The sequence below is a fragment of the Caretta caretta genome, chromosome 1 (assembly GCF_965140235.1).
Source record: "Caretta caretta isolate rCarCar2 chromosome 1, rCarCar1.hap1, whole genome shotgun sequence".
In the NCBI taxonomy this organism is placed as follows: Eukaryota; Metazoa; Chordata; order Testudines; family Cheloniidae; genus Caretta; species Caretta caretta.
In genome coordinates, this window is record NC_134206.1 from 351,070,709 (window position 1) to 351,142,797 (window position 72,089).

Here is a 72,089-nt window from a genome sequence, read left to right on the forward strand (position 1 = left end):
TCGAGCAGAATATCACTATTCGATCTGGTTGATGTGGAGATGAACAAGCACATTGAGGTGAAGGTTACCCAGGGAGCGAGTGGCAGAGTCAGCAATAAAACCAGTCACAGTGATTACTCACCCCCTGCTCACCACTGCTCCTGAACTGCATTGGACGGTTTTCATTCAGGGCTTCCGAATATCCCACTGCACCAAGAGTGAAGTCAGTAGAATGATCCCAGCAATGTAGCTGACCCAGACAGTTTTCAGAGGAATGAGCTGCAGGGTGTAATGTGCACCTCACCCCATGTGGAGTTAGGAACAAACTCATCATCAAAACTACGGAGGAAAAAAATTCCATGATTGGAAGGAGTTCTCAAAGTTTGGTTTGTAACTAATTGGGTCTTCAGGAACAAAGGGCCTTTCAAGTCCTTCCGCAGCTGAAAAAACTGTCTAAAACCACTCATGACTCAGGGGTCTTCGATCAGCTTTATCTAATTCTCCAATGTGAACTAGGGAATCCTGTTCAACTCGCTCTCTCCATAACCATTCAGACGATGCGCTAGGGATCCTTTTATTTTAGGACTGCCTCTTGCACAGACACTCGGTGATTCTGATCAGTGGGAAGGGTTTGGGGGTGTTGTTGTCCATCCCCGTCCCTGTCCATCCCCCTCCCCGCCGCATTATTGAGTTTCAGGCATTGGTTTCTTCATGGTTTAGACGTTCAGCCCTGGATTTTCAGAGCAAGACATGGAGATGGGACACGAGAGCCTTTTGAATTTAGTAGGAACTTGGGCATTCAAATCCCTTCTGGAGCTCTGACAAATCTCACCCCCAATTTTGCATTTCGGGTTTAGGAAGAAAGTGTCTAAATTTCCTCCATAAAGGACTAATTCATTATTCTTCTGCTGCCTTCTGAAGCAGCTGGTAAGTGATACTCATTAAGACAGGATACTGGCTCTGATGGGCCACTCGTCTCTTGCAGCCTGGCAATTACTACATTCTCATGTGCAGAAGTAATTCTAGGTGCAGAGCTTCATCTGTGGATTAATGTAGATTTACAGCAGGGGAGGACATGGTGGTTTGTGTTTTGTTTTGAGTAAAAAATCCACCACTTTGGTTTAGTCATCAGCAAGTGTTGGTGACTTGCTAAGGTTTACAAACCAAAGAACCGCATTGTGATGCTGGATTGATTTCATTTGTAAGTAGAGGTTACATCCTGGTAAGGAAACTGGCATTAATAATGCTATCCCAGCCATGTTCTGCGTGATATTTGTTTTAATGGACTGGAAATCACAACCATTAACGATACAAATTTGACATAGTTATACGTCTTAGTGACAGCATTCTTTAGGACAAAGAGAATCAAAAGGATTCAAAAGACCTTGTTGAGTCTTTCTTTCTTTCTTTCTTTCTTTCTTTCTTTCTTTCTTTCTTTCTTTCTTTCTTTCTTTCTTTCAATTTTTTATTCCACTGACCCATGTACCTTCAGTTTTGTGTTGCCTGCTGTGTGTTTCCAATTTATCTCCACAGCAGAAAGATGTCTTGATTCAGAAACATGTGCAGTAACATTCCACAAAGCAGGCGTAACAGCGACAAGAAGCCAGGCGTAAGGCAGTGCCCTGACTCCACAGTGCTGATCCAACCCCCACCGGCTGTTGTGACCTTCCCAGGAGCAATGCTCAGCTCTTTCCCAGGAAAGCAGAGTGGGAACCTCAGGAGCAGCTGACATCAGAGGTGTTGATGGGGGCGCATGTGGTGATAAAGGCTTATAAGGTTATGGGTGGATGCGAGGGTTATGCGTGATCCTGTGGTAATGGGAGATTATCCGGTTATGGGGGCCCATGCAGTTAGTAGGGGCTTTATGGTTATAGGGGCCCATATGGTGGTGGGGGATTATATGGTCACAGGGGTGCAAATGGTGGTAGGGGAATGCAGAGTTAGGTAGCAATAGGGCCATTGGTATCTTAATAGAAACTATGGGCCATGTTAATCCCAGCAGGCATATCCATGGGAAAAGAAAGAGCCATGAAATGAAAGGCACGATACGTATTCACATCTGAGCTGATAGGCCTGCCACATGTGTGAAGTAGACCGAACTCTGGCAATGATATAGACTCTTGTGCTTCAGGGTATCGTCCATTAATGGAAGTAGATGTGATTGATGGGGGAGAGTGAAAAAGTTATTCGATGGGCAGGGATCCCACACCTGTGTTCTACTGGGTTTCTTGCACCTCCCTGTGAAGTCTCTAGTACTGCCCACTGTGGGAGAGAGGCCTGATCTTCTGTAACAATGCCTATGTTCTTCCATTCCAAGGAGCGGTCCATAGGCATTGTCTGATATAGAAGACTAGAGCTGGATCGCTCATAAACAAAACCCAGAGCCAGACCGCTAAATCTCCCTTCACCACCTGAATATTTTATCATGTTCTGAAAGAGGTAGGCGGGTCGGGATACATTTTTCCTTTTGTGTTGTCAGATCCAAAACCTGATTAGTGGAGTAGGGTCGTCTTCTGGGAATGGGGAGCCCCCACTATCTTGAGGAACTCCATGGTGGGAAATGCCGTTCCTGCAATATGAAGTCATGGTACATAAAGGGACTTGGAGTGAAGAATCATGGAAGTATAGGGCTGGAAGGGACCTCCAGAGGTCTTCTAGTCCAGTCCCCTGCACTCAAGGCACGAATAAGTATTTTCTAGACCATCTATGAATGGTGTTTGTCTAACCTGCTCTTGAAAATCTCTACTGTTGAAGATTCCACTGCCTTTCTGGGCAATTGTTTCCAGCGCTTAGCTGCTCTGCCACTTAGGACATTTTTCCTATGTCTGACTTAAGCTGCCCTGGCTGCACTTTAAGCCCATTGCTCCTTGTCCTATCCTCAGAGGTTAAGGAGAGCTATTTTTCTCCCTCCTCCTTGTTTTGACCTTTTATGTACTTGAACACTGTTATCCTGCCCGCTCTCTGCCTTCTCTTCACCCTAAACAAACCCAATTTTTTTCAATCTTCCCTCATAGATCATGTATTCAAGACCTTTAATCACTGTTTTTGCTCTTCTCTGGACTTGTTTCCAATGTGTCCACATTTTTCCTGAAATGTGCCTCCCAGGGCTGGACACAAGACTCCAGCTGAGTCCTAATCAATGAGGAGTAGAACAGAAGAGTGACTTCTCCTGTCTTGCTTACAATACTCCTGCTCATACATCCCAGAATGATGTCTGCTATTTTTGCAACAGTGACACACTGTTCCCTCATATTTAGCTTCTGATCCACTATGACCCTCAGAACCCTTTCCAGACTACTGCTTCCTAGGCAGTCATTTTCCATTTTGTATGTGTGCAACTGATTGTTCCTTCCTAAGTGGAATAGTCTGCATTTGTCCTTATTGAATTTCCTCCTATTTACTTCACATCATTTCTCCAGTTTGTCCAGCTCATTTTGAATTTTAATGCTCTTCTCCACAACACTTGCAACCCCTGCCAGGCTGGTATCATCTGTAAACTCTATGAGTGTCATAGTCTAAATCATTGATGAAGATATTGAACAGAATCGAACCCAGAACTGATCCCTGGGGGAGCCATTTTGTAATATCCATCTAGCTTAAGTGTGGACCTCGATAACTAATCTCTGGGAATGGTTTACCAACCAGTTATGCACCACCTTTTAGTAGCTCCATCTAGGTTATATTTCGCTCGCGTGTTTATGAGAAAGTCATGCAAGAAAGTGTCAAAACCTTATTAAAATTAAGATATACCACATCTACCACATGCCCCCTGTCCACAAGGCTTCTTACCCTGTCAAATAAGCTATTAGTGTTTTGGAAACAATTTGTTCTGGATCAATCCATGCTGACTATTACTTATCATCTTATTATCTAGGAATCTTCAAATGGATCCCTTAATTATTTGCTCCACTGTCTGTCAAGACTCGTGCAGATGACTTTGCTGTACATGTCGCTGGAGGTCCCAGCAGAGCAGAAGAGAAGAATGTTCTGGAAAAGGAGAATTATTCTGAAAGAGGGCTGCTGGCTCCATAATTAAGTCTCCACAGAGTCTCTGTTGGAGAGTTTAGTTTTCAAAATGCTGAACAAAATAAAATGCCAGAGATACATAGGTTTGAACATTCATCCTTAGCCCCTGGCGGAGCAATAGGAATGGAAACAGGGATTGGTTTTGGCTGAGGGCTCCAGAGAAGAAATTAAGAACGTAAGAAAAGCCAAACTGGGTGAGACCAAAGGTCCATCTAGCCTAGTACCCTGTCTTTCATCAATGGCCAATGCTAAGTGCTTCGGAACAGAACTGGTAATCATCAAGAGATCCATCCCCTGTCTCCCATTCCCAGGTTCTAGCAAATAGAGGCTAGGGACAACATCCCTGTTCATACTGGCTAATATCCATTGATGGAAATGTTCCCTTGAATTTATCTAGGGTTTTCTTTTTGAACCCTGCTCTAGTCTTGGCCTTCACAAAATCCTCTGGTAAAGAGTTCCACAGGTTGACTGTGCATTCTGTCAAGAAATACTTCCTTCTCTTTGTTTTAAACCTGATGCCTATTAATTTCATTCGGTGACCACTAGTTTTTGTGTTATAAGAAGGAGTAAATAAGACTTCCTTATTTACTTTCTCCACCCCAGTTATCAATTTATAGACCTTTATCATATCTCCCCTTAGTCATCTCTTTTCCAAGGTGAAAGGCCCAGTCTTCTTAATCTCTCCTCGTAGAGAAGCTGTTCTACACCCCTACTGCTTTTTGGTGCCCTTTTTAATCTTTTCCAATTCAAATATACCTTTTTGGAGATGGGGTGACCACATCTGCATGCAGTATTCAAGACGTGGGTGTGCCTTGGAGTTATCTAGGTTTCAGAGTAACAGCCGTGTTAGTCTGTATTCGCAAAAAGAAAAGGAGTACTTGTGGCACCTCAGAGACTAACCAATTTATTGGAGCATTAGCTTTCGTGAGCTACAGCTCACTTCATCGGATAAATTGGTTAGTCTCTAAGGTGCCACAAGTACTCCTTTTCTTTTTGGATTTATCTAGAGGCAATAAGATATTTTCCGTCTTATAATGTTTTCCCAGCATTTGTGTAGATGAATAATCCCTACTGAAAGACTCAAAGCCAGGGGAAGGCCGTCTCCATTGAATAGGGTGGGTGGTCTGTGGAGTTCAGATTGAGAAGACCTTTCTCGTGAAGAGCTAAACTTTCAAAGCACTCCAGAAGAAAATAGCCTGTCCTGAAAGTTGCTCTGCCAATCAAGGAGTTGGGGTTCCAGTTAACCTTGCCGAAACCAAGCCATTTGGTGGCCACTTGTCTTTTCCTTCCAAAAACCTGGGTCGCTATCCCGCAAAGACTCACAAACACTCTTACTGTGGACCATGTGACTGGTCTTCTTCAAACCATAGGAAAACTTCCATTCTTAAATGGAAAAGCTGTCTGGTCTTTGCAGGAAAAGAGTCTTTGCTAAAACAGATAAACCAAGGAGGAACTCCACCAAGGTAAGGACAGCTCTCATAATGCTGTGAACTGAAGCGCTTCAGTGGCTCCTATCACTCTAAGGCTTCGAAAAGGTGCAGCTTGAGAAGTACCTGATGCTACCACTGATACAGGGATGAATCTCCTCCAGCGCGATTTTTAAACGAGGAGGGAGGAACAAAGAGAACCAGAGACTGATCTTATGATGCAGCATAGGTTTTTAATGCAAATGAAATTGGCAGTACAGAGTTACAGGAAGAAATAATACAGAGCAGAAAGAATGTATTTCCAGAGTTTCAAGGAGAGCTGCAACCGATCACAGGCCTCAATGGGATGTATTTCAGACACAGTGTTCTTTTTGCATTGGTGCAGATGCAGAGATTGACAAATGAGTCCCCATTGTAACCATTTTAAGTTTTTTGTTCTACCCCAATCGATGGGTAATGAGACAAAGCAAAAAAGAAACAGGAATTATGCAGCATCTCCATTAGACATCTGTGGCAGCAAAGGTCAAAGCAAGACACCAGAGGTACGGATTGATGAAAAAGGATAGAACATATATGGCCTAATTCTGCTTGACAGCAAGGTCTCTTTTTCCCATTCAGAAAGAGTCCTAAAGCGTAACATTAGAAATGCAGCATGGCTATCAGACCAAGGTGCTGAGCGCACACAGCTCCCACTGACTTCAAGTGGAGCCATGTTTGCACAGCACTTCAGAAAGCCATGCTCAAAAGGTCAAGGGTAAATTGGGGTCTTGCTGTTCATTTCCAGGTTCTTCCTTCATCCACGGATGTTCCTGCTGGCTTTAGCATGGCCCACAGCTTCCACTGAGGTACCTATGGCAAGATACCCCAGAACCGCATATTCCCGCCCCGTAACCATAACCGCCCAGGTAACCGCCTAATCCCCCATAACCACATCTCCCATAACCCCAAGGACCACCGTAACCACCATATCCCCCTAAACCATACCATCCTCCGTAACGGCCTCCATAGCCGTACAATCCCCCAGGACCGAAGGAGCCCCCGAAACTGGGTCCGACCACAGGTGCTCCTATGGCTCCCACTCCACTGTGTTGAGGGAAATTGCTGAGAATTGGTCCTGGGAGGGTCACGACCACCGGTGAGGGTCTGATCACCACTTCGGAGTCAGGGCACTGCCGAACGCACGGCAAGTTGCAGCTGCCAGTGACTGGACTGGGCCGGGCTACCCCGCATTCTGGATAGCACAGGCCGGAGAAACTCATCTTTCTGGGATGGAGGTAAACCTGAAACACACACCAGGAACTAGAGTAAAGAGAAGGTACAAGTGCCAGTGGATGAAAGGCTTCAAATCTCAGTTACTATTGCAGCGAGGTCTTCCTGGGGCCCGAGAGAGAGAGAGAGAGGTAAGTTTCCTTAGTCCCTATGTTCATGGCCACGTATTTCTTCCTATATCCTCTTTCTACGCCTCTTGTCCACTCGCACTAAACTTCCCTCCCAACTGGCCCCTTTGAGCCCCTCTCAGTGACGTTGTCTAAAAAACGCTGGCTGGAATAAGGGGAACTACTTCTATGCTGGACACCTAGGATTCTGTGCTCATTTGAGACATTTCTCAAAGAGAAGATGGCTGGGATCATGGTAATTGCATCCCTTCGCTTGAGGACTTAAGTTCTGCATGCAAACCAGTTGAGTCCGGTATCACAGTGTAGTTCTTTGCTGATGAAGAAACAGAGACTTTGCTTTTCTCCAAAGAAATCACTAAGGACAAGCTGGGGTACAATGGGTTTAGGTCCACTGACTTTCATGGAGTGACATTAAATTACACCATCCGAGAAGAAGCACTTCCAATGGCTATTACTGCTCAGAAGAACATAGGAATTGCTAGATAGGATCACACTCTTGTCAGCTTCATCCATTCTCCTGTCTCCAAAAGTGAGGAGTAACAGCAGCATCAGCGTAAGGGAGAAGACCACTGAATTGGCCCTTTCTGGACGAACCTGAACAAGTTTCTTCCAAATCCAACTAAGTGAAAAATGGTAAGGGACTTCCTAAAGTTACCGAGAAGATGTAAATGCCCCATTTCTATATCCAGTTAATAGGAATTATGGTTCCGAAATGCATATGTTGCTCCTGAATTCCCCAATCAGCTTCGAATCGTGAATCCTCTAGCACCTGCAAATGAGTAACTGCACAACATAATAGTGGAAGAAAATCCTGATCTCTGATACAAATCACAGAGAGTAAGTTGAAGATTCAGTCCTAAATATAAATGGACCCTACTGTGACATCTCTATGGTTAGTAAGAGATTGAGTCGAAATGGACTTACCTAATTCACCGAGTAGATGAAGTCCGGAGAAGAGTACAGAAGAGTGCTGAGTCTTGTGTGCTTTTATACAGTCCCTGGGACTGCCTGGAGGATCTGCCATGTCATTTGTGGAGGAGGTCCGAATTAGTTACAAAACAAACTTGATTGCCTTGCTATGTCCTGCTTTGGATGGAGCTCTTTTCCTCAGGGGTTGTGATGATTGGGCTAATCACAGCCTCAGTGGGTGTGACATGCACGTTGCACTCTTCATCTTTCTTTCATCTTAAAATTGTACCGGCCAACTGCGTTCCTCGTGTCATTCCACTGACTTCACGGGGGCTGCAGTGAGAATGAGCTTCAGGCTGTTTCTGAGTGGCATCAGTAGCACGACAGGCTCTGATGAAAGGAATCTAGTCTGGTCCTTTCCATTCATGCTGGTCGTGGTTAGGGGCATGGGGCAGTTCATTCTAAACTGGCTAGGAAGTTGGGAGCCACTTTTTTGCGTTCTTAGGAACTAGGTCTTAACTCTATTTGAAGGAAAATGAAACAGCCCCGAAGTGTGTGGCTTTTAGAGATAACCTGATTCACAGAATGGTGCAAGGGAGCTTGTGCTCCGTTTCATTTATAATGACTTTCTTACTTAATGCACAGGTGTCTAATCCCCAGAACAATGTATTAGTGTTCCAAGAATATAGCACTTTTCATGTGTGAAACACCAGTGAGTGTTTGTGAGGGGCTTTGAAATCTTGAGGGAACTTCCAGCTTCTCACCCTGACTCTCTCTGTTGGATAGGGCTAGAAACAGAGGCAGGTTGAGGTGAAGGTCACTTGGGGATCAGTGGCTGAATCTGAAATACACTTCTCATTTCTCCTACCACAGGTAGAATGAGCCTCTGTAAGAGTTACTCCCAGGTCAGGGAGGTATCTGGAAGCCGTGGACGGTAAGTGTCCACCCAGGTTCAGGAAATAGAGGGTAGTATTGGCATGAAGAGTCCCAACCATTGGGGTTCATTTCTGACCCTGTCAATCACTCCTCTCTGACCTCCAACTGAATGTGTCTCCGTTGACCTGCGGGGTAAACAGGTATAATTATAACCCTCAGGGTGGATTGTCTGAGGCTTCCTCTGATCTAAGCATTTCAAAGCACTTCACAAACGCTCATCAAGTGTTATAGGGCCAAAGAACTGTATTTCTTATAGCAATCATAACTTTTTATTAGCATTAGACGTTCCAAGCTTGAGGATTAGATTGACTTTAAAAATGCATGTCAAGTTCTCAGATGTCATTCCGGTACTCGGCTCCTGATTTCTTTAGCCTCCGAAATTGGGGCTCTTTGATTTTCGTTACTGTTCCTTTGCATTTCCCTTTTAGATATATTGTAAAGTTGAAGGGTAGATGCTGAGCCAGTGAAATCAATGGGAAACATCAGTTCCTGCATCTTTATCCATAAGTAGCCCAGAGCACTGGGTCTTGTGAGGCACTTCAGCTAATAAAGTTAAGGAAGAAGCACAAGAAAGATAGAGATAAGGAGAACTTCTTCAACAGTCACATTGCGTTGGGATTAGATGCGATTAGTTGGCAGAATATTCCCAGATATGTTATCTGGCCCATACAGTTTTCAGAGGAAAGAGAGCTGCAGGATGTAATGTGCTCCTCGCCCCATGTGGAATTAGGAGCAAACTAATTGTCAAACACAGAGGAAAAAAATTCTGTGAATGGAAGGAGTTCCCAAAGTTTGGTTTGTAACTAATTGGGCCTTCAGGAAGAAAGGGCCTCTCAAGTCCACCCCCAGCCTAAAAACCTGTCCAAAACCACTCATGACTCAGGGGTCTTCTATCAGCTTTATCTAATTCTCCAATGTGAACTAGGGAATCCTGTTCAACTCGCTCTCTCCATAACCATTCAGACGATGCGCTAGGGATCCTTTTATTTTAGGACTGCCTCTTGCACAGACACTCGGTGATTCTGATCAGTGGGAAGGGTTTGGGGGTGTTGTTGTCCATCCCCGTCCCCGTCCATCCCCCTCCCCGCCGCATTATTGAGTTTCAGGCATTGGTTTCTTCATGGTTTAGACGTTCAGCCCTGGATTTTCAGAGCAAGACATGGAGATGGGACACGAGAGCCTTTTGAATTTAGTAGGAACTTGGGCATTCAAATCCCTTCTGGAGCTCTGACAAATCTCACCCCCAATTTTGCATTTCGGGTTTAGGAAGAAAGTGTCTAAATTTCCTCCATAAAGGACTAATTCATTATTCTTCTGCTGCCTTCTGAAGCAGCTGGTAAGTGATACTCATTAAGACAGGATACTGGCTCTGATGGGCCACTCGTCTCTTGCAGCCTGGCAATTACTACATTCTCATGTGCAGAAGTAATTCTAGGTGCAGAGCTTCATCTGTGGATTAATGTAGATTTACAGCAGGGGAGGACATGGTGGTTTGTGTTTTGTTTTGAGTAAAAAATCCACCACTTTGGTTTAGTCATCAGCAAGTGTTGGTGACTTGCTAAGGTTTACAAACCAAAGAACCGCATTGTGATGCTGGATTGATTTCATTTGTAAGTAGAGGTTACATCCTGGTAAGGAAACTGGCATTAATAATGCTATCCCAGCCATGTTCTGCGTGATATTTGTTTTAATGGACTGGAAATCACAACCATTAACGATACAAATTTGACATAGTTATACGTCTTAGTGACAGCATTCTTTAGGACAAAGAGAATCAAAAGGATTCAAAAGACCTTGTTGAGTCTTTCTTTCTTTCTTTCTTTCTTTCTTTCTTTCTTTCTTTCTTTCTTTCTTTCTTTCTTTCTTTCTTTCTTTCTTTCAATTTTTTATTCCACTGACCCATGTACCTTCAGTTTTGTGTTGCCTGCTGTGTGTTTCCAATTTATCTCCACAGCAGAAAGATGTCTTGCTTCAGAAACATGTGCAGTAACATTCCACAAAGCAGGTGTAACAGCGACAAGAAGCCAGGCGTAAGGCAGTGCCCTAACTCCACAGTGCTGATCCAACCCCCACCGGCTGTTGTGACCTTCCCAGGAGCAATGCTCAGCTCTTTCCCAGGAAAGCAGAGTGGGAACCTCAGGAGCAGCTGACATCAGAGGTGTTGATGGGGGCGCATGTGGTGATAAAGGCTTATAAGGTTATGGGTGGATGCGAGGGTTATGCGTGATCCTGTGGTAATGGGAGATTATCCGGTTATGGGGGCCCATGCAGTTAGTAGGGGCTTTATGGTTATAGGGGCCCATATGGTGGTGGGGGATTATATGGTCACAGGGGTGCAAATGGTGGTAGGGGAATGCAGAGTTAGGTAGCAATAGGGCCATTGGTATCTTAATAGAAACTATGGGCCATGTTAATCCCAGCAGGCATATCCATGGGAAAAGAAAGAGCCATGAAATGAAAGGCACGATATGGATTCACATCTGAGCTGATAGGCCTGCCACATGTGTGAAGTAGACCGAACTCTGGCAATGATATTGACTCTTGTGCTTCAGGGTATCGTCCATTAATGGAAGTAGATGTGATTGATGGGGGAGAGTGAAAAAGTTATTCGATGGGCAGGGATCCCACACCTGTGTTCTACTGGGTTTCTTGCACCTCCCTGCGAAGTCTCTAGTACTGCCCACTGTGGGAGAGAGGCCTGATCTTCTGTAACAATGCCTATGTTCTTCCATTCCAAGGAGCGGTCCATAGGCATTGTCTGATATAGAAGACTAGAGCTGGATCGCTCATAAACAAAACCCAGAGCCAGACCGCTAAATCTCCCTTCACCACCTGAATATTTTATCATGTTCTGAAAGAGGTAGGCGGGTCGGGATACATTTTTCCTTTTGTGTTGTCAGATCCAAAACCTGATTAGTGGAGTAGGGTCGTCTTCTGGGAATGGGGAGCCCCCACTATCTTGAGGAACTCCATGGTGGGAAATGCCGTTCCTGCAATATGAAGTCATGGTACATAAAGGGACTTGGAGTGAAGAATCATGGAAGTATAGGGCTGGAAGGGACCTCCAGAGGTCTTCTAGTCCAGTCCCCTGCACTCAAGGCACGACTAAGTATTTTCTAGACCATCTATGAATGGTGTTTGTCTAACTTGCTCTTGAAAATCTCTACTGTTGAAGATTCCACTGCCTTTCTGGGCAATTGTTTCCAGCGCTTAGCTGCTCTGCCACTTAGGACATTTTTCCTATGTCTGACTTAAGCTGCCCTGGCTGCAATTTAAGCCCATTGCTCCTTGTCCTATCCTCAGAGGTTAAGGAGAGCTATTTTTCTCCCTCCTCCTTGTTTTGACCTTTTATGTACTTGAACACTGTTATCCTGCCCGCTCTCTGCCTTCTCTTCACCCTAAACAAACCCAATTTTTTTCAATCTTCCCTCATAGATCATGTATTCAAGACCTTTAATCACTGTTTTTGCTCTTCTCTGGACTTGTTTCCAATGTGTCCACATTTTTCCTGAAATGTGCCTCCCAGGGCTGGACACAAGACTCCAGCTGAGTCCTAATCAATGAGGAGTAGAACAGAAGAGTGACTTCTCCTGTCTTGCTTACAATACTCCTGCTCATACATCCCAGAATGATGTCTGCTATTTTTGCAACAGTGACACACTGTTCCCTCATATTTAGCTTCTGATCCACTATGACCCTCAGAACCCTTTCCAGACTACTGCTTCCTAGGCAGTCATTTTCCATTTTGTATGTGTGCAACTGATTGTTCCTTCCTAAATGGAATAGTCTGCATTTGTCCTTATTGAATTTCCTCCTATTTACTTCACATCATTTCTCCAGTTTGTCCAGCTCATTTTGAATTTTAATGCTCTTCTCCACAACACTTGCAACCCCTGCCAGGCTGGTATCATCTGTAAACTCTATGAGTGTCATAGTCTAAATCATTGATGAAGATATTGAACAGAATCGAACCCAGAACTGATCCCTGGGGGAGCCATTTTGTAATATCCATCTAGCTTAAGTGTGGACCTCGATAACTAATCTCTGGGAATGGTTTACCAACCAGTTATGCACCACCTTTTAGTAGCTCCATCTAGGTTATATTTCGCTCGCGTGTTTATGAGAAAGTCATGCAAGAAAGTGTCAAAACCTTATTAAAATTAAGATATACCACATCTACCACATGCCCCCTGTCCACAAGGCTTCTTACCCTGTCAAATAAGCTATTAGTGGTTTTGGAAACAATTTGTTCTGGATCAATCCATGCTGACTATTACTTATCATCTTATTATCTAGGAATCTTCAAATGGATCCCTTAATTATTTGCTCCACTGTCTGTCAAGACTCGTGCAGATGACTTTGCTGTACATGTCGCTGGAGGTCCCAGCAGAGCAGAAGAGAAGAATGTTCTGGAAAAGGAGAATTATTCTGAAAGAGGGCTGCTGGCTCCATAATTAAGTCTCCACAGAGTCTCTGTTGGAGAGTTTAGTTTTCAAAATGCTGAACAAAATAAAATGCCAGAGATACATAGGTTTGAACATTCATCCTTAGCCCCTGGCGGAGCAATAGGAATGGAAACAGGGATTGGTTTTGGCTGAGGGCTCCAGAGAAGAAATTAAGAACGTAAGAAAAGCCAAACTGGGTGAGACCAAAGGTCCATCTAGCCTAGTACCCTGTCTTTCATCAATGGCCAATGCTAAGTGCTTCGGAACAGAACTGGTAATCATCAAGAGATCCATCCCCTGTCTCCCATTCCCAGGTTCTAGCAAATAGAGGCTAGGGACAACATCCCTGTTCATACTGGCTAATATCCATTGATGGAAATGTTCCCTTGAATTTATCTAGGGTTTTCTTTTTGAACCCTGCTCTAGTCTTGGCCTTCACAAAATCCTCTGGTAAAGAGTTCCACAGGTTGACTGTGCATTCTGTCAAGAAATACTTCCTTCTCTTTGTTTTAAACCTGATGCCTATTAATTTCATTCGGTGACCACTAGTTTTTGTGTTATAAGAAGGAGTAAATAAGACTTCCTTATTTACTTTCTCCACCCCAGTTATCAATTTATAGACCTTTATCATATCTCCCCTTAGTCATCTCTTTTCCAAGGTGAAAGGCCCAGTCTTCTTAATCTCTCCTCGTAGAGAAGCTGTTCTACACCCCTACTGCTTTTTGGTGCCCTTTTTAATCTTTTCCAATTCAAATATACCTTTTTGGAGATGGGGTGACCACATCTGCATGCAGTATTCAAGACGTGGGTGTGCCTTGGAGTTATCTAGGTTTCAGAGTAACAGCCGTGTTAGTCTGTATTCGCAAAAAGAAAAGGAGTACTTGTGGCACCTCAGAGACTAACCAATTTATTGGAGCATTAGCTTTCGTGAGCTACAGCTCACTTCATCGGATAAATTGGTTAGTCTCTAAGGTGCCACAAGTACTCCTTTTCTTTTTGGATTTATCTAGAGGCAATAAGATATTTTCCGTCTTATAATGTTTTCCCAGCATTTGTGTAGATGAATAATCCCTACTGAAAGACTCAAAGCCAGGGGAAGGCCGTCTCCATTGAATAGGGTGGGTGGTCTGTGGAGTTCAGGTTGAGAAGACCTTTCTCGTGAAGAGCTAAACTTTCAAAGCACTCCAGAAGAAAATAGCCTGTCCTGAAAGTTGCTCTGCCAATCAAGGAGTTGGGGTTCCAGTTAACCTTGCCGAAACCAAGCCATTTGGTGGCCACTTGTCTTTTCCTTCCAAAAACCTGGGTCGCTATCCCGCAAAGACTCACAAACACTCTTACTGTGGACCATGTGACTGGTCTTCTTCAAACCATAGGAAAACTTCCATTCTTAAATGGAAAAGCTGTCTGGTCTTTGCAGGAAAAGAGTCTTTGCTAAAACAGATAAACCAAGGAGGAACTCCACCAAGGTAAGGACAGCTCTCATAATGCTGTGAACTGAAGCGCTTCAGTGGCTCCTATCACTCTAAGGCTTCGAAAAGGTGCAGCTTGAGAAGTACCTGATGCTACCACTGATACAGGGATGAATCTCCTCCAGCGCGATTTTTAAACGAGGAGGGAGGAACAAAGAGAACCAGAGACTGATCTTATGATGCAGCATAGGTTTTTAATGCAAATGAAATTGGCAGTACAGAGTTACAGGAAGAAATAATACAGAGCAGAAAGAATGTATTTCCAGAGTTTCAAGGAGAGCTGCAACCGATCACAGGCCTCAATGGGATGTATTTCAGACACAGTGTTCTTTTTGCATTGGTGCAGATGCAGAGATTGACAAATGAGTCCCCATTGTAACCATTTTAAGTTTTTTGTTCTACCCCAATCGATGGGTAATGAGACAAAGCAAAAAAGAAACAGGAATTATGCAGCATCTCCATTAGACATCTGTGGCAGCAAAGGTCAAAGCAAGACACCAGAGGTACGGATTGATGAAAAAGGATAGAACATATATGGCCTAATTCTGCTTGACAGCAAGGTCTCTTTTTCCCATTCAGAAAGAGTCCTAAAGCGTAACATTAGAAATGCAGCATGGCTATCAGACCAAGGTGCTGAGCGCACACAGCTCCCACTGACTTCAAGTGGAGCCATGTTTGCACAGCACTTCTGAAAGCCATGCCCAAAAGGTCAAGGGTAAATTGGGGTCTTGCTGTTCATTTCCAGGTTCTTCCTTCATCCACGGATGTTCCTGCTGGCTTTAGCATGGCCCACAGCTTCCACTGAGGTACCTATGGCAAGATACCCCAGAACCGCATATTCCCGCCCCGTAACCATAACCGCCCAGGTAACCGCCTAATCCCCCATAACCACATCTCCCATAACCCCAAGGACCACCGTAACCACCATATCCCCCTAAACCATACCATCCTCCGTAACGGCCTCCATAGCCGTACAATCCCCCAGGACCGAAGGAGCCCCCGAAACCGGGTCCGACCACAGGTGCTCCTATGGCTCCCACTCCACTGTGTTGAGGGAAATTGCTGAGAATTGGTCCTGGGAGGGTCACGACCACCGGTGAGGGTCTGATCACCACTTCGGAGTCAGGGCACTGCCGAACGCACGGCAAGTTGCAGCTGCCAGTGACTGGACTGGGCCGGGCTACCCCGCATTCTGGATAGCACAGGCCGGAGAAACTCATCTTTCTGGGATGGAGGTAAACCTGAAACACACACCAGGAACTAGAGTAAAGAGAAGGTACAAGTGCCAGTGGATGAAAGGCTTCAAATCTCAGTTACTATTGCAGCGAGGTCTTCCTGGGGCCCGAGAGAGAGAGAGAGAGGTAAGTTTCCTTAGTCCCTATGTTCATGGCCACGTATTTCTTCCTATATCCTCTTTCTACGCCTCTTGTCCACTCGCACTAAACTTCCCTCCCAACTGGCCCCTTTGAGCCCCTCTCAGTGACGTTGTCTAAAAAACGCTGGCTGGAATAAGGGGAACTACTTCTATGCTGGACACCTAGGATTCTGTGCTCATTTGAGACATTTCTCAAAGAGAAGATGGCTGGGATCATGGTAATTGCATCCCTTCGCTTGAGGACTTAAGTTCTGCATGCAAACCAGTTGAGTCCGGTATCACAGTGTAGTTCTTTGCTGATGAAGAAACAGAGACTTTGCTTTTCTCCAAAGAAATCACTAAGGACAAGCTGGGGTACAATGGGTTTAGGTCCACTGACTTTCATGGAGTGACATTAAATTACACCATCCGAGAAGAAGCACTTCCAATGGCTATTACTGCTCAGAAGAACATAGGAATTGCTAGATAGGATCACACTCTTGTCAGCTTCATCCATTCTCCTGTCTCCAAAAGTGAGGAGTAACAGCAGCATCAGCGTAAGGGAGAAGACCACTGAATTGGCCCTTTCTGGACGAACCTGAACAAGTTTCTTCCAAATCCAACTAAGTGAAAAATGGTAAGGGACTTCCTAAAGTTACCGAGAAGATGTAAATGCCCCATTTCTATATCCAGTTAATAGGAATTATGGTTCCGAAATGCATATGTTGCTCCTGAATTCCCCAATCAGCTTCGAATCGTGAATCCTCTAGCACCTGCAAATGAGTAACTGCACAACATAATAGTGGAAGAAAATCCTGATCTCTGATACAAATCACAGAGAGTAAGTTGAAGATTCAGTCCTAAATATAAATGGACCCTACTGTGACATCTCTATGGTTAGTAAGAGATTGAGTCGAAATGGACTTACCTAATTCACCGAGTAGATGAAGTCCGGAGAAGAGTACAGAAGAGTGCTGAGTCTTGTGTGCTTTTATACAGTCCCTGGGACTGCCTGGAGGATCTGCCATGTCATTTGTGGAGGAGGTCCGAATTAGTTACAAAACAAACTTGATTGCCTTGCTATGTCCTGCTTTGGATGGAGCTCTTTTCCTCAGGGGTTGTGATGATTGGGCTAATCACAGCCTCAGTGGGTGTGACATGCACGTTGCACTCTTCATCTTTCTTTCATCTTAAAATTGTACCGGCCAACTGCATTCCTCGTGTCATTCCACTGACTTCACGGGGGCTGCAGTGAGAATGAGCTTCAGGCTGTTTCTGAGTGGCATCAGTAGCACGACAGGCTCTGATGAAAGGAATCTAGTCTGGTCCTTTCCATTCATGCTGGTCATGGTTAGGGGCATGGGGCAGTTCATTCTAAACTGGCTAGGAAGTTGGGAGCCACTTTTTTGCGTTCTTAGGAACTAGGTCTTAACTCTATTTGAAGGAAAATGAAACAGCCCCGAAGTGTGTGGCTTTTAGTGATAACCTGATTCACAGAATGGTGCAAGGGAGCTTGTGCTCCGTTTCATTTATAATGACTTTCTTACTTAATGCACAGGTGTCTAATCCCCAGAACAATGTATTAGTGTTCCAAGAATATAGCACTTTTCATGTGTGAAACACCAGTGAGTGTTTGTGAGGGGCTTTGAAATCTTGAGGGAACTTCCAGCTTCTCACCCTGACTCTCTCTGTTGGATAGGGCTAGAAACAGAGGCAGGTTGAGGTGAAGGTCACTTGGGGATCAGTGGCTGAATCTGAAATACACTTCTCATTTCTCCTACCACAGGTAGAATGAGCCTCTGTAAGAGTTACTCCCAGGTCAGGGAGGTATCTGGAAGCCGTGGACGGTAAGTGTCCACCCAGGTTCAGGAAATAGAGGGTAGTATTGGCATGAAGAGTCCCAACCATTGGGGTTCATTTCTGACCCTGCCAATCACTCCTCTCTGACCTCCAACTGAATGTGTCTCCGTTGACCTGCGGGGTAAACAGGTATAATTATAACCCTCAGGGTGGATTGTCTGAGGCTTCCTCTGATCTAAGCATTTCAAAGCACTTCACAAACGCTCATCAAGTGTTATAGGGCCAAAGAACTGTATTTCTTATAGCAATCATAACTTTTTATTAGCATTAGACGTTCCAAGCTTGAGGATTAGATTGACTTTAAAAATGCATGTCAAGTTCTCAGATGTCATTCCGGTACTCGGCTCCTGATTTCTTTAGCCTCCGAAATTGGGGCTCTTTGATTTTCGTTACTGTTCCTTTGCATTTCCCTTTTAGATATATTGTAAAGTTGAAGGGTAGATGCTGAGCCAGTGAAATCAATGGGAAACATCAGTTCCTGCATCTTTATCCATAAGTAGCCCAGAGCACTGGGTCTTGTGAGGCACTTCAGCTAATAAAGTTAAGGAAGAAGCACAAGAAAGATAGAGATAAGGAGAACTTCTTCAACAGTCACATTGCGTTGGGATTAGATGCGATTAGTTGGCAGAATATTCCCAGATATGTTATCTGGCCCATACAGTTTTCAGAGGAAAGAGAGCTGCAGGATGTAATGTGCTCCTCGCCCCATGTGGAATTAGGAGCAAACTAATTGTCAAACACAGAGGAAAAAAATTCTGTGAACGGAAGGAGTTCCCAAAGTTTGGTTTGTAACTAATTGGGCCTTCAGGAAGAAAGGGCCTCTCAAGTCCATCCCCAGCCTAAAAACCTGTCCAAAACCACTCATGACTCAGGGGTCTTCTATCAGCTTTATCTAATTCTCCAATGTGAACTAGGGAATCCTGTTCAACTCGCTCTCTCCATAACCATTCAGGCGATGTGCTACTGATCCTTTTATTTAAGGAAGCCTCTTGCACAGACACTCTGTGATTCTGAACAGTGGGAGGGGTTTGGGGCATTTGCTGTTTCCCCTCATCCCCCCTCCCCCCATTCTTGAGTTGCAGGCATTTATATCTTCATAATTTAGAACAGGGGCATGCGGCCCATCAGGGTAATCTGCTGTCAGGCTGTGAGACATTTTGTTTACATTGATCGCCCGCAGGCATGACTCCCCACAGCTCCCAGTGGCTGCAGTTCTCCTTTCCTAGCCAATGGGAGCTGCAGCTGTCTTTCCTCTTTCTCTTTCTTCTGAAAACTTGGTGGGACAACTACATTCCTTCAATCATTCTTCTAACTTCATAGATGCTTCACTGGGATATCCAGAAGCCTTGAATGGGAACTGTCCAATGCAGTTCAGGAGCAATGGGAAGTATGGGGAGGAGTAGTCACAATGACTCGTTTTATTGCTGACTCTGCCACTTGCTCCCTGCGTAACCTTCATCTCAATATGGTCTCTCAACCATTTTTTGGTTTCTTTCTGAAAATCCTGTCTCTCTCTCCCTGCCTCCTGCACCCCTTCAGAGAGAGCCCGCTCCCTGGAAGGTGGGTTGGGAACGCATCGGCCCACTGTGGAGTCCCAGACTCCCCGTGCCCTGGCCAGGGAGGAGTGGAGGAGCTGCGTATGGGAGAATCCCATCAATCGAATAATACAACCGGCTCCAAAGACAAGTCAGACAGCACCTATGGCTCTGCGCACACCTGCTTCGCACGTCTGCGGAGCCGCGGCCCAGAACCCCCGAGGAGGCTGCGCGGTGCAGGGCGCCTACCCCTGCTGGTGGCAGCAGCACAAATATCAAGGTGGCGCGTCTCGCTGCCCTTGGTAACAGCTATTCCTCAGCTGCAGGGAGCTGCTGCTGCTTTGCCGCCACCCCCAATCTCTGTCCCTGCTTTCTAGGCCGTCATGGCTGCAAAAAAATCTGCTAGTGGCCGCATTTCAGTAAGGCTGGATTAAATGAACTTTACAAATGCACGTTAAGGTTTCTGATGTCATACCAATACTCAGTGATGATTCCTAGCCTCAGAGTGTGGGGCTATTTGATTTTCATTCCACAAAGTTTTACATTTCCATTTCTTTAACAAACGTTCCCTTGTAATGCTCAAGGGGCAGATCCTGAGCCACTGCACCTTAGTAGAGCTTGTGACAAAGCTCTGTCTTTGCCTCCGTGGGTCCCGCGTTTCCTGGTGGATTTCGCTAGCCTCAGAGACTCACTGTTACCCTCCACGTAACCCTTCTCTCTCTAGAGACAAGGGTCACAGTCTACTGAGCCATTTTCATCATAAGCCAGTGAGGGGGGTGAGAAGAAGTTATCTTTCCTTGCACAGTCTCTGTTGTCTCCCAGTCTCAGTGATTAATCCGGATCAAAGGTGGTGGTGGGAGAGCCGGGCCCACCCACTACTCCGATCTCCAGCCCAGGGACCCTAATAGTATCAGTTATGGTAGCTGACCTTTTAGAAACATGACATGTACAATTCCCTGGGCTACGTCCCCCACAGCAGCCCTCACTTCCTCAAGCTCCACTTTACCCTTACATCAGGGCCTCCTTCCTTGTGCCTGATATGGTGTGTACTACTCAGGCTCTCCAACAGCGCAACTTCCTCCCACAGCTCCTGACATGCACACCCACCTGACTGACTGGGAGGCTTTTAATTAGTTTCAGCCAGCCCCTGATTGGCTTCAGGTATCCCAATCAACCTAGCATTCTCCCTGCCTTCTGGAAAGTTCTTAATTGGCCCCAGGTGTCTTAACTGACCTGGAGCAGCTGCCATTTCACTTATCCTGGTAGCAGGGATCTGTTTAGACTGAAGCTAATATATCTATCTCCCAGTACTTTTCTATAGCCATCTGGCCTTGCCCCGTCACAAGCTCCATAGACGTCATTGACTTCTGTGCCTTAAAACTGAGCTAAGCCATTTTATGCTGCTCGAGTTAGAACCAATCCTATTGGAGGCGTACTTTCCACTTCAAAACTCATTCTAATAATGGCTGAAAAGCTTTCTGTCAGAGAAGAGTCTTGCACAATTCTGTAGGTTGGTCAGTCTTTCAATTAATCACGTCTAATCCCACAGCAGTGTGACCTTTGAAGAAGTTCTCCTTATCTCTGTCTTCCTTGTGCTTCTTCCTTATCTTATTTGCTGAAGTATCTCAGAAGTCCCAGTGCTTTTGGCGACTCATGGATAGAGATGGAGTAGCTTATGTTTCCCACTGATTTCACTGGCTCAGCATCTACCCTTCAACTTTACAATATATCTGAATGGGAAATGCAAAGGAACAGAAACGAAAATCAAAGAGCCCCAATTTCGGAGGCTAAAGAAATGAGGAGCTGAGCACCTGAATGACATCTGGGAACTTGACACGCATTTTTAAAGTCAATCTAATCCTCAAGCTTGGAACATCTAAGGCTAATAAAAAGTTATGATTGCTATAATGAATACAGTTCTTTGGCCCTATAACACTTGATGTGCGTTTGTGACGTGCTTTGAAATGCTTAGATCAGAGGAAGCCTCAGACAATCCACCCTGAGGGTTATAATTATACCTGTTTACCCCGCAGGTCAACGGAGACACATTGAGTTGGAGGTGAGACAGGAATGATTGGCAGAGTCAGAAATAAACCCCGATGGTTGGGACGACTCATGCCAATACTACCCTCTATTTCCTGAACCTGTCTGGATAGTTACCGTTCATGGCTTCCAGATACCTCCCTGACCTGGGAGTAACTCTTACAGAGGCTCATTCTGGATATTTTTCTATTTTGTTTTGATAATTTTAGGAGGAACTTTTGGGTGAAAGATCTTCTCATCTACGTGTGAACAATGATCAACCATCAAAACTCTTCCAGTGCCCTTTAACTCTTTTTATTTGAAGGGGTTGGCTCAGTGGTGGATATTTACACTTCAGCAGACATAAATTGTCTTGTAAAAAATTTTTCCCATTTTGAATTCTATATTGAGGTTTTTTTCTTTCCGTACACATAAAAAATTTTCAAAAGTACACACTTACAATTCCTTTGCACCATTCTTATCCTCAGGTATAAGAAGGCCATGTGGTGGACATAACCTGTGCTGTACCTCATTTCACAAACCAGAAAGAATTCACTACCGTTGCGTTACTCTGTCCTACTACAGAGATGTATTTCTAAGAAAAGAAAAAGTAGTACACACGGGGCATGTGGTGACTTCATCCTGACAGGTGCTTTGACTTAAAGCAAGTTTGTGATGGTTGAATTACATATGGAGATTTCCAAGGCCACCGCACTCGTGGAGAAAATTGAAACTGACAGACTTGTAATTCCTATGGGGAATTATTATCCTCATGTTTAAGAAGACACAGTGAAAGTGGATCAGAACATTAGCCATTTTCTTTAATTGTTGGTGCTTAGATCCAAGGATACAAACATTTTTAACCCGACATGTTACTAAGCTTGTCTTGGAACACAGTGTAAGAGGGATCAACCTAGGGCTCAGCCTGTGGTAGGATGCGTCAGAAGTATTAGGGTGTATTTCTGTTTCTGCAGCTGAGCCCTATGTGACCTTCAGCTCAAGGTGTCTCTGTTTTTAGGCCTATCAAACATAGCAAGTCAGGGTGTTAAGGCTGAAAGTTCTTCAGCGTGCTTCAAACTCAAGATTTCAAAGCCCCTCACGAACATGCACTAGTGTTTCACACACGGAAAGGGTAGTATTCTCAGTATATTAATAAATTGTTGTGGGTATTACACAACTCCACATTGATTAACAGAGTCATGATAAAAAAAATGGAGGCCAAAGTCACTAGTATCCTTCTGTGAATCAGGTTATCACTTAAAGCCACCCAATTTGGGGCTGTTTCATTTTCATTGAAAGAGAGTTTTGCATTTGGTATTGTGACGGGGCAAGGCCTGCTGGCTATAGAAAAGTAGTGGGAGATAGATATATTAGCTTCAGTCTAAACAAATCCCTGATACTAGGCTCAGTGAAATGGCAGCTGCTCCAGGTCAATTAAGACACCTGGGGCCAATGAAGAGCTTTCCAGAAGGCAGAGAGGAACCTAGGTTGATTGGGACACCTGAAGCCAATCAGGGGCTGGCTGAAACTAGTTAAAAGCCTCCCAGTTACTCAGGTGGGCGGTCATGTCAGGAGCTGTGGGAGGAAGCTGCGCTGTTGGAGATATTGAGCAGTACACACGATATCAGGCACAAGGAAGGAGGTCCTGATGTAAGGGTGAAGTGGAGCCTGAGGAAGTGGGGGCTGCTGTGGGGAAGAAGCCCAAGGAATTGTACGTGTCATGTTTCTAAAAGGTCAGCTACTATAGCTAATACTATTAGGGTCCCTGGGCTGGAGCCCGGAGCAGAGGGAGGGCCCAGGCTCCTCCCCTTTGCTCCCCTGATTAATGACTCAGACTGAGAGACAACAGAGACTGTGCAAGGGAGGATAGCTTCTCTTCACCTCCCTCGCTGCTTATGTTGAAAATGGCTCAGTAGACTGTGACTCTTGTCTCTAGAAAGAGAAGGGTTATGTGGAGGGTCAGAGTGAACCTCTGAGGCGAGCAAAATCCACCAGGGAAAGCGGGATCCATGAAGACAAGGACAGAGCTTTCTCTTATTGGAAAATGCAGGTGCTCTCTTGGTGTAAATCAGCACAGCTGATTCAACTTCAAAGAACTTCAAGTGGTTGCTTGAAATCAAAGGAAGATATTTCTGCCTTCCTCCCTGCACATGGGACCCACTCTTGAGGACACATTTTACACTTTGAACAACATTCTGGTTCTGGCAGGAATGTTTTCTGCAACATGCCCTGTGGTTGGTCAGATTTTATCTCAAATCTCATCACACAGCTGTCTCCTCCTTCTCCAAGAATACATGATTTTCGTCTCTCCTGGTCTTGTTGCTGGTCTCAGTCAGCTGAATTGTCTTACAACACCTCAACTGCCCATGCCCCTACCCACGACCAGCATGAATGGAAAGGACCAGACTAGATTCCTTTCATCAGAGCCTGTCATGCTAACGGTGCCACTCAGAAGCAGCTTGAAGTTCCTTCTCTTGCAGCCCCCATGAAGTCAGTGGAATGAGACGAGGAACGCAGTTGGCCAAAACAATTTTAAGATGAAAGAAAGATGAAGAGTGCAACGTGCATGTCACACCCACTGAGGCTGCGATTAGCCCAATCATCACAACCCCTGAGGAAAAGAGCTCCATCCAAAGGAGGACATAGCAAGGCAATCAAGTTTGTTTTGTAACTAATTCGGACCTCCTCCACAAATGACGTGGCAGATCCTCCAGGCAGTCCCAGGGACTGTATAAAAGCACACAAGACTCAGCGCTCTTCTAAACACTTCTCGGGACTTCATCTCCTCAGTGAATTAGGTAAGTCCATTTCAACTCAATCTCTTACTAACCACAGAGATGTCACAGTAGGGTCCATTTCTATTTAGGACTGAATCTTGCCCTTACTCCCTTTGATTTTTGATCAGCGATCAGGATTTTCTTCCACTTTTATGTTGTGCAGTTACTCACTTGCAGGTGCTAGAGGATTCATGATTCAAAGCTGTTTGGGGAATTTAGGAGCAACATATGCATTTGGGAAACATAATTTCTGTTAACTGCAAATAGAATCGGGGCATTTACATCTTCTCGGTAACTTTAGAAAGTCCCTTACCATTTTTCACTTAGTTGGATTAGGAAGAAACTTGTTCAGGTTAATCCAGAAAGAGCCAATTGAGTGGTCTTCTCCTTTACGCTGATGCTGCTGTTATTCCTCACTGTTGGAGACAGGAGAATGGATGAAGCTGATAAGTGGTGTGATCCAATCTATCAATTCCTATGTTCTTCTGAGCAGTAATACCCATTGCAGGTGCTTCTTCTCGGATGGTGTTATTTAGTGTCACTCCATGGAAGTCAGTGGACCTAAACCCATTGTACCCCAGCTTGTCCTTCGTGATTTCTTTGGAGAAAAGCCAAGTCTCTGTTTCTTCATCAGCAAAGCACTACACTGTGATACCGAACTCAACTGAGTTGCAATGCAGAGGTGAAATCCTCAAACGAAGGGATTCAGTTACCATGAAACCAGCCATGTTCTCTTTGAGAAATGTCTCAAATGAACACAGAATCCTAGGTGTCCAGCAGAGAAATAGTTCTCCTTATTCCAGTTGGTGTTTTTTTAGACAACGTCATTGAGAGGGGCTCAAAGGGGCCGGTTGGGAGGGAAGTTGAGTGCGAGTGGACAAGAGGCGTAGAAAGAGGATATAGGAAGAAATAGGTGGCCATGAACATAGGGACTAAGGAAACTTACCTCTCTCTCTCTCTCTCGGGCCCCAGGAAGACCTCGCTGCAATAGTAACTGAGATTTGAAGCCTTTCATCCACTGGCACTTGTACCTTCTCTTTACTCTAGTCCCTGGTGTGTGTGTTACAGGTTTACCTCCATCCCAGAAAGATGACTTTCTCCGGCCTGTGCTATCCAGAATGCGGGGTGGCCCGGCCCAGTCCAGTCACTGGCAGCTGCAACGTGCCGTGCGTTCGGCAGTGCCCTGACTCCGAAGTGGTGATCAGACCCTCACCGGTGGTCGTGACCCTCCCGGGACCAATTCTCAGCAATTTCCCTCAACAGAGTGGAGTGGGAGCCATAGGAGCACCTGTGGTCGGACCCGGTTTCGGGGGCTCCTTCGGTCCTGGGGGATTGTACGGCTATGGAGGCCATTACGGAGGATGGTATGGTTTAGGGGGCTATGGTGGTTATGGTGGCCCTTGGGGTTATGGGAGATGTGGTTATGGGGGATTAGGCGGTTACCTGGGCGGTTATGGTTACGGGGCGGGAATATGCGGTTCTGGGGTATCTTGCCATAGGTACCTCAGTGGAAGCTGTGGGCCATGCTAAAGCCAGCAGGAACATCCGTGGATGAAGGAAGAACCTGGAAATGAACAGCAAGATCCAGATTCACCGCTGACCTTTTGGGCATGGCTTTCAGAAGTGCTGTGCAAACATGGCTCCACTTGAAGTCAGTGGGAGCTGTGTGCGCTCAGCACCTTGGTCTGAGAGCCATGCTGCATTTCTGATGTTACGCTTTAGGACTCTTTCTGAGTGGGAAAAAGAGACCTTGCTGTCAAACAGAATTAGGCCATATATGTTCTATCCTTTTCATCAATCCGTACCTCTGGTGTCTTGCTTTGACCTTTGGTGCCGCAGATGTCTAATGGAGAAGCTGCATAGTTCCTGCGTCTCTTTTGCTTTGTCTAATTACACATGGATTGGGGTAAAACAAAAAACTTAAATTGGTTATAAAGGAGATTCGTTTGTCAACCTCTGCAGCTGCACCAATGCAAAAAGAACATTGTGTCTGAAATACATCCCATTGAGGCCTTTGATCAGTCGCAGCTCTCCTTGAATCACTGGAAATACATTCTTTCCGCTCTGTACTATTTTTTCCTGTAACTCTGTACTGCCAATTGCATTTGCATTAAAACCTATGCTGCATCATAAGATCAGTCTCTGGTTCTCTTTGTTCCTCCCTCCTCGTTTAAAAATTGCGCTGGAGGAGATTCATCCCTTTATCAGCGGCAGCACCAGGTGCTTCTCAAGTTGCACCTTTTCAAAGCCATGGAGTGATCGGAACCACTGAAGCACTTCAGTTCACAGCATTATGAGAGTCGTCCTTACCTTGGTGGAGTTCCTCCTTGGTTTATCTGTTTTAGCAAAGACTCTTTTCCTGCAAAGACCAGACAGCTTTTCCATTTAAGAATGGAAGTTTTCCTATGGTTTGAAGAACACCAGTCACATGGTCCACAGTAAAAGTGTTTGTGAATCTTTGTGGGATAACGACCCAGGTTTTCGGAGGGAAAAGCCAAGTGGCCACCAAATGGCTTGATTAAGGCAAGGTTAACTGGAGCCCCAACTCCTTGATTGGCAGAGCAATGTTTTCAGGAGAAGGATGATTTTGCTTCTGGAATGCTTTGAAGTTTAGCTCTTCACGAGAAAGGTCTTCTCAACCTGAACTCCACAGGCCACCCACCCTATTCAATGGAGCCTGCCTTCCCCTGGCTTTGGGTGTTTCAATAGGGATTATTCATACAGACAAATGCTGGGAAAACTTTGGTAACCTGGCCATTTGTTATGGGTACTATATACGACAGAAAATAACGTATTGCCTCTAGATAAATTTATCCACCCTTAATCAGTTCTTTTGAATCCTTGTTTCTACCTTTCTCCTAAAATGCTACCGTTTCAAAGAAGTATAAATGTGTAGAATTTTTATCAATAATGCTTGGGATTCGTAGTCCATGAAAAAAATATCACGCAGAACAAGGCTGGGATAGCATTAATAATGCTGGTTTCCTTCTTAAGATGTAACTTCTACTTACAAATGAGTTCAGTCCAGCATCACAGTGCGGTGCTCTGGTTTGTAAACCGTAACGAGACACCAGTACTAGCTGATGAAAGAACAAAAGTGCGATTTTTTCTCTTTACAAAAAAACCCACTAAACACCATCTCCTCCCCGGGTGTAAATCTGCAGTGTTCCGCTGGCTTCACACTGGAGCTGCACTAAGTTAGACCAGATGAGGCTCTGCACGTAGAATTACTTCTGCACACGAGAACATAATTGCCAGGCTGCAAAAGACGAGAACAACCAGTCTTCCCACAGCGGCACACCACGGGGAAGACAGACCAAGCCCAAGCCCAGCCAGCCAGCTCCATGACAGAAATGCAGGGAGGAGATAGGGGATCTTAGAGTTCCCAAGAGGGAAGGGTCAGCCCTCTCCCACCCGAGATCCCAGTGCCAAGATGGAGGGATGCCCTTAACCCCGGCCGAGATCTAACTATGGAAGAAAGGAATTTCTTCCTCCAGATGAACTGCTTGAAGGTCGAAGCAGAGGAGAGGAGAGGAGAGGAGAGAGGTGAAGCGCTTGAAGGCGAAGTGCCTGGAGGCAGAAGCGGAGGCGAATCATTTGGAAGTGGAAGAGAGGAAAGAGGCAAAGCGCTTGGAGGGAGAAATGGAGCTGACGTGTTTAGGGCTGGAAAAGGCTAAGCTGGGTCAACCAGGTAGCCCTCACGGTCCTTCTTCAGGTACCGCTGCCCATTCCAAGAAATTCCCCACATACAAGCTCGGTGATGATACAGAAGCCTTCTTAGAAAATTTTGAGAGGGCCTGCCTTGGGACTCTTTGGTTTTTGTTACGGTACCTTTGCATTTCCCTTTTATACATATTTTCCAGTTGAAGGGAAGATGCTGAGCCAGTGAAATCAATGGGAAACATGAACTACTCCATCTCTATCCATGAGTAGCCAAGAGAACTGGGTCTTGTGAGATACTTCAGCAAATAAAGATAAGGAAGAAGCACAAGAAAGGTAGAGATAAGGAGAACTTCTTCTTCCACGACAACAAAGTTTGGTTCCGACCTGAGCAGCATAAAATGCCTCAGCTCGGTTTTAAGGCACAGAAGTCAGTGAAGTCTATGGAGCTCTACTAATGTTCAGTGGCTCAGCATTTGCCCCTTGAGCATTACAAGGGAATGTTTTTTGAAGAAATGGAAATGTAAAACTTTTTGGAATGAAAATCAAATAGCCCCAAATTCTGAGGCTAGGAATCATCACTGAGTATTGGTATGACATCAGAAACCTTAACGTGCATTTGTAAAGTTCGTTTAATCCAGCGTTACTCAGGGGCTCTGGGCTGCCCCTCTGGAGACATGTGGGGCAGGTGTGCGCAGAGCCAGAGGTGCTGTCTGTCTTGTCTGTGGTGTCGGTTGTAGTATTCGATCGATGGGTCTCTCCCATGCACAACTCCCCCACTCCCACCTGGCCAGGACACAGTTGAGAAAGCCCTTTAATTCTAATCCACAATTTGGGGGCATATAATCCAAGGAAAAAATTCTACTATTAAAATAATACATCCCTGTGCACACACACAACTTTAATGAGCCTCAGATGCTTTGAAGTCCTGTGATTTCAGGAAGCCTGTGATTATCAAGCAGAATATCACTATTCGATCTGGTTGATGTGGAGGTGAACAAGCACACTGAGGCGAAGGTTACACAGGGAGCGAGTGGCAGAGTCAGCAATAAAACCAGTCACAGTGATTACTCACCCCCTGCTCACCACTGCTCCTGAGCTGCATTGGACGGTTTTCGTTCAGGGCTTCCGAATCTCCCACTGCACCATCAGTGAAGTCAGTCGAATGATCCCAGCAATGTAGCTGACCCATACAGTTTTCAGAGGAATGAGCTGAATGGTGTAATGTGCACCTCACCCCAAGTGGAGTTAGGAACAAACTCATCATCAAAACTACGGAGGAAAATAATTCCATGATTGGAAGGAGTTCTCAAAGCTTGGTTAGTAACTGTCAAGGTTCCTTCCCCACTCTGAACTCTAGGGTACAGATGTGGGGACGTGCATGAAAACCTCCTAAGCTTACTTTTACCACTTTAGGTGAAAACTTCCCCAAGGTACAAATTAATTTTACCCTTTGCCTTTGGAATTTCCACTGCCACCACCAAACTTTAACTGGGTTTACTGGGAAACGTAGTTTGGACACTTCTTTCCTCCCAAAATCCTCCCAACCCTTGCACCCCACTTCCTGGGGAAGGTTTGGTAAAAATCCTCACCAATTTGCACAGGTGACCACAGACCCGAACCCTTGGATCTTAGAACAATGAAAAAGCATTCAGTTTTCTTACAAGAAGACTTCTAATAGAAGTAAAGGAATCACCTCTGTAAAAGTAATGAGATTCAAAACATAGAGAATCCCTCTAGGCAAAACCTTAAGTTACAAAAAAGACACACAGACAGGGATAGTCATTTTATTCAGCACACCTGTTTTCTCAGCCATTTAAAGGAATCATAATCTAACATATACCTAGCTAGATTACTTACGAAATGTTCTAAGACTCCATTCCTGTTCTGTCCCCGGCAAAAGCATCACACAGACAGACCCAGACCCTTTGTTTTTCTCCCTCCTCCCAGCTTTTGAAAGTATCTTGTCTCCTCATTGGTCATTTTGGTCAGGTGCCAGCGAGGTTAATTTAGCTTCTTAACCCTTTGCAGGTGAGGGGATTTTTCCTCTGGCCAGGAGGGATTTTAAAGGGGTTTACCCTTCCCTTTATATTTCTGACAGTAACTAATTGGGTCTTCAGGAACAAAGGGTCTTTCAAGTCCACCCGCAGCCGAAAAAACTGTCTAAAACCACTCATGACTCAGAGGTCTTCTATCAGCTTTATCTAATTCTCCAGTGTGAACTAGAGAATCCTGTTCAACTCGCTCTCGCTCTCTAAACCATTCAGACGATGCGCTAGGGATCCTTTTATTTTAGGACAGCCTCTTGCACAGACACTCTGTGATTTTGAACAGTGGGAAGGGTTTGGGGGTTTTGTTGTCTGTCCCCGTCCCCGTCCATCCCCCTCCCTTCCACATTATTGAGTTTCAGGCGTTGGTTTCTTCATGGTTTAGACATTAAGGCCTGGATTTTCAGAGCAAGACATGGAGATGGGACACGAGAGCCTTTTGATTTTAGTAGGAACTTGTGCATTCAAATCCCTTCGGGAGCTCTGACAAATCTCACCCCCAATTTTGCATTTTGGGTTTAGGAAGAAAGTGTCTAAATTTCCTCCATAAAGGACTAATTCATTATTCTTCTGCTGCCTTCTGAAGCAGCTGGTAAGTGATACTCATTAAGACAGGATACTGGCTCTGATGGGCCACTCGTCTCTTGCAGCCTGGCAATTACTACATTCTCATGTGCAGAAGTAATTCTAGGTGCAGAGCTTCATCTGTGGATTAATGTAGATTTACAGCAGGGGAGGACATGGTGTTTTGTGTTTTGTTTTGAGTAAAAAATCCACCACTTTGGTTTAGTCATCAGCAAGTGTTGGTGACTTGCTAAGGTTTACAAACCAAAGAACCGCATTGTGATGCTGGATTGAATTCATTTGTAAGTAGAGGTTACATCCTGGTAAGGAAACTGGCATTAATAATGCTATCCCAGCCATGTTCTGCGTGATATTTGTTTTAATGGACTGGAAATCACAACCATTAACGATACAAATGATAATGATACATATTTGTTGCCGGCACCCAGTGCCGAGAGGCTGAACAAAAGCTTGAGTGGTTCGTTACCCGGTGTGCTACACCCAATAATCACAACGGGGTGGAGAAGCAGAAAAGTTTATTTGCAGCTGCAAAAAGGTACAGGGAGAATAAAATCTCAAATCCTGCACACAGAGCAGGAAGTTACACAGGCTTTTATACATCCTTTTTCCCAGCATACTTATCCAATAGCAAGCTGTCCCAAGTATTCATATAGCCAGCCAATCCAGTTCCCAGCTAGTTCCCTGATTCTCTGTATCATTTGTTAAACTCTACATAAAGCTGCTTTATTCAGCATTGTTCTTTCATATCTCCCCTGTTTGGCCTTGCTTAGTTTCAGGCAGTCTGACTCTGCAACATACTGTTGCAGATTCTCAGCATAACTGCTGTGTGTGCCTCCAGGCGGGGGGGCCAAGGACACTTGGGCCTAGTACGCAGAGCTGCTGCGAGTGCCTCCAGGCAGGAGGGGGGGCCAAGGACACCGGGGCCTAGTGCGAGGGGGCTTCATCGACACTTGTGGTCTTCCATCCCCTCGAGTTACCTAGTGGCCATGCCCCAGTGTCCCCAACAACTCCCCCCTTTGAGAACACTCAACAGCCTTGGCTCTGAGTTTTCTCACTTGGGCTACTTATTTCTTTACAATATGACTTTGCATAAGCACTTTGTGATAGCCCGAAGAGAAGGACTTATTAACTTTTGCAAAAGGGCCCTGACACATGATACTGCACAGCATAATACCAGTAATACAAGCAATACAGGAAAGAGAATTTTCAATAGCAGGCTAAATAAACCACCCAGACAAGACGACAAACCCCAGCCTGAAAACAAGGTTTGCAACCAATTGTTTTCTGGGGCAGTATAGGCAACCTGTGCTCCGGCTCGGGCATGGGCCTCAGCCTGTTCCACCTTTTTATAGATTTTATAACTGCTATTATTTCTATACACACAACATTGGGGCCCGACGAGGGCACAAACCCCTCCTTGGGATGCCAAGAGATAGTTCAAAGCCAGCCTGTTTTGGAGGGAAAACGTGTTGAGCTGCTGTACCTTTTTATTTAAAGTTTTTATTGCTGACCCTAAATTACTAACCGAGTTTTTTAACTTTAAGGCCACTTTTTAAATACCATCTGCAGCCTTACAGTATAGCAGCCTATGCATGCCAGGGCTGGCCCGGTAAACAGTGGCGCTATTCCCAGTACAGAGCACCCTACCAGCTTCTCGGTTGTGAGGGTATTTTTATATTGCCCTCCAATGCCTTCGTCAGTCGCCGCAGGGTCTTTTCTCGTGACTCAACAGAGGTGTCTCGGGCATTTCTAATCTTTCCTTTGGGCAGTGTGGCAGTTATGGAAAGATGAGGAACTCCATGAGCTATATAACAGCTACCTGTCCAGTTGGCTGGCAGCACCTTGTAAGCCTTTCGGCCACATACAAAATAGTGACTCTGTAGGGCCCAGTAAGGACTGTTTCTTAAGGGGATTCCTGGGATATTTAGGGCTGCTTTGGCTGCTTTTTTAAACAATTTATATGCCCCTAAGGGGGCATCCCATCCTCCTGATTGGGTACAAGTGGGGGCATTTTTAATTGTGCCATTTAAATTACACTTGCCCATTTGCTCTTGCCCATTTGCCTAATTGCTCTTTCCCACAGGATGCCCATAGTGATCAGATTGGTTTTGGGTAAAACATAACACTCCCTCAGTGAGTACTGCAACTGAATACTCCTGGTCCTGATAGGTGGCTTGCTGTAAAGAGGTCTTGTTCCAGAACGGTGAGTCCGTTCTTTCCTGCTCTTTGGTGGTGGCTAATTCTGCTAGGGTCAAGGGCAGCATGTCAAGGGGCATTCCCGTTTTGGGGGATAGTGGAGTTGGAGCACATACCCAGCAATCAGTCTGGTTTGTTAAATTAGCAACATGGTGCACAAGCAAAACAAAGGAGTTATGCTCTCGATATGCACAGTTTGGAAATACCAATACAGAGAATAACAATGTTACCCAATTAATTATGACCAGAGTCTTCCCAACCCAGGGTCTCCAGTACCTGCGTGGGCCCATTTTAGCATTAAGGTGCCCGCTATTTGTGTCTTTTAAACAGTAGCTTTAGCCCGAGATCGTCACTAGATGAGGAGTCAGCAGGTTGGATGGTCCACTGTTCTGCTGACGAGGGGGTAGGTACTGCCTTCAGACGAGAGTGATGGATCCAGTTCTTGTGTCCCTTGATCTTTGCCGCTGTATGGGAGATCAGCAGGACGGTATAGGGTCCTTTCCACTTTTCCTGGAGAGGCTCGTCTTTCCAGGTGCGAACAAGCACAGAGTCACCGGGCTGTAAGGAGTGAACGGGAGAGTCCAAGGGGAGAGGCTGGGAATCTTTGCTATACCTGTGAAAAGACAAGAGAACAGCAGACAGGGAACACATATACTGTGACAAAAAAACCATTACCCAACTCCCATTCCCCTGACAGAACCGGGGTGCCATTCATAGGCCATGCCCTTCCAAACATAATTTCAAAGGGACTGAGCCCTAATCTACCCTTTGGGAGAACGCGGATACGGAGTAGGATGAGGGGCAAAGCATCAGGCCATCGCAGTGAGGCTTCTTGGCACACTTTTGAGAGATGCCATTCAAGGGTCTGATTGGTATGCTCCACTACACTACTGGCTTGCGGTCTCCAGGGCGTATGGAGTTTTCAGGGGATCTGTAAGGCATGTGAGATGCTTTGAATGATTTTTGACGTGTAATGTGTCCCGTTGTCAGATTTCATCCACAGGGGGAGTTCAAAGCGAGGAACGATTTTCCTAACAAACTTGAGGGCCACTGTTCTGGCAGTGCAGTTACGGCATGGGAAGGCTTCTGGCCATCCGGTGAACCGATCCACTATAACAAGGAGATATTTGAACCCTTGGGTCCGGGGAAACTCAGTAAAGTCTATTTGCCACACTTGTCTGGGGCCCGGAGTGGGTTCTAGGGCAGCTGGTGGCACAGGATGTCCCGGTTGGGGGTTATTCTTTTGGCAGACTAAGCAGTCTGCTTGTACCTGGGCAGCCAGGGGTCGGAGTCCGGAAGTGATAAAATATTTTCCCATTAGTTGGATAAGTGCTTCCCTGCCAGCATGAGTGGTTTGATGTAGTTTCTGCAGCACTGGCCGGATTAGGCTCTTTGGTAAGAGGACCTTTCCTTCTGGGGAATGGAGCCATCCCTCCTTTCACAACAGCATAACCCGCCCTCTTTTGCCCATTTATTACAGTACTGCTACCATTAGTGTACCACTTATAATCTGCATTTGGGAGGGGTACATCCTTTAAATCCAGACGGCTGGAGTACTGGACATCTATGATCTCTAAACAGTCATGTTTCTGTTCCTCTGTTTCTGGCAAGAGGGTGGCTGGGTTAAGGGAGGGGCAAGGCTGTAAGGTGACTTCAGAGTTCTCTAACAGCTTAGCCTGGTACCGAGCAATCCGAGCCTGGGTGAGCCAAAGCCCTCCCTTTGCATCCAGTAAGGCTTGGACCATATGGGGAGTATAGATTTGCATAACCCCTCCCAATGTTAGCTTCTTTGCTTCCTCAAGCACTAGGGCAGTAGCTGCGACCGCCCGTAAACATGCCGGCCAACCCTTTGCAACCTGATCCAATTGCTTAGAAAAATAAGCCACGGGATGTCTCCATGCTCCTAACAGCTGTGTGAGCACTTCTAGGACCACCCCCCTTCGTTCATGTACATACAACTGAAACGGCTTAGAGAGATCCAGCAGGCCCAGAGCTGGGGCTTCCATTAATTTTCTTTTCAGGATTTTAAATGTCCTGTCAACCTCTGGGGTCCAATAGAAGGGGTCATGATCTGCTCCTTTTACACAGTCGTACAGGGGTTTAGCCCACAGTTCAAACTCTGGGATCCATATTCTTCAAAAGCCTGCCATACCCAGAAATGCCCTGAGCTGCTTACAATTATTTGGAGAGGAACTTGACAGATAGATTCCTTTCTTTTTTTTTCGCTTGAACGCTGACGCTCCCCTTGCCTTAGCTGTAACCTGATCCCTCTCCACCTCAGACAACAGGGTTCTCAGGAGGATATTACAGTCGTCTCAATCGGCTTGTGACTACTGAGGCACCCCTCAAAGACTGAAATAAACCTGCTTGCGTTCATTGAGAATTCCCCAGCCTGTGTTTTAAAAGCTGCTAAGTCTATTGCATTGAATGGCACATGGGTGTAAACTTGCATAGTGGTAGCCTGACGTCCGTCTGCCCCTGGGCAAGCCACAACAGTCTCGGTAAGCAAAGGATAGAGTCCCACCGAGGGGGCAATCTCTGTAACCCAAGGCATCCTACCCTTATACTGTGGGGGTGTGGCGGCCGAAGGGGACACCGGCTCTGCCATTACAGTGGGGGTGGGGGTCTGGGGACTAACATTAGCTGCTACCGAACCAGTCGGAGTCAGATTACAGCGCTGTAAAATATCTCGTTGAGTACATAAAGTCAGAAACAAATGCGCATACATATGTTCATTTCATTTCCTTGTTCTCTGACAGAACAGGAGTAACTGAAGGATCATGTTGTAATTAATTGACCCTCCTGGTGGCCACCACTCCTGGTCCTCTAGTTGATATTGAGGCCAGTCAACTGTACAGAATCGTTTTAATTGGCTCTTAGTCATCGGATCCGCACCAAATACCTTCCAGTTTGCTAGAATGCACTCTAGGGGCGTACACCGTGCCCTAACCTCTGAGCTCTGTCCCTGTCCCATACCTACAGGGTAACTCTGGGCGTCCCCAGGTTCCAACAGAGCATATAATCCGGATTTTAAAAGGTTCCTACCTTATCCAAGGGACCGGTTCTTCACTGTGGCCTGCAGCTGCACCTCCCCCATGTCTAAGGGACCAGTTCTTCACCGCCGTCCACAACAGCTTCTCCACTATATGAGTGCGTTGCACCGTTGTGCCCTCTGGGGTCGATCAAATCGCGTCTCCGCCGAGGCCCCCGATGAACTCACCGGTGCGCGCTGGGTGTCGGTTCTCGCCGCAATCCTCGACCTCCAGGAGGGGTCTGGGCAAGGCTAAATTGCAGCCTCGTCGCCCACCCAGGGATGCCAAAAGCTGTTGCCGGCACCCAGTGCCGAGAGGCTGAACAACAGCTTGAGTGGTTCGTTACCTGGTGTGCTACACCCAATAATCACAACGGGGTGGAGAAGCAGAAAAGTTTATTTGCAGCTGCAAAAAGGTACAGGGAGAATAAAATCTCAAATCCTGCACACAGAGCAGGAAGTTACACAGGCTTTTATACATCCTTTTTCCCAGCATACTTATCCAATAGCAAGCTGCCCCAGGTATTCATATAGCCAGCCAATCCAGTTCCCAGATAGTTCCCTGATTCTCTGTATCATTTGTTAAACTCTACATAAAGCTGCTTTATTCAGCATTGTTCTTTCATATCTCCCCTGTTTGGCCTTGCTTAGTTTCAGGCAGTCTGACTCTGCAACATACTGTTGCAGATTCTCAGCATAACTGCTGTGTGTGCCTCCAGGCGGGGGGGCCAAGGACACTTGGGCCTAGTACGCAGAGCTGCTGCGAGTGCCTCCAGGCAGGAGGGGGGGGCCAAGGACACCGGGGCCTAGTGCGAGGGGGCTTCATCGACACTTGTGGTCTTCCATCCCCTCGAGTTACCTAGTGGCCATGCCCCAGTGTCCCCAACATATTTATACGTCTTAGTGACAGCATTCTTTAGGACAAAGGGAATAAAAAGTATTAAAAATACCTTGTTGAATCTTTCTTTCTTTCTTTCTTTCTTTCTTTCTTTCTTTCTTTCTTTCTTTCTTTCTTTCTTTCTTTCAATTTTTTATTCTGCTGACCCATGTACCTTCAGTTTTCTGTTGCCTGCTGTGTGTTTCCAGTTTATCTCCAGAGCAGAAAGATGTCTTGCTTCAGAAACATGTGCAGTGACATTCCACAATGCATGCGTAACAGCGACAAGAAGCCAGACGTAAGGCAGTGCCCTGACTCTACAGTGCTGATCCAACCCCCACCGGCTGTTGTGACCTTCCCAGGAGCAATGCTCAGCTCTTTCCCAGGAAAGCAGAGTGGGATCCTCAGGAGCAGCTGACATCAGAGGTGTTGATGGGGGCGCATGTGGTGATGAAGACTTATAAGGTTATGGGTGGATGCTAAGGTTATGGGTGATCCTGTGGTAATGGGAGATTATCCGGTTTTGGGGGCCCATGCAGTTAGTAGGGGCTTTATGGTTATAGGGGCCCATATGGTGGTGGGGGATTATATGGTCACAGGGGTGCAAATGGTGGTAGGGGAATGCAGAGTTAGGTAGCAATAGGGCCATTGGTATCTTAATAGAAACTATGGGCCATGTTAATCCCAGCAGGCATATCCATGGGAAAAGAAAGAGCCATGAAATGAAAGGCACGATACAGATTCACATCTGAGCTGATAGGCCTGCCACATGTGTGAAGTAGACCGAACTCTGGCAATGATATAGACTCTTCTGCTTCAGGGTATCATCCATTAATGGAAATAAATGTGATTGATGGGGGAGAGTGAAAAAGTTATTCGATGGGCAGGGATCCCATATCTGTGATCTATTGGGTTTCTTGCAAGACCATGTATTCGAGACCTTTAATCATTTTTTTTGCTCTTCTCTGGACTTGTTTCCAATGTGTCCACATTTTTCCTGAAATGTGCCTCCCAGAGCTGGACACAAGACTCCAGTTGAGTCCTAATCAATGCGGAGTAGAACAGAAGAATTTCTTCTCGTGTCTTGCTTACAATACTTCTGCTCATACATCCCAGAATGATGTTTGCTATTTTTGCAACAGTGACACACTGTTGCCTCATATTTAGCTTCTGATCCACTATTACCCTCAGAACCCTTTCCTACCACTGCTTCCTAGGCAGTCATTTTCCATTTTGTATGTGTGCAACTGATTGGTCCTTCCTAAGTGGAATAGTCTGCATTTGTCCTTATTGAATTTCCTCCTATTTACTTCACATCATTTCTCCAGTTTGTCCAGCTCATTTTGAATTTTGATCCTCTTCTCCACAACACTTGCAACCCCTGCCAGGCTGGTCTCATCTGCAAACTCTATGAGTGTCATAATCTAAATCACTGATGAAGATATTGAACAGTATCGAACCTAGAACTGATCCCTTTGGGAGCCATTTTGTAATATTCATCCAGCTTGAGTGTGGACCTCGATAACTAATCTCTGGGAATGGTTTACCAACCTTTTATGCACCACCTTTTAGGAGCGCCATCTAGGTTATATTTTGCTCGTGTGCTTATGAGAAAGTCATGCAAGAAAGTATCAAAACCTTATTAAAATTAAGATATACCACATCTACCGCATGCCCCCTCTCCACAAGGCTTCTTACCCCGTCAAATAAGCCCCAGCAGAGCAATAGGAATGGAAACAGGGATTGGTTTTGGCTGAGGGCTCCAGAGAAGAAATTAAGAACATAAGAAAAGCCAAACTGGGTGAGACCAAAGGTCCATCTAGCCTAGTACCCTGTCTTTCATCAATGGCCAATGCTAAGTGCTTCAGAGGGAATGAACAGAACTAGTAACCATCAAGTGATCCATCCCCTGTCTCCCGTTCCCAGGTTCTAGGAAATAGAGGCTCGGGGCACCATCCATGTTCATCCTAGCTAATACCCACTGATGGACATGTCTTCCTTGAATTTATCTAGGGTTTTCTTTTTGAACCCTGCTCTAGTCTTGGCCTTCACAAAATCCTCTGGTAAAGAGTTCCACAGGTTGACAGTGCATTCTGTCAAGAAATACTACCTTCTCTTTGTTTTAAACCTGCTGCCTATTAATTTCATTAGGTGACCCCTAGTTTTTGTGTTATGAGAAGGAGTAAATAAGACTTCCTTATTTATTTTCTCCACCCCAGTCATCAATTTATAGACCTCTATCATATCTCCCCTTAGTCATCTCTTTTCCAAGGTGAAAGGCCCAGTCTTCTTAATCTCTCCTCATAGAGAAGCTGTTCTACACCCCTACTGCTTTTTGGTGCCCTTTTTAACCTTTTCCAATTCGAATATACCTTTTTGGAGATGGGGTGACCACATGTGCATGCAGTATTCAAGACATGGGTGTGCCATGGATTTATCTAGAGGCAAGAAGATATTTTCTGTCTTATAATGTTTTCCCAGCATTTGTCTTACTGAATACTCCCTACCGAAACACTCAAAGCCAGGGGAAGGCAGTCTCCATTGAATAGGGTGGGTGGTCTGTGGAGTTCAGGTTGAGAAGAGCTTTCTCGTGAAGAGCTAATCTTTCAAAGCACTCCAGAAGCAAAATCAGCCTGTCCTGAAAGTTGCTCTGCCAATCAAGGAGTTGGGGTTCCAGTTAACCTTGCCGAAACCAAGCCATTTGGTGGCCACTTGTCTTTTCCTTCCAAAAACCTGGGTCGCTATCCCGCAAAGACTCACAAACACTCTTACTGTGGACCATGTGACTGGTCTTCTTCAAACCATAGGAAAACTTCCATTCTTAAATGGAAAAGCTGTCTGGTCTTTGCAGGAAAAGAGTCTTTGCTAAAACAGATAAACCAAGGAGGAACTCCACCAAGGTAAGGATGGCTCTCACAGTGCTGTGAACTGAAGCGCTTCAGTGACTCCTATCACTCCATGGCTTTGAAAAGGTGCAGCTTGAGAAGTACCTGGTGCTACCGCTGATAAAGGGATGAATCTCCTCCATTGCGATTTTTAAACGAGGAGGGAGGAACAAAGAGAACCAGAGACTGATCTTATGATGCCGCAGAGGTTTTTAATGCAAATGAAATTGGCAGTACAGAGTTACAGGAAGAAATAATACAGAGCAGAAAAATGTATTTCCAGAGTTTCAAGGAGAGCTGCAACCGATCACAGGCCTCAATGGGATGTATTTCAGACAGAATATTCTTTTTGCATTGGTGCAGCTGCAGAGGTTGACAAACGAGTCTCCTTTATAACCAATTTAAGTTTATTGTTTTACCCCAATCCATGTGTAATGAGACAAAGCAAAAGAGAAGCAGGAATTATGCAGCATCTCCATTAGACATCTGTGGCAGCAAAGGTCAAAGCAAGATACCAGAGGTACGGATTGATGAAAAGGATAGAACATATATGGCCTAATTCTGCTTGACAGCAAGGTCTCTTTTTCCCACTCAGAAAGAGTCCTAAAGCGTAACTTTAGAAATGCAGCATGGCTCTCAGACCAAGGTGCTGAGTGCACATAGCTCCCACTGACTTCAAGTGGAGCCATGTTTGCACAGCACTTCAGAAAGCCATGCCCAAAAGGTCAAGGGTAAATCGGGGTCTTGCTGTTCATTTCCAGGTTCTTCCTTCATCCACGGACATTCCTGCTGGGTTTAACATGGCCCACAGCTTCCACTGAGGTACCTATGGCAAGATACCCCGGAACCGCATATTCCCCACCCATAACCATAACCGCCCAGGTAACCGCCTAATCCCCCATAACCACATCCCCCGTAACCCCAAGGACCACCGTAACCACCATAACCCCCTAAACCATACCATCCTCCGTAACGGCCTCCATAGCCGTACAATCCCCCAGGACCGAAGGAGCCCCCGAAACCGGGTCCGACCACAGGTGCTCCTATGGCTCCCACTCCACTCTGTTGAGGGAAATTGCTGAGAATTGGTCCTGGGAGGGTCACGACCACCGGTGAGGGTCTGATCACCACTTCGGAGTCAGGGCACTGCCGAACGCACGGCACGTTGCAGCTGCCAGTGACTGGACTGGGCCGGGCCACCCCGCATTCTGGATAGCACAGGCCAGAGAAAGTCATCTTTCTGGGATGGAGGTAAACCTGAAACACACACCAGGAACTAGAGTAAAGAGAAGGTACAAGTGCCAGTGGATGAAAAGCTTCAAATCTCAGTTACTATTGCAGCGAGGTCTTCCTGGGGCCCGAGAGAGAGAGAGAGAGGTAAGTTTCCTTAGTCCCTATGTTCATGGCCACGTATTTCTTCCTATATCCTCTTTCTATGCCTCTTGTCCACTCGCACTGAACTTCCCTCCCAACCGGCCCCTTTGAGCCCCTCTCAATGATGTTGTCTAAAAAACGCTGGCTGGAATAAGGGGAACTATTTCTATGCTGGACACCTGGGATTCTGTGTTCATTTGAGACATTTCTCAAAGAGAAGATGGCTGGGATCATGGTAATTGCATCCCTTCGCTTGAGGACTTAAGTTCTGCATGCAAACCAGCTGAGTCCGGTATCACAGTGTAGTTCTTTGCTGATGAAGAAACAGAGACTTTGCTTTTCTCCAAAGAAAACACGAAGGACAAGTACAATGGGTTTAGGTCCACTGACTTTCACGGAGTGACATTATATTACACCATCCGAGAAGAAGCACTTCCAATATGTATTACAGCTCAGAAGAACATAGGAATTGCTCGATGGATCACACCACTTGTCAGCTCTATCCATTCTCCTGTCTCCAAGAGTGAGGAGTAACAGCAGCATCAGCGTAAAGGAGAAGACCACTGAATTGGCCCTTTCTGGACTAACCTGAACAAGTTTCTTCCTAATCCAACTAAGTGAAAAATGGCGAAGGGACTTCCTAAAGTTACCGAGAAGATGTAAATGCCCCATTTCTATTTCCAGTTAATAGGAATTATGTTTCCGAAATGCATATGTTGCTCCTAAATTCCCCAATCAGCTTCGAATCGTGAATCCTCTAGCACTTGCAAGTGAGTAACTGCACAATATAATAGTGGAAGAAAATCGTGATCTCTGATACAAATCACAGAGAGTAAGTGCAAGATTCAGTCCTAAATATAAATGGACCCTACTGTGACATCTCTATGGTTAGTAAGAGATTGAGTTGAAATGGACTTACGAAATACACCGAGTAGATGAAGTCCGGAGAAGAGTTCAGAAGAGCGCTGTGTCTTGTGTGCTTTTATACAGTCCCTGGGACTGCCTGGAGGATCTGCCATGTCATTTGTGGAGGAAGTCCGAAGTAGTTACAAAAAAAACTTGATTGTTCCAAGCTTGAAGATTAGATTGACTTTAAAAATGCGTGTCAAGTTCTCAGATGTCATTCCGGTACTTGGCTCCTGATTTCTTTAGCCTCCGAAATTGGGGCTCTTTGATTTTCGTTACTGTTCCTTTGCATTTCCCTTTTAGATATATTGTAAAGTTGAAGGGTAGATGCTGAGCCAGTGAAAACAATGGGAAAGTTCAGTTCCTCCATCTTTATCCATGAGTAGCCCAGAGCATTGGGTCTTGTGAGGCACTTCAGCTAATAAAGTTAAGGAAGAAGCACAAGGAAGACAGAGATAAGGAGAACTTCTTCAACAGTCACATTGCTTTGGGATTAGATGCGATTAGTCGGCAGAATGATTCCAGAAATGTTATCTGGGCCATACAGTTTTCAGAGGAAAGAGAGCTGCAGGATGTAATGTGCTCCTCGCCCCATGTGGCATTAGGAGCAAACTAATTGTCAAACACAGAGGAAAAAAACTGTCCAATGCAGTTCAGGAGCAATGGGAGGTATGGGGATGAGTAGTCACAATGACTGGTTTTATTGCTGACTCTGCCACTTGCTCCCTGTGTAAACTTCATCTCAATATGGTCTCTCAACCATTTTTTGGTTTCTTTCTGAAAATCCTGTCTCTCTCTCCCTGCCTCCTGCACCCCTTCAGAGAGAGCCCGCTCCCTGGAAGGTGGGTTGGGAATGCATCGGCCCACTGTGGAGTCCCAGACTCCCCGTGCCCTGGCCAGGGAGGAGTGGAGGAGCTGCGTATGGGAGAATCCCATCAATCGAATAATACAACTGGCTCCAAAGACAAGTCAGACAGCACCTATGGCTCTGCGCACACCTGCTTCGCACGTCTGCGGAGCCGCGGCCCAGAACCCCCGAGGAGGCTGCGCGGTGCAGGGCGCCTACCCCTGCTGGTGGCAGCAGCACAGATATCAAGGTGGCGCGTCTCGCTGCCCTTGGTAACAGCTATTCCTCAGCTGCAGGGAGCTGCTGCTGCTTTGCCGCCACCCCCAATCTCTGTCCCTGCTTTCTAGGCCGTCATGGCTGCAAAAAAATCTGCTAGTGGCCGCATTTCAGTAAGGCTGGATTAAATGAACTTTACAAATTCACGTTAAGGTTTCTGATGTCATACCAATACTCAGTGATGATTCCTAGCCTCAGAGTGTGGGGCTATTTGATTTTCATTCCACAAAGTTTTACATTTCCATTTCTTTAACAAACGTTCCCTTGTAATGCTCAAGGGGCAGATCCTGAGCCACTGCACCTTAGTAGAGCTTGTGACAAAGCTCTGTCTTTGCCTCCGTGGGTCCCGCGTTTCCTGGTGGATTTCGCTAGCCTCAGAGACTCACTGTTACCCTCCACGTAACCCTTCTCTCTCTAGAGACAAGGGTCACAGTCTACTGAGCCATTTTCATCATAAGCCAGTGAGGGGGGTGAGGAGAAATTATCTTTCCTTGCACAGTCTCTGTTGTCTCCCAGTCTCAGTGATTAATCCGGATCAAAGGTGGTGGTGGGGGAGCCGGGCCCACCCACTACTCTGATCTCCAGCCCAGGGACCCTAATAGTATCAGTTGTGGTAGCTGAGCTTTTAGAAACATGACATGTACAATTCCCTGGGCTACGTCCCCCACAGCAGCCCTCACTTCCTCAAGCTCCACATCACCCTTACATCAGGGCCTCCTTTCTTGTGCCTGATATGGTGTGTACTACTCAGGCTCTCCAACAGCGCAACTTCCTCCCACAGCTCCTGACATGCACACCCACCTGACTGACTGGGAGGCTTTTAATTAGTTTCAGCCAGCCCCTGATTGGCTTGAGGTATCCCAATCAACCTAGCATTCTCCTTGCGTTCTGGAAAGTTCTTAATTGGCCCCAGGTGTTTTAACTGACCTGGAACAGCAACCATTTCACTTATCCTGGTAGCAGGGATCTGTTTAGACTGAAGCTAATATATCTATCTCGCACTACTTTTCTATAGCCATCTGGCCTTGCCCCGTCACAAGCTCCATAGACGTCATTGACTTCTGTGCCTTAAAACTCCTTCCATATTCTGAATCCTTCCCATTCTGAACTCCTTCCCTAACTCCTTCCACATGGGGCGAGTAGCACATTACATCCTGCAGCTCTCTTTCCTCTGAAAACTGTATGGCCCAGATAGCATTTCTGGGATCATTCTCCCGACTAATCGCATCTAATCCCAAAGCAATGAGACTGTTGAAGAAGTTCTCCTTATCTCTGTCTTCCTTGTGCTTCTTCTTTAACTTTATTAGCTGAAGTGCCTCACAAGTCCCAGTGCTCTGGGCTACTCATGGGCCCCAATTTCGGAGGCTAAAGAAATCAGGAGCTGAGCACCGGAATGACATCTGGGAACTTGACACACATTTTTAAAGTCAATCTAATCCTCAAGCTTGGAACATCTAAGGCTAATAATAAGTTATGATTGCTATAATGAATACAGTTCTTTGGCCCTATAACACTTGATGTGCGTTTGTGACGTGCTTTGAAATGCTTAGATCAGAGGAAGCCTCAGACAATCCACCCCAAGGGTTATAATTATACCTGTTTACCCCGCAGGTCAACGGAGACACATTGAGTTGGAGGTGAGACAGGAATGATTGGCAGAGTCAGAAATAAACCCCGATGGTTGGGACGACTCATGCCAATACTACCCTCTATTTCCTGAACCTGTCTGGATAGTTACAGTTCATGGCTTCCAGATACCTCCCTGACCTGGGAGTAACTCTTACAGAGGCTCATTCTGGATATTTTTCTATTTTGTTTTGATAATTTGAGGAGGAACTTTTGGGTGAAAGATCTTCTCATCTACATGTGAACAATGATCAACCATCAAAACTCTTCCAATGCCCTTTAACTCTTTTTATTTGAAGGTGTTGGCTCAGTGGTGGATATATACACTTCAGCAGACATAAATTGTCTTGTCACAAAATTTTTCCCATTCTGAATTCTATATTGAGGTTTTTTTCTTTCCGTACACATAAAAAATTTGTGATGGTTGAATTACATATGGAGATTTGTGATGGTTTGTAAAATCCTGTGTAAAATCCTCTGTAAAATTTGTGATGGTTGAAAGTTTGTGATGGTTGAATTACATATGGAGATTTCCAAGGCCACCGCACTCGTGGAGAAAATTGAAACTGACAGACTTGTAATTCCTATGGAGAAGTATTATCCTCATGTTTAAGAAGACACAGTGAAGGTGGATCAGAACATTAGCCATTTTCTTTAATTGTTGGTGCTTAGATCCAAGGATACAAACATTTTTAACCCGACATGTTACTAAGCTTGTCTTGGAACACAGTGTAACAGTGATCAACCTAGGGCTCAGCCTGTGGTAGGATGCATCAGAAGTATTAGGGTGTATTTCTGTTTCTGCCGCTGAGCCCCATGTGACCTTCACCTCAATGTGCCTCTGTTTCTAGGTCTATGAAACAAAGAGAGTCAGGGTGTTAAGGCTGGAAGTTCTTCAGGGTGCTTCAAACTCAAGATTTCAAAGCCCCTCATGAACACGCACTGGTGTTTCACACATGGAAAGGGTAGTATTCTCAGCATATTAATAAATTGTTGTGGGGATTACACAACTCCGCATTGATTAACAGAGTCATGATAAAAAAAATGGAGGTCAAAGTCACTAGTATCCTTCTGTGAATCAGATTATCACTTAAAGCCACCCAATTTGGGGCTGTTTCATTTTTATTGAAAGAGAGTTTTGCATTTGGTATTGTGACGGGGCAAGGCCTGCTGGCTATAGAAAAGTAGTGGGAGATAGATATATTAGCTTCAGTCTAAACAAATCCCTGATACTAGGCTCAGTGAAATGGCAGCTGCTCCAGGTCAGTTAAGACACCTGGGGCCAATGAAGAGCTTTCCAGAAGGCAGGGAGGACACTAGGTTGATTGGGACACCTGAAGCCAATCAGGGACTGGCTGAAACTAGTTAAATGAATCCCAGATACTCAGGTGGGTGCACATGTCAGGAGCTGTGGGAGGAAGCTGTGCTGTTGGAGATACTGAGCAGTACACACGATATCAGGCACAAGGAAGGAGGTCCTGACATAAGGGGGAGGTGGAGCCTGAGGAAGTGGGGGCTGTTGTGGGGAAGAAGGCCAAGGAATTGTACGTGTCATGTTCCTAAAAGGTCAGCTACTATAGCTAATACTATTAGGGTCCCTGGGCTGGAGCCCGGAGCAGAGGGCGGGCCCAGGCTCCTCCCCTTTGCCCCCCTGATTAATGACTCAGACTGGGAGACAACAGAGGCTGTGCAAGGGAGGATAGCTGCACCTCACCTCCCTCGCTGGCTTATGTTGAAAATGGCTCAGTAGACTGTGACTCTTGTCGCTAGAAAGAGAAAGGTTATGTGGAGGGTCAGAGTGAACCTCTGAGGCGAGCAAAATCCGCCAGGGCAAGCGGGATCCACGGAGGCAAGGACAGAGCTTTCTCACAGTATTTTTACAAAGATTTGTATTGGAAAATGCAGGTGCTCTCTTGGTGTAAATCAGCACAGCTGATTCAACTTCAAAGAGCTTCAAGTGGTTGCTTGAAATCAAAGGAAGATATTTCTGACTTCCTCCCTGCACATGGGACCCACTCTTGAGGACACATTTTACACTTTGAACAACATTCTGGTTCTGGCAGGAATGTTTTCTGCAACATGCCCTGTGGTTGGTCAGATTTTATCTCAAATCTCATCACACAGCTGTCTCCTCCTTCTCCAAGAATACATGATTTTCGTCTCTCCTGGTCTTGTTGCTGGTCTCAGTCAGCTGAATTGTCTTACAACACCTCAACTGCCCATGCCCCTACCCACGACCAGCATGAATGGAAAGGACCAGACTAGATTCCTTTCATCAGAGCCTGTCATGCTAACGGTGCCACTCAGAAGCAGCTTGAAGTTCCTTCTCATTGCAGCCCCCATGAAGTCAGCGGAATGAGACGAGGAACGCAGTTGGCCAAAACAATTTTAAGATGAAAGAAAGATGAAGAGTGCAACGTGCATGTCACACCCACTGAGGCTGCGATTAGCCCAATCATCACAACCCCTGAAGAAAAGAGCTCCATCCAAAGCAGGACATAGCAAGGCAATCAAGTTTGTTTTGTAACTAATTCGGACCTCCTCCACAAATGACATGGCAGATCCTCCAGGCAGTCCCAGGGACTGTATAAAAGCACACAAGACTCAGCGCTCTTCTAAACGCTTCTCCGGACTTCATCTCTTCAGTGAATTATGTGAGTCCATTTCGATCCAATCTCTTACTAACCATAGAGATGTCACAGTAGGGTCCATTTCTATTTAGGACTGAATCTTGCCCTTACTCCCTGTGATTTTTGATCAGCGATCAGAATTTTCTTCCACTTTTATGTTGTGCAGTTACTCACTTGCAGGTGCTAGAGGATTCATGATTCGAAGCTGATTGGGGAATTTAGGAGCAACATATGCATTTGGGAAACATAATTCCTATTAACTGGAAATAGAATTGGGGCATTTACATCTTCTCGGTAACTTTAGAAAGTCCCTTACCATTTTTCACTTAGTTGGATTAGGAAGAAACTTGTTCAGGTTAGTCCAGAAAGAGCCAATTGAGTGGTCTTCTCCTTTACGCTGATGCTGCTGTTACTCCTCACTGTTGGAGACAGGAGAATGGATGAAGCTGATAAGTGGTGTGATCCAATCTATCAATTCCTATGTTCTTCTGAGCAGTAATACCCATTGCAGGTGCTTCTTCTCGGATGGTGTTATTTAGTGTCACTCCATGGAAGTCAGTGGACCTAAACCCATTGTACCCCAGCTTGTCCTTTGTGATTTCTTTGGAGAAAAGCCAAGTCTCTGTTTCTTCATCATCAAAGGACTACACTGTGATACCGAACTCAACTGAGTTGCAATGCAGAGGTGAAATCCTCAAACGAAGGGATTCAGTTATCATGAAGCCAGCCATGTTCTCTTTGAGAAATGTCTCAAATGAACACAGAATCCTAGGTGTCCAGCCTAGAAATAGTTCTCCTTATTCCAGTCGGTGTTTTTTAGACAAGGTCATTGAGAGGGGCTCAAAGGGGCCGGTTGGGAGGGAAGTTTAGTGCGAGTGGACAAGAGGCATAGAAAGAGGATATAGGAAGAAATAGGTGGCCATGAACATAGGGACTAAGGAAACTTACCTCTCTCTCTCTCTCTCTCGGGCCCCAGGAAGACCTCGCTGCAATAGTAACTGAGATTTGAAGCTTTTCATCCACTGGCCCTTGTACCTTTTCTTTACTCTAGTCCTTGGTGTGTGTTACAGATTTACCTCCATCCCAGAAAGATGACTTTCTCTGGCCTGTGCTATCCAGAATGCGGGGTGGCCCGGCCCAGTCCAGTCACTGGCAGCTGCAATGTGCCGTGCGTTCGGCAGTGCCCTGACTCCGAAGTGGTGATCAGACCCTCACCGGTGGTCCTGACCCTCCCGGGACCAATTCTCAGCAATTTCCCTCAACAGAGTGGAGTGGGATCCATAGGAGCACCTGTGGTCGGACCCAGTTTCTGGGGCTCCTTCGGTCCTGGGGGATTGTACGGCTATGGAGGTCATTACGGAGGATGGTATGGTTTAGGGGGATTTGGTGGTTACGCTGGCCCTTGGCGTTATGGGAGATGTGGTTATGGGGGATTAGGCGGTTACCTGGGCGGTTATGGTTACGGGGGGGGAATATACGGGTCCGGGGTATCTTGCCATAGGTACCTCAGTGGAAGCTGTGGGCCATGCTAAAGCCAGCAGGAACATCCGTGGATGAAGGAAGAACCAGGAAATGAACAGCAAGATCCAAATTCACCGCTGACCTTTTGGGCATGGCTTTCAGAAGTGCTGTGAAAACAGGGCTCCACTTGAAGTCAGTGGGAGCTGTGTGTGCTCAACACCTTGGTCTGATAGCCATGCTGAATTTCTAATGTTATGCTTTAGGACTTTTCTGTGTGGGAAAAGGAGACCTTGCTGTCAAGCAGAATTAGGCCATATATGTTCTATCCTTTTCATCAATCCGTACCTCTGGTGTCTTGCTTTGACCTTTGCTGCAGCAGATGTCTAATGGAGAAGCTGCATAGTTCCTGCTTCTCTTTTGCTTTGTCTCATTACACATGGATTGGGGTAAAACAGTAAACTTAAATTGGTTGTAAAGGAGACTCGTTTGTCAACTTCTGCAGCTGCACCAGTACAAGAAGAACATTGTGTCTGAAATACATCTCATTGAGGCCTTTGATCAGTCGCAGCTCTCCTTGAATCACTGGAAATACATTAAAAAGAAAAGGAGTACTTGTGGCACCTTAGAGACTAACCAATTTATTTGAGCATGAGCTTTCGTGAGCTACAGCTCACTTCATCGGATGAAGAGAGCTGTAGCTCACGAAAGCTCATGCTCAAAGAAATTGGTTAGTCTCTAAGGTGCCACAAGTCCTCCTTTTCTTTTTGCGAATACAGACTAACACGGCTGTTACTCTGAAACCTGGAAATACATTCTTTCTGCTCTGCACTATTTCTTCCCGTAACTCTGTACTACCAATTGCATTTTCATTAAAACCTATGCTGCATCATAAGATCAGTTTCTGGTTCTCTTGGTTCCTCCCTCCTCGTTTAAAAATCGCGCTGGAGGAGATTCATCCCTTTATCAGCAGCAGCACCAGGTGCTTCTCAAGTTGCACCTTTTCAAAGCCATGGAGTGATCGGAACCATTGAAGCACTTCAGTTCACAGCATTATGAGAGTCGTCCTTACCTTGGTGGAGTTCCTCCTTGGTTTATCTGTTTTAGCAAAGACTCTTTTCCTGCAAAGACCAGACAGCTTTTCCATTTAAGAATGGTAGTTTTCTTAATGAAATGAAGGGAGGAGATAGAGGATCTTAGAGTTCCCAGGAGGGAAGGGTCAGGCCTCTCCCACCCGAGATCCCGGTGCCAAGATGGAGGGATGCCCTTAACCCCGGCCGAGATCTAACTATGGAAGAAAGGAATTTCTTCCTCCAGATGAAGTGCTTGGAGGTCGAACCAGAGGAGAGGAGAGGAGAGGAGAGGAGAGAGGTGAAGCGCTTGAAGGCGAAGCGCCTGGAGGCAGAAGCGGAGGCGAAGCGCTTGGAAGTGGAAGAGAGGAAAGAGGCAAAACGCTTGGCGGGAGAAATGGAGCCGAAGTGTTTAGAGCTGGAAAAGGCTAAGCTGGGTTAACCAGGTAGCCCTCACAGTCCTTCTCCAGGTACTGCTTCCCATTCCAAGAAATTCCCCACATACAAGCTAGGTGATGATACAGAAGCCTTATTGGAAAATTTTGAGAGGCCCTGCCTTGGGACTCTTTGGTTTTCGTTACTGTACCTTTGCATTTCCATTTTATACATATCTTCCAGTTGAAGGGAAGATGCTGAGCCAGTGAAATCAATAGGAAACATGAGCTACTCCATCTCTATCCATGAGTAGCCAAGAGAACTGGGTCTTGTGAGATACTTCAGCAAATAAAGATAAGGAAGAATCACAAGAAATGTAGAGATAAGGCAAATTTCTTCTTCCATGATCACATTGCTGTGGGATTCGACGTGATTAAATTACAAGACTGACCAACCTACAGAATTGTGCAAGACTCTTCTCTGAGAGAAAGCTTTTCAGCCATTATTAAAGTGATTTTTAAAGTGGAAAGTACGCCTCCAACAGGTTTGGTTCTGACCTGAGCAGCATAAAATTCCTTAGCTCGGTTTTAAGGCACAGAAGTCAGTGAAGTCTATGGAGCTCTACTAATGTTCAGTGGTTCAGCATCTGACCCTTGAGTATTACAAGGAAATGTTTTTTAAAGAAATGGAAATGTAAAACTTTTTGGAATGAAAATCAAATAGCCCCAAATTCTGAGGCTAGGAATCATCACTGAGTATTGGTATGACAACAGAAACCTTAACGTGCATTTGAAAAGTGCATTTGATCCAGCGTTACTCAGGGACTCTGGGCTGCCCCTCTGGAGACATGTGGGGCAGGTGTGCGCAGAACCAGAGGTGCTGTCTGTCTTGTCTGTGGTGTCGGTTGTTGTCAAGTTTCTTTCCCCACTCTGAACTCTAGGGTACAGACATGGGGACCTGCATGAAAACCTCCTAAGCTTACTTTTACCAGCTTAGGTTAAAACTTCCCCAAGGTACAAACTATTTTACCCTTTGCCCTTGAACTTCCACTGCCACCACCAAGCGTTTATCTGGGTTTATTTTTATTAGGAAAGCATCGTTTGGAAACGTCTTTCCCCCCAAAATCCTCCCAACCCTTGCACCCCACTTCCTGGGGAAGGTTTGGTAAAAATTCTCACCAATTTGCATAGGTGACCACAGACCCAAACCCTTGGATCTTAGAACAATGAAAAAAACATTCAGTTCTTGAAAGGAAACATTTTAATAGAAGAAACAGTAAAAGCATTCAATTTTCTTACAAGAAGACTTTTAATAGAAGTAAAGGAATCACCTCTGTAAAATCAGGATGGTAGATACCTTACAGAGTAATTAGATTCAAAACATAGAGAATCCCTCTAGGCAAAACCTTAAGTTACAAAAAAGACACACAATCAGGAATATTCATTCTTTTCAGCACAGCTCTTTTCTCAGCCATTTAAAGAAATCATAATCTAACACATACCGAGCTAGATTACTTACTAAAAGTTCTAAGACTCCATTCCTGTTCTGTCCCCGGCAAAAGCATCACACAGACAGACCCAGACCTTTTGTTTTTCTCCCTCCTCCGAGCTTTTGAAAGTACCTTGTCTCCTCATTGGTCATTTTGGTCAGGTGCCAGCGAGGTTACCTTCAGCTTCTTAACCCTTTACAGGTAAAAGGATTTTTCCTCTGGTCAGGAGGGATTTTAAAGGTGATTACCCTTCCCTTTATATTTATGACAGTTGTAGTATTCGATCGATGGGGCTCTCCCATGTACAGCTCCCCCACTCCCACCTGGCCAGGACACGGTTGAGAAAGCCCTTTAATTCTAATCCACAATTTGGGAGCATATAATCCAAGGAAAAAATTCTACTATTAAAATAATACATCCCTATGCAGACACACAACTTTAATGAGCCTCAAATGCTTTGAAGTCCTGTGATTTCAGGAAGCCTGTGATTCTCGAGCAGAATATCACTATTCGATCTGGTTGATGTGGAGATGAACAAGCACATTGAGGTGAAGGTTACCCAGGGAGCGAGTGGCAGAGTCAGCAATAAAACCAGTCACAGTGATTACTCACCCCCTGCTCACCACTGCTCCTGAACTGCATTGGACGGTTTTCATTCAGGGCTTCCGAATATCCCACTGCACCAAGAGTGAAGTCAGTAGAATGATCCCAGCAATGTAGCTGACCCAGACAGTTTTCAGAGGAATGAGCTGCAGGGTGTAATGTGCACCTCACCCCATGTGGAGTTAGGAACAAACTCATCATCAAAACTACGGAGGAAAAAAATTCCATGATTGGAAGGAGTTCTCAAAGTTTGGTTTGTAACTAATTGGGTCTTCAGGAACAAAGGGCCTTTCAAGTCCTTCCGCAGCTGAAAAAACTGTCTAAAACCACTCATGACTCAGGGGTCTTCGATCAGCTTTATCTAATTCTCCAATGTGAACTAGGGAATCCTGTTCAACTCGCTCTCTCCATAACCATTCAGACGATGCGCTAGGGATCCTTTTATTTTAGGACTGCCTCTTGCACAGACACTCGGTGATTCTGATCAGTGGGAAGGGTTTGGGGGTGTTGTTGTCCATCCCCGTCCCTGTCCATCCCCCTCCCCGCCGCATTATTGAGTTTCAGGCATTGGTTTCTTCATGGTTTAGACGTTCAGCCCTGGATTTTCAGAGCAAGACATGGAGATGGGACATGAGAGCCTTCTGAATTTAGTAGGAACTTGGGCATTCAAATCCCTTCTGGAGCTCTGACAAATCTCACCCCCAATTTTGCATTTCGGGTTTAGGAAGAAAGTGTCTAAATTTCCTCCATAAAGGACTAATTCATTATTCTTCTGCTGCCTTCTGAAGCAGCTGGTAAGTGATACTCATTAAGACAGGATACTGGCTCTGATGGGCCACTCGTCTCTTGCAGCCTGGCAATTACTACATTCTCATGTGCAGAAGTATTTCTAGGTGCAGAGCTTCATCTGTGGATTAATGTAGATTTACAGCAGGGGAGGACGTGGTGGTTTGTGTTTTGTATTGAGTAAAAAATCCACCACTTTTGTTTAGTCATCAGTAAGTGTTAATAACTTGCTAAGGTTTACAAACCAAAGAACCGCATTGTGATGCTGGATTAATTTCATTTGTAAGTAGAGGTTACATCCTGGTAAGGAAACTGGCATTAATAATGCTATCCCAGCCATGTTCTGCGTGATATTTGTTTTAATGGACTGGAAATCACAACCATTAACGATACAAATTTGACATAGTTATATGTCTTAGTGACAGCATTCTTTAGGACAAAGAGAATCAAAAGGATTCAAAAGACCTTGTTGAGTCTTTCTTTCTTTCTTTCTTTCTTTCTTTCTTTCTTTCTTTCTTTCTTTCTTTCTTTCTTTCTTTCTTTCTTTCAATTTTTTATTCCACTGACCCATGTACCTTCAGTTTTGTGTTGCCTGCTGTGTGTTTCCAATTTATCTCCACAGCAGAAAGATGTCTTGCTTCAGAAACATGTGCAGTAACATTCCACAAAGCAGGTGTAACAGCGACAAGAAGCCAGGCGTAAGGCAGTGCCCTAACTCCACAGTGCTGATCCAACCCCCACCGGCTGTTGTGACCTTCCCAGGAGCAATGCTCAGCTCTTTCCCAGGAAAGCAGAGTGGGAACCTCAGGAGCAGCTGACATCAGAGGTGTTGATGGGGGCGCATGTGGTGATAAAGGCTTATAAGGTTATGGGTGGATGCGAGGGTTATGCGTGATCCTGTGGTAATGGGAGATTATCCGGTTATGGGGGCCCATGCAGTTAGTAGGGGCTTTATGGTTATAGGGGCCCATATGGTGGTGGGGGATTATATGGTCACAGGGGTGCAAATGGTGGTAGGGGAATGCAGAGTTAGGTAGCAATAGGGCCATTGGTATCTTAATAGAAACTATGGGCCATGTTAATCCCAGCAGGCATATCCATGGGAAAAGAAAGAGCCATGAAATGAAAGGCACGATATGGATTCACATCTGAGCTGATAGGCCTGCCACATGTGTGAAGTAGACCGAACTCTGGCAATGATATAGACTCTTGTGCTTCAGGGTATCGTCCATTAATGGAAGTAGATGTGATTGATGGGGGAGAGTGAAAAAGTTATTCGATGGGCAGGGATCCCACACCTGTGTTCTACTGGGTTTCTTGCACCTCCCTGCGAAGTCTCTAGTACTGCCCACTGTGGGAGAGAGGCCTGATCTTCTGTAACAATGCCTATGTTCTTCCATTCCAAGGAGCGGTCCATAGGCATTGTCTGATATAGAAGACTAGAGCTGGATCGCTCATAAACAAAACCCAGAGCCAGACCGCTAAATCTCCCTTCACCACCTGAATATTTTATCATGTTCTGAAAGAGGTAGGCGGGTCGGGATACATTTTTCCTTTTGTGTTGTCAGATCCAAAACCTGATTAGTGGAGTAGGGTCGTCTTCTGGGAATGGGGAGCCCCCACTATCTTGAGGAACTCCATGGTGGGAAATGCCGTTCCTGCAATATGAAGTCATGGTACATAAAGGGACTTGGAGTGAAGAATCATGGAAGTATAGGGCTGGAAGGGACCTCCAGAGGTCTTCTAGTCCAGTCCCCTGCACTCAAGGCACGACTAAGTATTTTCTAGACCATCTATGAATGGTGTTTGTCTAACCTGCTCTTGAAAATCTCTACTGTTGAAGATTCCACTGCCTTTCTGGGCAATTGTTTCCAGCGCTTAGCTGCTCTGCCACTTAGGACATTTTTCCTATGTCTGACTTAAGCTGCCCTGGCTGCAATTTAAGCCCATTGCTCCTTGTCCTATCCTCAGAGGTTAAGGAGAGCTATTTTTTTCCCTCCTCCTTGTTTTGACCTTTTATGTACTTGAACACTGTTATCCTGCCCGCTCTCTGCCTTCTCTTCACCCTAAACAAACCCAATTTTTTTCAATCTTCCCTCATAGATCATGTATTCAAGACCTTGACCTTGTATTCACTGTTTTTGCTCTTCTCTGGACTTGTTTCCAATGTGTCCACATTTTTCCTGAAATGTGCCTCCCAGGGCTGGACACAAGACTCCAGCTGAGTCCTAATCAATGAGGAGTAGAACAGAAGAGTGACTTCTCCTGTCTTGCTTACAATACTCCTGCTCATACATCCCAGAATGATGTCTGCTATTTTTGCAACAGTGACACACTGTTCCCTCATATTTAGCTTCTGATCCACTATGACCCTCAGAACCCTTTCCAGACTACTGCTTCCTAGGCAGTCATTTTCCATTTTGTATGTGTGCAACTGATTGTTCCTTCCTAAGTGGAATAGTCTGCATTTGTCCTTATTGAATTTCCTCCTATTTACTTCACATCATTTCTCCAGTTTGTCCAGCTCATTTTGAATTTTAATGCTCTTCTCCACAACACTTGCAACCCCTGCCAGGCTGGTATCATCTGTAAACTCTATGAGTGTCATAGTCTAAATCATTGATGAAGATATTGAACAGAATCGAACCCAGAACTGATCCCTGGGGGAGCCATTTTGTAATATCCATCTAGCTTAAGTGTGGACCTCGATAACTAATCTCTGGGAATGGTTTACCAACCAGTTATGCACCACCTTTTAGTAGCTCCATCTAGGTTATATTTCGCTCGCGTGTTTATGAGAAAGTCATGCAAGAAAGTGTCAAAACCTTATTAAAATTAAGATATACCACATCTACCACATGCCCCCTGTCCACAAGGCTTCTTACCCTGTCAAATAAGCTATTAGTGTTTTGGAAACAATTTGTTCTGGATCAATCCATGCTGACTATTACTTATCATCTTATTATCTAGGAATCTTCAAATGGATCCCTTAATTATTTGCTCCACTGTCTGTCAAGACTCGTGCAGATGACTTTGCTGTACATGTCGCTGGAGGTCCCAGCAGAGCAGAAGAGAAGAATGTTCTGGAAAAGGAGAATTATTCTGAAAGAGGGCTGCTGGCTCCATAATTAAGTCTCCACAGAGTCTCTGTTGGAGAGTTTAGTTTTCAAAATGCTGAACAAAATAAAATGCCAGAGATACATAGGTTTGAACATTCATCCTTAGCCCCTGGCGGAGCAATAGGAATGGAAACAGGGATTGGTTTTGGCTGAGGGCTCCAGAGAAGAAATTAAGAACGTAAGAAAAGCCAAACTGGGTGAGACCAAAGGTCCATCTAGCCTAGTACCCTGTCTTTCATCAATGGCCAATGCTAAGTGCTTCGGAACAGAACTGGTAATCATCAAGAGATCCATCCCCTGTCTCCCATTCCCAGGTTCTAGCAAATAGAGGCTAGGGACAACATCCCTGTTCATACTGGCTAATATCCATTGATGGAAATGTTCCCTTGAATTTATCTAGGGTTTTCTTTTTGAACCCTGCTCTAGTCTTGGCCTTCACAAAATCCTCTGGTAAAGAGTTCCACAGGTTGACTGTGCATTCTGTCAAGAAATACTTCCTTCTCTTTGTTTTAAACCTGATGCCTATTAATTTCATTCGGTGACCACTAGTTTTTGTGTTATAAGAAGGAGTAAATAAGACTTCCTTATTTACTTTCTCCACCCCAGTTATCAATTTATAGACCTTTATCATATCTCCCCTTAGTCATCTCTTTTCCAAGGTGAAAGGCCCAGTCTTCTTAATCTCTCCTCGTAGAGAAGCTGTTCTACACCCCTACTGCTTTTTGGTGCCCTTTTTAATCTTTTCCAATTCAAATATACCTTTTTGGAGATGGGGTGACCACATCTGCATGCAGTATTCAAGACGTGGGTGTGCCTTGGAGTTATCTAGGTTTCAGAGTAACAGCCGTGTTAGTCTGTATTCGCAAAAAGAAAAGGAGTACTTGTGGCACCTCAGAGACTAACCAATTTATTGGAGCATTAGCTTTCGTGAGCTACAGCTCACTTCATCGGATAAATTGGTTAGTCTCTAAGGTGCCACAAGTACTCCTTTTCTTTTTGGATTTATCTAGAGGCAATAAGATATTTTCCGTCTTATAATGTTTTCCCAGCATTTGTGTAGATGAATAATCCCTACTGAAAGACTCAAAGCCAGGGGAAGGCCGTCTCCATTGAATAGGGTGGGTGGTCTGTGGAGTTCAGGTTGAGAAGACCTTTCTCGTGAAGAGCTAAACTTTCAAAGCACTCCAGAAGAAAATAGCCTGTCCTGAAAGTTGCTCTGCCAATCAAGGAGTTGGGGTTCCAGTTAACCTTGCCGAAACCAAGCCATTTGGTGGCCACTTGTCTTTTCCTTCCAAAAACCTGGGTCGCTATCCCGCAAAGACTCACAAACACTCTTACTGTGGACCATGTGACTGGTCTTCTTCAAACCATAGGAAAACTTCCATTCTTAAATGGAAAAGCTGTCTGGTCTTTGCAGGAAAAGAGTCTTTGCTAAAACAGATAAACCAAGGAGGAACTCCACCAAGGTAAGGACAGCTCTCATAATGCTGTGAACTGAAGCGCTTCAGTGGCTCCTATCACTCTAAGGCTTCGAAAAGGTGCAGCTTGAGAAGTACCTGATGCTACCACTGATACAGGGATGAATCTCCTCCAGCGCGATTTTTAAACGAGGAGGGAGGAACAAAGAGAACCAGAGACTGATCTTATGATGCAGCATAGGTTTTTAATGCAAATGAAATTGGCAGTACAGAGTTACAGGAAGAAATAATACAGAGCAGAAAGAATGTATTTCCAGAGTTTCAAGGAGAGCTGCAACCGATCACAGGCCTCAATGGGATGTATTTCAGACACAGTGTTCTTTTTGCATTGGTGCAGATGCAGAGATTGACAAATGAGTCCCCATTGTAACCATTTTAAGTTTTTTGTTCTACCCCAATCGATGGGTAATGAGACAAAGCAAAAAAGAAACAGGAATTATGCAGCATCTCCATTAGACATCTGTGGCAGCAAAGGTCAAAGCAAGACACCAGAGGTACGGATTGATGAAAAAGGATAGAACATATATGGCCTAATTCTGCTTGACAGCAAGGTCTCTTTTTCCCATTCAGAAAGAGTCCTAAAGCGTAACATTAGAAATGCAGCATGGCTATCAGACCAAGGTGCTGAGCGCACACAGCTCCCACTGACTTCAAGTGGAGCCATGTTTGCACAGCACTTCTGAAAGCCATGCCCAAAAGGTCAAGGGTAAATTGGGGTCTTGCTGTTCATTTCCAGGTTCTTCCTTCATCCACGGATGTTCCTGCTGGCTTTAGCATGGCCCACAGCTTCCACTGAGGTACCTATGGCAAGATACCCCAGAACCGCATATTCCCGCCCCGTAACCATAACCGCCCAGGTAACCGCCTAATCCCCCATAACCACATCTCCCATAACCCCAAGGACCACCGTAACCACCATATCCCCCTAAACCATACCATCCTCCGTAACGGCCTCCATAGCCGTACAATCCCCCAGGACCGAAGGAGCCCCCGAAACCGGGTCCGACCACAGGTGCTCCTATGGCTCCCACTCCACTGTGTTGAGGGAAATTGCTGAGAATTGGTCCTGGGAGGGTCACGACCACCGGTGAGGGTCTGATCACCACTTCGGAGTCAGGGCACTGCCGAACGCACGGCAAGTTGCAGCTGCCAGTGACTGGACTGGGCCGGGCTACCCCGCATTCTGGATAGCACAGGCCGGAGAAACTCATCTTTCTGGGATGGAGGTAAACCTGAAACACACACCAGGAACTAGAGTAAAGAGAAGGTACAAGTGCCAGTGGATGAAAGGCTTCAAATCTCAGTTACTATTGCAGCGAGGTCTTCCTGGGGCCCGAGAGAGAGAGAGAGAGGTAAGTTTCCTTAGTCCCTATGTTCATGGCCACGTATTTCTTCCTATATCCTCTTTCTACGCCTCTTGTCCACTCGCACTAAACTTCCCTCCCAACTGGCCCCTTTGAGCCCCTCTCAGTGACGTTGTCTAAAAAACGCTGGCTGGAATAAGGGGAACTACTTCTATGCTGGACACCTAGGATTCTGTGCTCATTTGAGACATTTCTCAAAGAGAAGATGGCTGGGATCATGGTAATTGCATCCCTTCGCTTGAGGACTTAAGTTCTGCATGCAAACCAGTTGAGTCCGGTATCACAGTGTAGTTCTTTGCTGATGAAGAAACAGAGACTTTGCTTTTCTCCAAAGAAATCACTAAGGACAAGCTGGGGTACAATGGGTTTAGGTCCACTGACTTTCATGGAGTGACATTAAATTACACCATCCGAGAAGAAGCACTTCCAATGGCTATTACTGCTCAGAAGAACATAGGAATTGCTAGATAGGATCACACTCTTGTCAGCTTCATCCATTCTCCTGTCTCCAAAAGTGAGGAGTAACAGCAGCATCAGCGTAAGGGAGAAGACCACTGAATTGGCCCTTTCTGGACGAACCTGAACAAGTTTCTTCCAAATCCAACTAAGTGAAAAATGGTAAGGGACTTCCTAAAGTTACCGAGAAGATGTAAATGCCCCATTTCTATATCCAGTTAATAGGAATTATGGTTCCGAAATGCATATGTTGCTCCTGAATTCCCCAATCAGCTTCGAATCGTGAATCCTCTAGCACCTGCAAATGAGTAACTGCACAACATAATAGTGGAAGAAAATCCTGATCTCTGATACAAATCACAGAGAGTAAGTTGAAGATTCAGTCCTAAATATAAATGGACCCTACTGTGACATCTCTATGGTTAGTAAGAGATTGAGTCGAAATGGACTTACCTAATTCACCGAGTAGATGAAGTCCGGAGAAGAGTACAGAAGAGTGCTGAGTCTTGTGTGCTTTTATACAGTCCCTGGGACTTCCTGGAGGATCTGCCATGTCATTTGTGGAGGAGGTCCGAATTAGTTACAAAACAAACTTGATTGCCTTGCTATGTCCTGCTTTGGATGGAGCTCTTTTCCTCAGGGGTTGTGATGATTGGGCTAATCACAGCCTCAGTGGGTGTGACATGCACGTTGCACTCTTCATCTTTCTTTCATCTTAAAATTGTTATGGCCAACTGCGTTCCTCGTGTCATTCCACTGACTTCACGGGGGCTGCAGTGAGAATGAACTTCAGGCTGTTTCTGAGTGGCATCAGTAGCACGACAGGCTCTGATGAAAGGAATCTAGTCTGGTCCTTTCCATTCATGCTGGTCGTGGTTAGGGGCATGGGGCAGTTCATTCTAAACTGGCTAGGAAGTTGGGAGCCACTTTTGTTTGCGTTCTTAGGAACTAGGTCTTAACTCTATTTGAAGGAAAATGAAACAGCCCCGAAGTGTGTGGCTTTTAGAGATAACCTGATTCACAGAATGGTGCAAGGGAGCTTGTGCTCCGTTTCATTTATAATGACTTTCTTACTTAATGCACAGGTGTCTAATCCCCAGAACAATGTATTAGTGTTCCAAGAATATAGCACTTTTCATGTGTGAAACACCAGTGAGTGTTTGTGAGGGGCTTTGAAATCTTGAGGGAACTTCCAGCTTCTCACCCTGACTCTCTCTGTTGGATAGGGCTAGAAACAGAGGCAGGTTGAGGTGAAGGTCACTTGGGGATCAGTGGCTGAATCTGAAATACACTTCTCATTTCTCCTACCACAGGTAGAATGAGCCTCTGTAAGAGTTACTCCCAGGTGAGGGAGGTATCTGGAAGCCGTGGACGGTAAGTGTCCACCCAGGTTCAGGAAATAGAGGGTAGTATTGGCATGAAGAGTCCCAACCATTGGGGTTCATTTCTGACCCTGTCAATCACTCCTCTCTGACCTCCAACTGAATGTGTCTCCGTTGACCTGCGGGGTAAACAGGTATAATTATAACCCTCAGGGTGGATTGTCTGAGGCTTCCTCTGATCTAAGCGTTTCAAAGCACTTCACAAACGCTCATCAAGTGTTATATGGCCAAAGAACTGTATTTCTTATAGCAATCATAACTTTTTATTAGCATTAGACGTTCCAAGCTTGAGGATTAGATTGACTTTAAAAATGCATGTCAAGTTCTCAGATGTCATTCCGGTACTCGGCTCCTGATTTCTTTAGCCTCCGAAATTGGGGCTCTTTGATTTTCGTTACTGTTCCTTTGCATTTCCCTTTTAGATATATTGTAAATTTGAAGGGTAGATGCTGAGCCAGTGAAATCAATGGGAAACATCAGTTCCTGCATCTTTATCCATAAGTAGCCCAGAGCACTGGGTCTTGTGAGGCACTTCAGCTAATAAAGTTAAGGAAGAAGCACAAGAAAGATAGAGATAAGGAGAACTTCTTCAACAGTCACATTGCGTTGGGATTAGATGCGATTAGTTGGCAGAATATTCCCAGATATGTTATCTGGCCCATACAGTTTTCAGAGGAAAGAGAGCTGCAGGATGTAATGTGCTCCTCGCCCCATGTGGAATTAGGAGCAAACTAATTGTCAAACACAGAGGAAAAAAATTCTGTGAATGGAAGGAGTTCCCAAAGTTTGGTTTGTAACTAATTGGGCCTTCAGGAAGAAAGGGCCTCTCAAGTCCACCCCCAGCCTAAAAACCTGTCCAAAACCACTCATGACTCAGGGGTCTTCTATCAGCTTTATCTAATTCTCCAACGTGAACTAGGGAATCCTGTTCAACTCGCTCTCTCCATAACCATTCAGGCGATGTGCTACTGATCGTTTTATTTAAGGAAGCCTCTTGCACAGACACTCTGTGATTCTGAACAGTGGGAGGGGTTTGGGGCATTTGCTGTTTCCCCTCGTCCCCCCTCCCCCCATTCTTGAGTTGCAGGCATTTATATCTTCATAATTTAGAACAGGGGCATGCGGCCCATCAGGGTAATCTGCTGTCAGGCTGTGAGACATTTTGTTTACATTGATCGCCCGCAGGCATGACTCCCCACAGCTCCCAGTGGCTGCAGTTCTCCTTTCCTAGCCAATGGGAGCTGCAGCTTTCTTTCCTCTTTCTCTTTCTTCTGAAAACTTGATGGGACAACTACATTCCTTCAATCATTCTTCTAACTTCATAGATGCTTCACTGGGATATCCAGAAGCCTTGAATGGGAACTGTCCAATGCAGTTCAGGAGCAATGGGAAGTATGGGGAGGAGTAGTCACAATGACTGGTTTTATTGCTGACTCTGCCACTTGCTCCCTGCGTAACCTTCATCTGAATATGGTCTCTCAACCATTTTTTGGTTTCTTTCTGAAAATCCTGTCTCTCTCTCCCTGCCTCCTGCACCCCTTCAGAGAGAGCCCGCTCCCTGGAAGGTGGGTTGGGAATGCATCAGCCCACTGTGGAGTCCCAGACTCCCCGTGCCCTGGCCAGGGAGGAGTGGAGGAGCTGCGTATGGGAGAACCCCATCAATCGAATAATACAACCGGCTCCAAAGACGAGTCAGACAGCACCTATGGCTCTGCGCACACCTGCTTCGCACGTCTGCGGAGCCGCGGCCCAGAACCCCCGAGGAGGCTGCGCGGTGCAGGGCGCCTACCCCTGCGGGTGGCAGCAGCACAAATATCAAGGTGGCGCGTCTCGCTGCCCTTGGTAACAGCTATTCCTCAGCTGCAGGGAGCTGCTGCTGCTTTGCCGCCACCCCCAATCTCTGTCCCTGCTTTCTAGGCCGTCATGGCTGCAAAAAAATCTGCTAGTGGCCGCATTTCAGTAAGGCTGGATTAAATGAACTTTACAAATGCACGTTAAGGTTTCTGATGTCATACCAATACTCAGTGATGATTCCTAGCCTCAGAGTGTGGGGCTATTTGATTTTCATTCCACAAAGTTTTACATTTCCATTTCTTTAACAAACGTTCCCTTGTAATGCTCAAGGGGCAGATCCTGAGCCACTGCACCTTAGTAGAGCTTGTGACAAAGCTCTGTCTTTGCCTCCGTGGGTCCCGCGTTTCCTGGTGGATTTCGCTAGCCTCAGAGACTCACTGTTACCCTCCACGTAACCCTTCTCTCTCTAGAGACAAGGGTCACAGTCTACTGAGCCATTTTCATCATAAGCCAGTGAGGGGGGTGAGGAGAAGTTATCTTTCCTTGCACAGTCTGTGTTGTCTCCCAGTCTCAGTGATTAATCCGGATCAAAGGTGGTGGTGGGAGAGCCGGGCCCATCCACTACTCCGGGCTCCAGCCCAGGGACCCTAATAGTATCAGTTATGGTAGCTGACCTTTTAGAAACATGACATGTACAATTCCCTGGGCTACGTCCCCCACAGCAGCCCTCACTTCCTCAAGCTCCACTTTACCCTTACATCAGGGCCTCCTTCCTTGTGCATGATATGGTGTGTACTACTCAGCCTCTCCACCAGCACAACTTCCTCCCACAGCTCCTGACATGCACACCCACCTGACTGACTGGGAGGCTTTTAATTAGTTTCAGCCAGCCCCTGATTGGCTTCAGGTATCCCAATCAACCTAGCATTCTCCCTGCCTTCTGGAAAGTTCTTCATTGGCCCCAGGTGTCTTAACTGACCTGGAGCAGCTGCCATTTCACTTATCCTGGTAGCAGGGATCTGTTTAGACTGAAGCTAATATATCTATCTCCCAGTACTTTTCTATAGCCATCTGGCCTTGCCCCGTCACAAGCTCCATAGACGTCATTGACTTCTGTGCCTTAAAACTGAGCTAAGCCATTTTATGCTGCTCGAGTTAGAACCAATCCTATTGGAGGCGTACTTTCCACTTCAAAACTCATTCTAATAATGGCTGAAAAGCTTTCTGTCAGAGAAGAGTCTTGCACAATTCTGTAGGTTGGTCAGTCTTTCAATTAATCACGTCTAATCCCACAGCAGTGTGACCTTTGAAGAAGTTCTCCTTATCTCTGTCTTCCTTGTGCTTCTTCCTCATCTTTATTCGCTGAAGTATCTCAGAAGTCCCAGTGCTCTTGGCAACTCATGGATAGAGATGGAGTAGCTTATGTTTCCCATTGATTTCACTGGCTCAGCATCTACCCTTCAACTTTACAATATATCTAAAAGGGAAATGCAAAGGAACAGAAACGAAAATCAAAGAGCCCCAATTTCGGTGGCTAAAGAAATCAGGAGCTGAACACCGGAATGACATCTGGGAACTTGACACGCATTTTTAAAGTCAATCTAATCCTCAAGCTTGGAACATCTAAGGCTAATAATAAGTTATGATTGCTATAATGAATACAGTTCTTTGGCCCTATAACACTTGATGTGTGTTTGTGACGTGCTTTGAAATGCTTTGATCAGAGGAAGCCTCAGACAATCCACCCTGAGGGTTATAATTATACCTGTTTACCCCGCAGGTCAACGGAGACACATTGAGTTGGAGGTGAGACAGGAATGATTGGCAGAGTCAGAAATAAACCCCGATGGTTGGGACGACTCATGCCAATACTACCCTCTATCTCCTGAACCTGTCTGGATACTTACCATTCATGGCTTCCAGATACCTCCCTGACCTGGGAGTAACTCTTACAGAGGCTCATTCTGGATATTTTTCTATTTTGTTTTGATAATTTGAGGAGGAACTTTTGGGTGAAAGATCTTCTCATCTATGTGTGAACAATGATCAACCATCAAAACTCTTCCAGTGCCCTTTAACTCTCTTTATTTGAAGGTGTTGGCTCAGTGGTGGATATTTTCACTTCATAAATTGTCTTGTCACAAAATTTTTCCCATTCTGAATTCTATATTGAGGTTTTTTTCTTTCTGTACACATAAAAAATTTTCAAAAGTACACACTTACAATTCCTTTGCACCATTCTTATCCTCAGGTATAAAGAAGGCCATGTGGCAGACATAACCTGTGCTGTACCTCATTTCACAAACCAGAAAAAATTCACTACCATTGCGTGACTCTGACCTACTACAGAGATGTATTTCTAAGAAAAGAAAAAGTAGTACACACGGGGCATGTGGTGACTTCATCCTGACAGGTGCTTTGACTTAAAGCAAGTTTGTGATGGTTGAATTACATATGGAGATTTCCAAGGCCACCGCACTCGTGGAGAAAATTGAAACTGACAGACTTGTAATTCCTATGGGGAATTATTATCCTCATGTTGAAGAAGACACAGTGAAAGTGGATCAGAACATTAGCCATTTTCTTTAATTGTTGGTGCTTAGATCCCAGGATACAAACATTTTTAACCCGACATGTTACTAAGCTTGTCTTGGAACACAGTGTAAGAGGGATCAACCTAGGGCTCAGCCTGTGGTAGGATGCGTCAGAAGTATTAGGGTGTATTTCTGTTTCTGCAGCTGAGCCCTATGTGACCTTCACCTCAATGTGCCTCTGTTTTTAGGCCTATCAAACATAGCAAGTCAGGGTGTTAAGGCTGAAAGTTCTTCAGCGTGCTTCAAACTCAAGATTTCAAATCCCCTCACGAACATGCACTAGTGTTTCACACACGGAAAGGGTAGTATTCTCAGTATATTAATAAATTGTTGTGGGTATTACACAACTTCACATTGATTAACAGAGTCATGATAAAAAAAATGGAGGCCAAAGTCACTAGTATCCTTCTGTAAATCAGATTATCACTTAAAGCCACCCAATTTGGGGCTGTTTCATTTTCATTGAAAGAGAGTTTTGCATTTGGTATTGTGACAGGGCAAGGCCTGCTGGCTATAGAAAAGTAGTGGGAGATAGATAAATTAGCTTCAGTCTAAACAAATCCCTGGTACTAGGCTCAGTGAAATGGCAGCTGCTCCAGGTCAATTAAGACACCTGGGGCCAATGAAGAGCTTTCCAGAAGGCAGAGAGGAACCTAGGTTGATTGGGACACCTGAAGCCAATCGGGGGCTGGCTGAAACTAGTTAAAAGCCTCCCAGTTACTCAGGTGGGCGGTCATGTCAGGAGCTGTGGGAGGAAGCTGCGCTGTTGGAGATATTGAGCAGTACACACGATATCAGGCACAAGGAAGGAGGTCCTGATGTAAGGGTGAAGTGGAGCCTGAGGAAGTGGGGGCTGCTGTGGGGAAGAAGCCCAAGGAATTGTACGTGTCATGTTTCTAAAAGGTCAGCAGCTATAGCTAATACTATTAGGGTCCCTGGGCTGGAGCCTGGAGCAGAGGGCGGGCCCAGGCTCCTCCCCTTTGCTCCCCTGATTAATGACTCAGACTGAGAGACAACAGAGACTATGCAAGGGAGGATAGCTTCTCTTCACCTCCCTCGCTGGCTTATGTTGAAAATGGCTCAGTAGACTGTGACTCTTGTCTCTAGAAAGAGAAGGGTTATGTGGAGGGTCAGAGTGAACCTCTGAGGCGAGCAAAATCCACCAGGGAAAGCGGGATCCATGAAGACAAGGACAGAGCTTTCTCACAGTATATTTACAAAGATTTGTATTGGAAAATGCAGGTGCTCTCTTGGTGTAAATCAGCACAGCTGATTCAACTTCAAAGAGCTTCAAGTGGTTGCTTGAAATCAAAGGAAGATATTTCTGCCTTCCTCCCTGCACATGGGACCCACTCTTGAGGACACATTTTACACTTTGAACAACATTCTGGTTCTGGCAGGAATGTTTTCTGCAACATGCCCTGTGGTTGGTCAGATTTTATCTCAAATCTCATCACACAGCTGTCTCCTCCTTCTCCAAGAATACATGATTTTCGTCTCTCCTGGTCTTGTTGCTGGTCTCAGTCAGCTGAATTGTCTTACAACACCTCAACTGCCCATGCCCCTACCCACGACCAGCATGAATGGAAAGGACCAGACTAGATTCCTTTCATCAGAGCCTGTCATGCTAACGGTGCCACTCAGAAGCAGCTTGAAGTTCCTTCTCATTGCAGCCCCCATGAAGTCAGTGGAATGACACGAGGAACGCAGTTGGCCATAACAATTTTAAGATGAAAGAAAGATGAAGAGTGCAACGTGCATGTCACACCCACTGAGGCTGCGATTAGCCCAATCATCACAACTCCTGAGGTAAAGAGCTCCATCCAAAGGAGGACATAGCAAGGCAATCAAGTTTGTTTTGTAACTAATTCGGACCTCCTCCACAAATGACGTGGCAGATCCTCCAGGCAGTCCCAGGGACTGTATAAAAGCACACAAGACTCAGCGCTCTTCTAAACACTTCTCGGGACTTCATCTCCTCAGTGAATTAGGTAAGTCCATTTCAACTCAATCTCTTACTAACCACAGAGATGTCACAGTAGGGTCCATTTCTATTTAGGACTGAATCTTGCCCTTACTCCCTTTGATTTTTGATCAGCGATCAGGATTTTCTTCCACTTTTATGTTGTGCAGTTACTCACTTGCAGGTGCTAGAGGATTCATGATTCAAAGCTGTTTGGGGAATTTAGGAGCAACATATGCATTTGGGAAACATAATTTCTGTTAACTGCAAATAGAATCGGGGCATTTACATCTTCTCGGTAACTTTAGAAAGTCCCTTACCATTTTTCACTTAGTTGGATTAGGAAGAAACTTGTTCAGGTTAATCCAGAAAGAGCCAATTGAGTGGTCTTCTCCTTTACGCTGATGCTGCTGTTATTCCTCACTGTTGGAGACAGGAGAATGGATGAAGCTGATAAGTGGTGTGATCCAATCTATCAATTCCTATGTTCTTCTGAGCAGTAATACCCATTGCAGGTGCTTCTTCTCGGATGGTGTTATTTAGTGTCACTCCATGGAAGTCAGTGGACCTAAACCCATTGTACCCCAGCTTGTCCTTTGTGATTTCTTTGGAGAAAAGCCAAGTCTCTGTTTCTTCATCAGCAAAGCACTACACTGTGATACCGAACTCAACTGAGTTGCAATGCAGAGGTGAAATCCTCAAACGAAGGGATTCAGTTACCATGAAACCAGCCATGTTCTCTTTGAGAAATGTCTCAAATGAACACAGAATCCTAGGTGTCCAGCATAGAAATAGTTCTCCTTATTCCAGTTGGTGTTTTTTTAGACAACGTCATTGAGAGGGGCTCAAAGGGGCCGGTTGGGAGGGAAGTTGAGTGCGAGTGGACAAGAGGCGTAGAAAGAGGATATAGGAAGAAATAGGTGGCCATGAACATAGGGACTAAGGAAACTTACCTCTCTCTCTCTCTCTCGGGCCCCAGGAAGACCTCGCTGCAATAGTAACTGAGATTTGAAGCCTTTCATCCACTGGCACTTGTACCTTCTCTTTACTCTAGTCCCTGGTGCGTGTGTTACAGGTTTACCTCCATCCCAGAAAGATGGCTTTCTCCGGCCTGTGCTATCCAGAATGCGGGGTGGCCCGGCCCAGTCCAGTCACTGGCAGCTGCAACGTGCCGTGCGTTCGGCAGTGCCCTGACTCCGAAGTGGTGATCAGACCCTCACCGGTGGTCGTGACCCTCCCGGGACCAATTCTCAGCAATTTCCCTCAACAGAGTGGAGTGGGAGCCATAGGAGCACCTGTGGTCGGACCCGGTTTCGGGGGCTCCTTCGGTCCTGGGGGATTGTACGGCTATGGAGGCCATTACGGAGGATGGTATGGTTTAGGGGGCTATGGTGGTTATGGTGGCCCTTGGGGTTATGGGAGATGTGGTTATGGGGGATTAGGCGGTTACCTGGGCGGTTATGGTTACGGGGCGGGAATATGCGGTTCTGGGGTATCTTGCCATAGGTACCTCAGTGGAAGCTGTGGGCCATGCTAAAGCCAGCAGGAACATCCGTGGATGAAGGAAGAACCTGGAAATGAACAGCAAGATCCAGATTCACCGCTGACCTTTTGGGCATGGCTTTCAGAAGTGCTGTGCAAACATGGCTCCACTTGAAGTCAGTGGGAGCTGTGTGTGCTCAGCACCTTGGTCTGAGAGCCATGCTGCATTTCTGATGTTACGCTTTAGGACTCTTTCTGAGTGGGAAAAAGAGACCTTGCTGTCAAACAGAATTAGGCCATATATGTTCTATCCTTTTCATCAATCCGTACCTCTGGTGTCTTGCTTTGACCTTTGGTGCCGCAGATGTCTAATGGAGAAGCTGCATAGTTCCTGCTTCTCTTTTGCTTTGTCTAATTACACATGGATTGGGGTAAAACAATAAACTTAAATTGGTTATAAAGGAGACTCGTTTGTCAACCTCTGCAGCTGCACCAATGCAAAAAGAACATTGTGTCTGAAATACATCCCATTGAGGCCTTTGATCAGTCGCACTTCTCCTTGAATCACTGGAAATACATTCTTTCCGCTCTGTACTATTTTTTCCTGTAACTCTGTACTGCCAATTGCATTTGCATTAAAACCTATGCTGCATCATAAGATCAGTCTCTGGTTCTCTTTGTTCCTCCCTCCTCGTTTAAAAATTGCTCTGGAGGAGATTCATCCCTTTATCAGCGGCAGCACCAGGTGCTTCTCAAGTTGCACCTTTTCAAAGCCATGGAGTGATCGGAACCACTGAAGCACTTCAGTTCACAGCATTATGAGAGTCGTCCTTACCTTGGTGGAGTTCCTCCTTGGTTTATCTGTTTTAGCAAAGACTCTTTTCCTGCAAAGACCAGACAGCTTTTCCATTTAAGAATGGAAGTTTTCCTTTGGTTTGAAGAAGACCAGTCACATGGTCCACAGTAAAAGTGTTTGTGAATCTTTGTGGGATAACGACCCAGGTTTTCGGAGGGAAAAGCCAAGTGGCCACCAAATGGCTTGATTAAGGCAAGGTTAACTGGAGCCCCAACTCCTTGATTGGCAGAGCAATGTTTTCAGGAGAAGGATGATTTTGCTTCTGGAATGCTTTGAAGTTTAGCTCTTCACGAGAAAGGTCTTCTCAACCTGAACTCCACAGGCCACCCACCCTATTCAATGGAGCCTGCCTTACCCCTGGCTTTGGGTGTTTCAATAGGGATTATTCATACAGACAAATGCTGGGAAAACTTTGGTAACCTGGCCATTTGTTATGGGTACTATATACGACAGAAAATAACGTATTGCCTCAAGATAAATTTATCCACCCTTAAGCAGTTCTTTTGAATCCTTGTTTCTACCTTTCTCCTAAAATGCTACCATTTCAAAGAAGTATAAATGTGTAGAATTTTTATCAATAATGCTTGGGATTCATAGTCCATTAAAAAAATATCACGCAGAACAAGGCTGGGATAGTATTAATAATGCTGGTTTCCTTCTTAAGATGTAACTTCTATTTACAAATGAGTTCAGTCCAGCATCACAGTGCGGTGCTCTGGTTTGTAAACCGTAACGAGACACCAGTACTAGCTGATGAAAGAACAAAAGTGCGATTTTTTCTCTTTACAAAAAAACCCACTAAACACCATCTCCTCCCCGGGTGTAAATCTGCAGTGTTCCGCTGGCTTCACACTGGAGCTGCACTAAGTTAGACCAGATGAGGCTCTGCACGTAGAATTACTTCTGCACACGAGAACATAATTGCCAGGCTGCAAAAGACGAGAACAACCAGTCTTCCCACAGCGGCACACCACGGGGAAGACAGACCAAGCCCAAGCCCAGCCAGCCAGCTCCATGACAGAAATGCAGGGAGGAGATAGGGGATCTTAGAGTTCCCAAGAGGGAAGGGTCAGCCCTCTCCCACCCGAGATCCCAGTGCCAAGATGGAGGGATGCCCTTAACCCCGGCCGAGATCTAACTATGGAAGAAAGGAATTTCTTCCTCCAGATGAACTGCTTGAAGGTCGAAGCAGAGGAGAGGAGAGGAGAGGAGAGAGGTGAAGCGCTTGAAGGCGAAGTGCCTGGAGGCAGAAGCGGAGGCGAATCATTTGGAAGTGGAAGAGAGGAAAGAGGCAAAGCGCTTGGAGGGAGAAATGGAGCTGACGTGTTTAGGGCTGGAAAAGGCTAAGCTGGGTCAACCAGGTAGCCCTCACGGTCCTTCTTCAGGTACCGCTTCCCATTCCAAGAAATTCCCCACATACAAGCTAGGTGATGATACAGAAGCCTTCTTAGAAAATTTTGAGAGGGCCTGCCTTGGGACTCTTTGGTTTTCGTTACGGTACCTTTGCATTTCCCTTTTATACATATTTTCCAGTTGAAGGGTAGATGCTGAGCCAGTGAAATCAATGGGAAACATGAACTACTCCATCTCTATCCATGAGTAGCCAAGAGGACTGGGTCTTGTGAGATACTTCAGCAAATAAAGATAAGGAAGAAGCACAAGAAAGGTAGAGATAAGGAGAACTTCTTCTTCCACGACAACAAAGTTTGGTTCCGACCTGAGCAGCATAAAATGCCTTAGCTCGGTTTTAAGGCACAGAAGTCAGTGAAGTCTATGGAGCTCTACTAATGTTCAGTGGCTCAGCATTTGCCCCTTGAGCATTACAAGGGAATGTTTTTTGAAGAAATGGAAATGTAAAACTTTTTGGAATGAAAATCAAATAGCCCCAAATTCTGAGGCTAGGAATCATCACTGAGTATTGGTATGACAACAGAAACCTTAACGTGCATTTGTAAAGTTCGTTTAATCCAGCGTTACTCAGGGGCTCTGGGCTGCCCCTCTGGAGACATGTGGGGCAGGTGTGCGCAGAACCAGAGGTGCTGTCTGTCTTGTCTGTGGTGTCGGTTGTAGTATTCGATCGATGGGTCTCTCCCATGCACAACTCCCCCACTCCCACCTGGCCAGGACACAGTTGAGAAAGCCCTTTAATTCTAATCCACAATTTGGGGGCATATAATCCAAGGAAAAAATTCTACTATTAAAATAATACATCCCTATGCAGACACACAACTTTAATGAGCCTCAAATGCTTTGAAGTTCTGTGATTTCAGGAAGCCTGTGATTCTCGAGCAGAATATCACTATTCAATCTGGTTGATGTGGAGGTGAACAAGCACACTGAGGTGAAGGTTACACAGGGAGTGAGTGGCAGAGTCAGCAATAAAACCAGTCATAGTGATTACTCACTCCCTGCTCACCACTGCTTCTGAACTATATGGGCCGGTTTTCATTCAGGGCTTCCGAATCTCCCACTGCACCATCAGTGAAGTCAGTCGAATGATCCCAGCAATGTAGCTGACCCATACAGTTTTCAGAGGAATGAGCTGAATGGTGTAATGTGCACCTCACCCCAAGTGGAGTTAGGAACAAACTCATCATCAAAACTACAGAGGAAAATAATTCCATGATTGGAAGGAGTTCTCAAAGCTTGGTTAGTAACTGTCAAGGTTCCTTCCCCACTCTGAACTCTAGGGTACAGATGTGGGGACGTGCATGAAAACCTCCTAAGCTTACTTTTACCACTT